The 72,089-nt window shown below is 34.1% G+C and overlaps 1 protein-coding gene across 1 annotated transcript; it reads left to right on the top strand.

Moving 5' to 3' along the window:
* The first annotated feature begins 32,715 nt into the window (after positions 1-32,715).
* Positions 32,716-66,780, top strand: LOC113496634 (tyrosine-protein kinase Dnt-like). The gene is made up of 4 exons (XM_026875912.1): positions 32,716-32,897; positions 60,565-60,692; positions 63,715-63,821; positions 66,125-66,780. Exons 1-4 carry the CDS (start codon positions 32,789-32,791, stop codon positions 66,309-66,311), a joined length of 531 nt encoding a protein of 176 aa, XP_026731713.1. The 5' UTR covers positions 32,716-32,788; the 3' UTR covers positions 66,312-66,780.
* Positions 66,781-72,089: the final 5,309 nt, after the last annotated feature.

Here is a 72,089-nt window from a genome sequence, read left to right as displayed (position 1 = left end):
ATTTCTGCTTTTGGTCAGTTTGCCGTAAGAATAATGAATGATACAAGAGAAAAATATGTATTGTACATGTTTTGGCTTAGCAGAAGGGTATTTTAAATAACGCTACTAGAGCTGATAATATTTATACAAATGTTTAAAAAAAATCAGATTTTGTGCGCGTCGCATTCGCATGTCCTATAGAAAAAGAAATGTTTGAAAGGAAATGGTCAACCATCATAATACATTTATGAGTGAACGAATTATTTGTACACTAATATGTGTGTTAATTTTTATTTTTTGTTGCGATCACGGCTACATCATCTATGCACATTGCAATTATATCGCTGTATCGTTTCGTGAGATAAGGCCTGGTGACAGGCAGACGGACAGATAACGAAGTCTTGGTAATGGTGATCCAATGAAATCGTCAATCAAAAAAGGGTTATGCAGAATAACCAGCAATGGTACCGATTTTCATAATTAATTCCGATGTAAATTCTAAAATTCATTTTCACAATTTTCTGCATAAAGATTCATTCGTATCACATTGTAATATTTGCTCGTTTCAATATAAAATTGACTAGTCAGTGAGTCGGGCGTTGAAAATGTCGTGCCGAGGTATCGTCACTCCGGTGGCGTTTCAACCTATATTTTATAATATTTCTTATTTTATTGTATTTGTGCTCTGTTATTAGGGTGAAAAATGTTTAAAATAATTAACGATTGTTAACAAAGGATGGTTTAAATTTTAACTTGGGAGTAACATAGCACGATAGGATGTAGACAAAGGCTAGATAGAAGATAATACATTATTCCTTCATTTGCCGTTTGTGTTTCGAAGTTGCGGTAACGTTTCCGGACAATATCGCTAAATTTATTCATATTTGGTCTCATTTTTGCGCGATAAGGATAACTAACAATAACTACCAGTTTTCTGTCACAATTTTTTACTTAATGCCAGTTCAGAAACCAATTACAGCAAAAATTTCTACCATATTTCCTAAATGCTCTCTTCGACTAGCAACCGCTATGACTAACAGTTTCCTCAAATAAGTACATCACATCAGATATATCCTTACACAATACTTGCTTATTAGATCAAGCAATAAGCTAATGCTGTGATGGAGGATACGAGATCTCAGGTCAGGAGCACACTGCATCACTCTTGTGGACGCGTCATCAATCACGAGCCTTTCCTTATGTATGCACGTTGCTAAGACTTGCTTGGAGAAAATCCGATACGAGAGAGATACAGATGATCTAATGAGATTTGTTATTTTCTTTAGTGTGGTGATGAGATCTTCCTGTGGATTAACTTTGGTCTTTGAAAGATTAGAATAGAATGGAATTGAATCGTTTATGTGCCAGAAATTTTGTTCTTGATGTATTCTGGTGCAGGACTCCGGAAAAGGTTTCGTTTAAGAAACATGCAGTACCATTATACCTATTGATTTTTTAATGTGTATTTGAATGTTGTGTGCATATAAATAAATGTGCTGTTAGGTTAGGTTCCGTGGTACAGAACACACCAATTCCTATGCCATTCCTCGACTCAATAAAGGAAATTATTTGGAAGAAGGATTATTTTTAATTGCAAAAAAAATGTAATCAGTTCATTTAAACAAAAAGGGTACATTAAAGGACTGTAGGAAAAAAAACTGTAAAACATAAAAAATGAAAGGTATCCGGGGTGAAAGTGATTGTGTTCGGGGGAGAGGTGCACCCTCGTCTGCAAGGGATGATATTAAGCAAAAAGTAAGCACAGGTTGCGTCGCTATGAGAGGCATAACATGGATCGTGTGAATTTAATAATATTTGTCATCCTTTGGGCACTGGAATTGTACTTCCATTTAAATTAAGATTAGCTGTTAAGAACTTTGTACAACAAGACCATTTTTTTATAAGTAACTGTTTTTTTTAGTGAAGAAAGTTGCTGGTATCACAAAAAGTTTTACATGCAGTTAATAACATACACTTTGTTTGGTAAGCTAAGTTTGTAGTGTATGTTTGTTCGTTTATTCATTCTAGTACTATTCCTGTAGCCAAATAGTATTGAAAGAGTACAAAAACAATTCTTTAGCAAACATGGAAATAAATTTCAAGGCCCCCAAAATGGTCAGTTTAGTTGGTGTTTCTTACATCACAGCTTTGACAAAAGTAGGTACAAGATAAATTTATTTTTGTTTTTACTTATCCACCCTAATATTACCGTAAATTCTGAGTAACGCTGCCAGAATGACAGTTTGATTCACTTAGCTCGCGTTACACAGTATAAACGCGATATCAACCGCTGGGGTAACCCGGGTTGCCTTGCTCCGGTTGCCTCACTCTGCATGCCGTCAACCACTGGGGTTGCTGGTTGACTTACGCAGCGGGGCGCCAGATTGTGTTTTGTTTTTTCGCTTGTTTCAAGATAACGTTTTATGAGATATTCAAGGTTGGAATGTTATTTTGTTATTTATATGTATTTGTATGTGCAACTAATTTGTCAGTTCCATAAAATAGCTTGTAAAATGTTAAAGCAAAACAACATTTAATCAGATTGGCTATATGCATGTTGGTGCCAATATTGGCGCCAACAGTGTGGCGCGCCCACCGCACGCGGTTTTGCAATTTCGGACTAACAGTTCGCGCTATCCGCAGGCGACGACAGCGCCTGTATTACGTACGTTATTACCATTGATAAAGGACAACAGTTTATTACAGCTTAAACATCATTGTAATAACAATTTCAAGTAACATTGTATAAGACGGCTTTACAACCAAAAAAATATGTATTACTGCAACATATATTAGGCTTTAAATTAAAACTACTTTGTCAAAATTGATTAAAAAAAACAAAGTATATTTTTCAATCCTTAAATATTCTTAAACGCGCTTTTCGACGAAGCCTTTTTTTATTTTTTAACATTGACACTCAAATCAGTAATCAAACGACGTCTTCTAAACCTCCTTCCACATCCGAAGTACGAAATGTCTATCCCAATTTCTATCATCCTTCTACAAACGTAATAGACCCCGTCAGTTTGTCCGCAGGCGTGTGGATATCTGAAATCTGTCGGCCGTAAAATCCTTTGGCTTAAATCGCTTATAGCGCTTAAGCATCGCCTCATCACGCCGCTCCCACATACCATTTATTTGTTGGTGTTTTTTTGTACAAGCCGATTTGAATGTCCTTTCATTTAGCTTCGAGAATAGTATTGTGAAATGTGTTTGAGCGTTTCTGTTTGAAATTCTGTGAATACCTATAGTTGCATGAATAAAAAAAATATTTCGTTGATACAGTTGTGAGTGAAGTGTTTTTCGCTATAATAACTTCCTTGAAGTCTTCCTCCGATTTATGATATGAGATGGATTCTTGAACTGATTTATAACATGGGTTCGACTCGCGACCATCAGCTCGTGATTATGATTCTGGTTGGGTTGAAACTTAATTTTCGATCGGACAATAGCAATTTATTTTTTTCTGATTACAAGTTACCATTCGCTAAAAATATAATCGTGAAGGCGGTATTTTAGACCGGATGAGCATGAATCGTACCTAAAAGATGAACTGTTTACTCACGCGCACTGATCGGAATTGTCCTCTCTGATTATAGCATAGGTATAGGTATACCCAATTCTCCTTTCTGTCCAACTTTTACTGAATAGTATTGATTGGTTTTAGTTCTCAGCTTTCTAGATTTTGTTAAATACCGTTTTTGTTTCTTGAATTATGATTACATTCTATAAAACAATTCACATAGAAACCGGGCTCAGTCCATCCTTTTGTGAGAATTACAACTGATAATTTGAGCAATCATTTGCTTCGTTTATTTCAATGGTTAAACATTTTATTGTCATATAACTTGAATAGCCCAATTAATTGGAGCGGTTCTTTGGTTTGGCAAAACGAAATTAAAATTTAATGGTGACAATAAATAATTGGGTGCTTTGATTTAGTTTATTTTGGTGAATTTTGTTACGCAAATAATTATTTCTTCGTAACAAAATATAATCTCATTAAAAAAATATATCATATCCACCTTCCTTGCGTATTTCGTATTTTAACATAAGAACCGAAACATACGATACTATTATATGCCAAAATACATCACAGAAATCCACAATCTACCAAAATTTTCGTATTTCGAAAATACGCCACATTCAGGAACACCGGTCGGACATTCAGACCGCATTTAGAGTGGAACCCGCAACACACGTCGAGAGCACGCAACGCAATACTCTTGCGGCTTAAATCGGTAATATGTTGCTATGCAGTACGTAATTACCAGATTAATTATTATATTGTTTTGTGGAATGAGAAGTGTGTTGTGCGTGGTTGGGGCTCTTGTTTTGGATGGATTTAAAGCCTATCCGTCTTGGTTCACTTAAACTTGTGCACCAACACACACGGGGGTGATAAACCGGAGCAAGAAAGCAAAAACTAATTGTCTTTAATTCTTACGTTTTGCACAACAGTATATTTTAAAGAAAAAGCGAAAAACAATTTTCATTTCCATGTTCTGAAAAATATTAAAATGAAGATAAGAAGTTCAAATTCTAACCATGAATCGACCTGCACGCGTCTGTCTAATGATACCAAACGTACTATTCAAACTATCAACCGATTAAGTCCGCCTGTCGTCCTTACTTAAAACTGCACACATCCTCATCCTCAAAACTAAAACAAACTCTTAAGTAACGACAAGCGTTTCCCAAAACACCCAATACACCAAAATAAGCCCATTAAAATAAGCCTCTAAACTTTAGAACAGTCCCCGTACTTCTAACTCCAAAATCTTGACAGCATCGAATGTGGAAGCGAGATAGTGCTCTACATTTCATATAGCCGTCTCGCTTCCACACACACGACAGTCAAGCTTTACGAGGTCATGGTCGAGGCGCCAATGCGAACTCCTACCAAGTAATTATGGAGTTAAGAAATTCTACAGAGTAGTTGATAGTTAAAGAGTTACAAGCACTTAGTGAATTTATATAAGGTTTGAGTAAACTACTTGGTAGAATTTCAAGAAGGAAATGCATTAAACTATTATGTGAGTTTGTAATTCTTGATAATGAAGTTCCATATTTGATGGTGGAAGGTGAATTTGGACCGGTTGTAACTAGCAAAGTGGTTGGAGGTAGAAGACGGTTAAGTTGCCTTGAGAGTAGTTGTAATCACGGAACTGTGTATAGTATGTAGCTTTTAACTAAGCTAGCTTTAATAGAGCTGAACAATTAACGTACAAATGTTACGTCGTCAAAATTGGAATAGCAAATTTTAACACTTAAATAATATGATATTAAGCCGTCTAGTCTCAAAATAAGCATAGCTTGTATTATGAGTACTAGACAAGCGATAATCATTCCTATACATTTCTAAATACATAGTTAAATAAACAATTTTCTTAGTTAAACTCTTATTATTCTCTAAGAAATACGAAAAACCGAGAAATAATATTTTAAAATATTATATTAACTACAGAAATTTTCAAAGCATTATCACTTTCAACACCTTTCGCATCAACATCTTCGCTCATCAGTTTAGCAACAAAATATTGTTTCTCCAAAGTACCTACAAAACAGGGTCGTTCCAATTTCCTATCGGAGCGAATATTTGGCGATTGCTTGCTATTTGAATAGAGTTAACCCTCTTCTAGGCCGTGATGGAGCGATGATTGATTCCTGTTTACACGGAGGGTAGGTTGCAATTTAATATCTTATTGTTAATCGGACGCCGCGTAGTGTTGATTCAGTGGAAACATACGGATTCGGGCGTTTGAACGAGTGCGTTTGTGTTTTAAAATGATATTTAGTAGACTTAGGTAATATACTAAAATGGTAGAAACTGTGGTCTTTTTGACATAATTATGTTTTCATTAACTTTGATAGCTAGACAGTTCAAATTTTTACTTCTTGGCACTAAATAAATTTGACATGCGGTTAAGGAACAGTTTGTGCGGCCATAAACTTGATAAGTGGAATATTTTGCTGGTTTGTTTTTCATTTCCACTGAGTGATTCTTGATGTTTTATTGATATTAAATTAAGTGATGAAAATGTGTAAGACAACAAAAAGTATAGCCATGTTATTAACTTTATGTCTTCATTTACTATTATCACAAAACAACTCTTTTTATGCAGATTTCAAGTAGTTTAAATAAAACAATCACAACAATCAGTTACAAATGTTTAACTTTACGTCGTGTTTCCTCGATGTAGCGAATGCTATTTTTTTTTATTATTTCTGCTCGCATTGTATTTTTTCGGGCGTTTGTGCGAAAAATTCGCGGCAACATTTTTACATTTTGATGGGTGAACTGAAATTCAATACGACTACGGTCTCTGTTATTTCGTAGTACCTATCAATTTTATTTTTAACTACTGGAAACTGCATTGGATTTCAATTGAAAGAGATGTAATTTTAAAATTGAAAAATAAAACAGATTTTCAATTGCAAAGATTAGTGTAATATTTTATGTAAATATTTTTTTCATAGATGAATGAAAATTGATAAATGGTGAAATTCAAAATAACGACTATAGTGTTAAGTTAAACGTAGGTATGTGTATGTGTTCACACCATTGCAGCACACAAAAACGACCTATTTAGATTTCTATTTAAAAGGTGACTTGATCAGCTTGTTCTTACATAATGCTAGATATAAATCATTCCAAGATGGCCGGCGATATTATGCATAAGGTACCTTTCACCTTTCAGCCATACTGCTACTAAAATGAAATTAAGAAATACCACTCATTAAGTAAAGCGCACGCCACATTTTCAGCTCCATATGTTTCCGAGTTCTAGATTCAGCCGTTTGCTCTACGGCTCCATTGTTAATTATTATAAACGCTTTCAGTTATTGTTTTGTTTGGTGATTAAAATTTGGATTGTAAACGGGATGAAACGATTCGAGCGGAAAATATTCATTGAAATCTAAATATTAAATGTTTGAATTGTGAAACTTCGATCAGGTCGGCGAATACCCAAATTCAAAATATTGTTTAAATTATTTTTTTATATTAGAATTTCTAGAATATTTATAAAACTAGATTATTTTCGTGGCTTTGACGTCGAAAGTGCCAGTTATCGCGATATAAAAACTTTTTGTTTGTTTATATTCTGTTTAAGACAGGGCGTTATGATAAAGCATACAAAAAATTACACATTTAAATCATTCCAGTTGGTTAAGAGGAATTCAGTGACATACATGAGCGCAGTAAAGTGATAAGTCTATATGTGATGTGAGGTACATAATTGTCTTAAAAAACTTTAAATACCCTATTCGTTTACTTTGCGACAAACTTAGCGCTTCTTAGGCCACAAAATTCCCTCGTAACTTTAATCTTGCATTTACAAAGTGTTTCATATTTATAACAAGGTTCTTTTAACCGCTTGCAAAGATAGTACCCAGAATCTTATAGAGTAAACTTAATTAGAATTTAGCCATCACTTTTTTTAAACAAATTCGACAATTATTTTTCAGGATTTTACCTATTCCAAGGCTGTGGAAGTCTTAGAATTAGTGAAAAATAGAAACGCATTTGGAAATGATAATGGTGCTCAAGTCTCGCGTGGAGAATCTTGAAAATTGTAAAATAAAAACACAAAATATACTTAGAACAAATGCATTTTAAATTTACTGAAATTAAATACAGCCCAAAATGCAAAACACTTTCCACACTCCATAGAATCATTACACAAAATGAAATTACAATATCATCAATCTTCATGAGTTTGTGAAATTCAAAACACTCGAGTGATTGTCTTTGAACTATTAAACAAACTTCTACATTTAGTCGGAGTGGCGTGTCGTGCTGTTAACCGCAAGGGCTCATTGCATGACACACGGACGTTCAAATGAAACAAATATGTTATATAAAAGATTTATGTACGTCAACGCTAAAGTAAAAAAATGAAAAATGTAGAGCTTTATGCGCTGTTGATTAAATGAATATTTTTGATGACCTTATTACGAGAAAGAGTCATTTTCTTTATTTGGTTATTTTGTTTTTATTTTTCACTGTATAGAATTCTAGGGTTTTATTTATTTATCCCTTCAAATATATTTAATAGAGAGATAACCTTTAGATAGAGAGCATAGTAGCAGATATACATACAGTTGATTTTTACCACTTTACACACTAAACCGATTTTTTTAAATTATTACACAAATGAAAATCATATTTAAATATCACAAGAAATGAGAACTGATCGAGAAAATCTTCGGGAAACTTTTGTTATTTATTTTAAAAGAGCCGAATGTGATTTTACGACAAAATTGTTAGCTAGTTTAAACGGCAATGTGTATCAATGTTAAATAAAATATCTAATCACATTAATGTAGTTGCGATGCAGCCTAGAAAGTTAGTACCATTATAGCAATATCGATGGGTTTCAAATTGCACCAGCCCTATGGGGAATCAACCCTGTGGTTTTGCAGGGGAGACAAACTATTTTTAGGGACTGTCAATTTTTGAAATGTCCCTTGAAATCATATTAGGCATTGTGGTGGAGACGTAAACAAATTAAAGCTCATAAAGGGGGATTATTACGTTTTATATTTTGGGTAATATTATTAAGAAAATAATAAGTTTTAATGTAATTTAAATTTAGTTTTTATAACATACTTTACTTAAGTACTTAAGACTGTTTTATCAAATCAAAAAAATAATTGTCTATTAACATAAAATAAGCGCCTTTGTTGTACTAAATTAACAACATTTATAAATAAAGATAAAATATCAAAATATGACACTGCTAAAGACTGACACAGACTAACGGTTACATCATCCCAATTTGCATTCTACCACAAAAATGTATTAGATGCAAAATCTCCCACATAATTTGCATGTCACTCGCACATGTAAAATCCTTTTTCCCAATTTGAATTGCAAATGACCAGGCCCCATTCAGGGCCAGTGTAATCATCTCCTTAACTTTAGCCCACTTTAACTTAACTCGAACTTATGTGATAAAAACATACCTCAGTGTGTTTAAAGTTGCTGAAAATTCAAAGTTACTGGCCAATTTGGGCGGAGACTTGAAAAGTCCATCAACTCCTAGCCAAGTACTGCTTGCCTACCAGGACGTCGTGTACTACACGACTGTAATATACATACAGTTGTGGAAGCGTGACAGAGCTATACACCGCGTAGAGCGCCGTCTCTTTTTCTCAGCAACTTGCCATTCCAATACCCTACTTTGGGGCATGGTGGTAGGCCCTTCTGACCAAAACTTGGACGTAATTTGGTTGCTTCACATCTCGGGTAGGGTCAAAAAGTTGTCTTACATGGAGATAAAATTGACTCTACTCTTGGTCTAAAGTTTGGGAAAAAAGTTTCGTGGTAGTTTTGTCGTCACCATAGAGTATTTCTGGTGTCAGTTGGTAATGAGCATATTACATTGAATGTTCTCAAAAGTCGTACTTATATGCTTGCACTAAACTTATTTCATTTTACGGTTTGAAACCGTACACTTGTCTTACTCAAGTTTGTTCTCAATACGGTTGAGTCATACCAATCAAGATAATCTATCTTGGCTATACTAGGTAAAAAGATTGAAATCGTAGATGTGCAGGGAATCTGATTCAATCAGTCCCAATGGAAAGTGCACTATCGGCAGTTCGTCTCGTCAACAACCCAATTATTGTCTGCACTTTGAATTGAAAAGCAATTGGGGTCGTCAATGATATTACGAGCATTTTTTTTTGCAGATGCATTGCTCTTTCTTCTATAAGCTTCATTCGAGACCGTATGTAAAAATGCAGAAAAAAAACCTCAAGCAAAAATACAAGTTGGAATTTCCTCGGAGTTCTTTCAAAATCTCATTACTTCCGCAAAGTCTTAAAACAATTCACACGTCGATTACATAATCGGGTGGCAATTTTTCCGGCCGCGATTCCCAGTTAAGAGACGAACTCTATTTGCTGAATAAATTCCAGCCCAGTCTTCGGCCGTGTCGTCTGTATTTTGAAATCGTGCCAAGTCCCGCAATCAGAACAGAATGTAGGCCAAGGGGCTGCAGATGGAGGCTTTAGGCTTTTTTGTCTGACGTAAACAAAGACAGGTTGCAGACATGAGTGTTTTAAGCTATTTTCGTGTGGAGCTTGAATACAGTGGGATTTAAAATTCTGTTTTTAAGAAGCTTGCATTCTTGAGTGGGTTTTTGTGACAGTTATTTTTGTAAATTCTTTCATTTGTAACTTAGATGCTATATTTTTAGAGTTACTTTCTTGAGTGAAACAACTGTCTACGCAAGCGTATTAATTGGGATTGGCCAACTAGTTTTGGACTGAACCGGAGTCCTTAACCATGATCCGCATCAGTACAAGTACTAACTGCTTCCATGAGATTATTTTGAACAAGTTGTCTTCTACCGTTATTCTACCGATTCTTCGACTAAAAACTTTTTAAGTATGGAAACCACATTTTTTTAAATAGTTGAGTATGATTAAGACAGTCCACTGTGGCACCATGGGACTTTTATCTTTGTCAAATCCTGTAACTATGTGCAATAAATACCTAATATTCCATTCTTTCCTATGTTATGTATGGGTAGGTCACAATGAAGTTAAAGTAGTTGCAATAGCGCTCATACCATCCATACAGCCTTAAACGTTTTACGATACATCGTTAATAAAGAATATTCTTTTTATTGTTCGCCTATTTTATTGCAACACTTTGTAGAGTAGAAATACTTTACGTATATATGCTGCTATATTATTGTATGTTCTAGGCTATCCTCGGCCAGTTCTATGTCGGGGTTCCTATAATAAACACGTATTATTTGAGACAATCGTTTGATTCCACACCCGACACCTCATGGCGACCCTGCCAGAGGCGCGATTCGGGTTCGCGAAAGTATTTACATTCCGTTGCCCATAAAAGGGTTTCTCAAGAATTACATATGAACTCTGGACGTGGCTCAGTGCAAAGTTATAATAATGAATGTTACTAAGCAGCTAATCTTTATCGCGACACCTGTTCGCTGTGTGTTGTTTCTGTATTCAAGTCCACTTTATTACTTAATTGTCGAAAATGGGAAAGTCTGTATCTAAGGAAGAGGTACTCATTGCGCAGAACGCTGGTGGTTCCAATGGAGCAGATATTACTCAATTTATGGCCCACGCAAGTGTCACGAGTATAATACTACTGATGATTGTGACGTTCATCATTTGTCTGGGAGCCTGTTACGTCCTGATGATATTGTATAAAAAGTGTCATGGGCATCTGATGCGGCAGGAAATCTTGCGACATTCTCTTCGTCGAGTGGTGCCCAGGCTGAGAAGGGCACAGGATACAGGTGAAGCTTCTTACAAGACGGAGGACGTGTGATTTTTTTTTTCCTTTCCTTTGAGGAAGTAGTGAGTGCGCGATAGTGTTTACGTCAAGTGATTAAATCGGTAAAAGTGATTAAACGGCCATGTGTGGCGTGTATCTTTCCTAGTACAGTCGGTTACAAGTTTTTTTTTTATGGGAACTTTAATGTTTACTTTTGTTTAGATAAGACTTAACATTATTATGTAATACTTATGCAAAGTCATGTTTACATTAAAATTATATTGTTATTATAATTTTGTGTCTTAAAAGGTAATGGCCCAGAATCTTAAAGAAATTTATGAAAAACTTAAAGGTATAAAGGAATATCTAACCAAATTAGGGCCAAGTCGTAGGACACAAAATATTATTCAAAAGAGGCTTAATGAAAATAATATAATTTATGGCGAATATTTGATTATTAAATCAGATTTAGAAAATCAGATTAAAAAGGGAGAAGTTAAGAACAGTGATTTGGATAGTATTCAAGTTTTATGTACCGATATTAGTAATTTATATTCTCGTATAAATCAACTTTGTTCTAGTGGTATAGAAAAGAAAATTGTCAAAATGGAAAAGTTCCAATTAAAAACAGCGGCTGCTCTATTACCTGTTATGAGTTCTGACGAAGAAGTGACGAAGCGTTTAATATCTGCTATAGAACTGTATAGTTCTATGATAGAGAAGGATGACGAACAGTTGTTGGTTAATTTTGTTTTGAAAACGCGTCTTTCTGAAAGTGCTAAATTACGTTTGCAACAAACATACTCCTCATGTGATGAGCTAATTAAGGAAATGCGTTTACACCTTCTCACAAAAAAATCTAGCAATGCTATTCATGCAGAAATGGTTAATTGTAAACAAAAATCAAATACAATTCATGACTTCGGAAAGAAAATGGAACAACTGTTCGTTGATCTCACTATTTCTCAGGCAGACGGGAATCCAGAAGCTTTTAACATCCTGAAACCGATTAACGAAAAGTTAGCGGTTAACAAATTTACTAATGGTTTGCGTAACAAAAATTTAAGTGTGATTTTAGCAGCTCGAAACTACACTACTCTCAAACATGCCATTCGGGCGGCGAAAGACGAGGAGCTTGTGTCCAGTCAGGATGACTCAAACTCAACTGAAGGTGAGATTTTGGTGGCCAGCGAAGAAGGATCAGGTGAGTCAACTATGCATAACAGATTTTTCAGAACTCCATCAAATTATCGTGGTCGTGGTGGCCAAGGGAACTACCAACGGTTTCCTAGAGGAGGATATTTCAACCAGAGTTGGCAACGGTCATCGAGATATCAGAGATACCGAGGTCGTGGTACATACAGAGGACAGAGAGGAAAATATCAAAATCGAGGTATGTACCCTTTAGAGCCAAATATCCCTCAGTCAGAAATTAACAACAGTAATAATACTAGTGACCTTGTTCAACCCTCAACTTCCGAGGACAATACGAATCAGTTTTTTCGTGCCTAATTTATTTGCATATGAATTTAGTAATTATGTTAAAGTTCCTTTTAATAACACAGAATATAACTGGTTGGTAGATTCTGGTGCTAGTATTTCAGCCGTGAAAAATGAGATAGTCGCTCATTGGAACTTACCAATCCATAATCAAAACATCATTATAAATGGAATTGGTGGTCGAATAACAACTATCGGATATGTTTATTTAAATTTATCTTTAAATGGTCACACATTCCAACATAAGTTTTATGTAATCCAAAACCTACCATGTTATACTGAAGGTATATTAGGCCAAGATTTTCTAACTAAACATAGATGTGTTTTAAATTACGAACATAATACATTAACTTTAGGTCAGAATTTAATTTTACCATTACATATAGGTAAATTAAATAGAAATGTTTATATGAATATACCACCAAGGTGCGAAAAAATTTTTTTCATCGATACTAATGAAACCGAAGATTGCGTTGTAGTCTCAGATGAGTTAAGTGAGGGAGTTTTTCTAGCTGGAGGTATAAGTAAGCCAGAAAATGGTAAAATTCCAATTCAAATAATGAATACTTGTGAATCGGAAGTATCGTTAAGCTATTTTAAACCTAAACTTGAAAAATTATGTTATTACAAAGTTTGTAATTTTGAGAAGTCACCCATAACGGTAGATAGGGTCAAAACATTATTAAATTTATTAAAATTAGATCATTTGAATGGCGAAGAAAAATCTTCCATATTAAACATATGTGCAAAATTTTCTGACGTGTTTCATATTTCTGGAGATAAATTGGAAGTATCTAAAATCAGCGAACAAAAAATACGTTTAAAACCGAACACTACACCAATATATACCAAGCCTTATCGTTTACCGTTTTCGCAACGTGAGGAGCTAGACCAGCAGATTAGTGATATGTTAACTGATAAAATTATTGAACCATGTAGTAGTGAATGGGCTAGCCCTGTGTTACTGGTCCCAAAAAAAGAAAGTGGGGATGGCTCTAAGAAAATGAGACTTGTTATAGACTTTCGTAAACTCAATAATTGTATTTTGGATGACAAGTTCCCACTCCCTAATATTACTGATATTTTGGATGCATTATCTGGGTCAGTTTATTTTAGTCACCTTGACCTTTACAAGGGTTATTTTCAATTGGGCATTACAAAAGAAAGTAGGCCGTGTACAGCATTCGTAACTTCGTCGGGACAATACCAAATGACTCGACTTCCCATGGGTTTGAAGACAAGTCCAAGTTCTTTTTCAAGAGCTATGACAGTGGCAATGTCTGGGCTTCGTTACGACAAATGTCTCGTTTATTTAGATGATTTAATTTGCTTTGGACGCAATTTAGCCTTTCATAACAAAAATCTCATTGATATAATGCTTAGACTACGAAAAGTGAACCTAAAACTAAATCCAGACAAATGTGACTTTCTGAAAAAAGAAATTTTGTATTTAGGTCATATTATATCAGCTGAAGGTTTAAAACCAGATCCGTCTAAAGTAGCGGCATTGCAAAATTATCCAGTTCCTAAAAATACCGATGATGTTAAAAAATTCATTGCCTTTGCAAATTACTATCGAAAATTTATACCTAACTTTGCACTTTTAGCTAATCCTTTAAATAATCTTTGTCGAAAAAATATAGAATTTGAGTGGAATGAAGAATGTAATAATTCTTTTTTATCACTAAAAGAAAAGTTAATATCGCCTCCATTGTTACAATATCCTAATTTTGATAAAAGTAATGTGTTTTTACTTAAAACAGACGCATCTGGCTATGCAATCGGTTCAGTTTTAAGTAACAGCGATGGTAGACCAATTGCTTACGCAAGCCGTACCTTAAATAAAGCTGAAAAGAATTATCCAGTTATTGAAAAAGAATTGCTGGCTATTGTATGGTCTGTTAAATACTTCCGTCCTTATTTATTTGGTCGCAAGTTTAAAATTCAAACAGATCATCGTCCTTTGGTATATTTATTTGGCATGAGAGAGCCTAGTAGTAGACTCATGAAATTCCGACTGACACTTGAAGAATATGATTTTGATATAGAATTTGTGAGGGGAAAAGATAATGCGGCAGCTGACGTTCTATCTCGTATAATAATAACGTCAGATGAATTAAAAACTATAAATAATGAGTGTTTAAATGTTATGACGCGCTCAAAAAGAAAAGCAATGATAGAGAAAGATAGTTATCATCAATCAGATATTATTAGTACAGGTAATCAACTGTCGGATCAGCCAAATGTCGTTGAAGTACTCAAAAAGACTAATAGAGACGTTGAAATTACATTACTTGACAGGGTAACTTTACGTAAATTAACAAAGAAAGAAAGTTATTATGAGTCATTAAATAAAATTTATTATTATTTTCCTTCTAAGTCATCCATTTATGTTGATCCGAATTCTTTATCAGCAATAACGCGAGACGTGTTGTTGAGAGATTTGGAATACATTTGTAAGAAGAATCAGATAAGTGAGCTTATAATAATTAAGAAAAGGGAAAATATCAAGTTTATGGAACTCATTGTGGAGGAAATAAATAAAAATGTAACTTGGAAGGGTCCTAGACTTTGTGTCATTAATGATGTTCGTAGAATAGAAAATAAAGATACTAGGAGAATTATAATTAATGATTTTCACTTGTTACCTACAAGTGGCCACGCGGGAATCAAAAGAACACTAAACAATATAAAAAAGTACTACTATTGGCCCGGTATGGAAAAAGATATATCAGATTTCATTAATAAATGTGATGCGTGTCAAAGAAATAAACATTTTAGATATATTAAGGAACCACTTTCAATTACAACAACGTCATCAAATTCTTTTGAAAAAATATTCTTAGATTTAGTCGGCCCTCTTGAAAAAGATGATGAGGGGTATTCTTATATTCTTACAATACAATGCGAGTTAACTAAATACTTAGTTGCTACTCCCATTAAATCAAAAACTACCGAAAGCGTGGCAAGGGCGTTCGTAGAACATTTTATATTAAGGTATGGTATTCCAAAGACGATTGCTACGGACAAAGGAACGGAGTTCATGTCTTCTACAATGAGGGAGGTAAGTAAACTTTTAAATATAGAACAAAGGTTCGCGTCAGCATATCATCATGAGAGCATCGGCGCGCTTGAGAACACACACAAAAGTTTAGGTAACTATCTCAGAATTCATTGCAGAAATAGTTCAAGGTCATGGAGTCAGTGGTTACCATATTGGCAATTTTCTTATAATATTACAGTACACACAGAAACAAAGTATACCCCTTATGAGCTTGTTTTTGGACATGTATGTATCTTACCAAATAATCTAACTTCAAATGTTGATAAACTGTACAATTTCGATAGTTATCCACTAGAACTGAAATTTAGGTTACAAAGAGCACATCAAGACGCTAGGGAAAATTTAATTGTTAGTAAACAAAATAGAAAATTATTATATGATTATAAAATAAACCCGATTTTATACAAAAAAGGAGATCTTGTGTTATTAAAAAATGAAAATTGTTCTAAATTAGATAGTTTATACTTAGGTCCTTATATTGTTGTAGACGATATGGCACCAAATGTGAAAATTGTGAAAAGTGGCAAGGAAATAATAGTACACAAAAACAGAACTAGGCCTTATTATTCTTAAAATAAATCAAGTCATTCATTATATTAGGTGTGAGCACTATTGTCGCCAAGTGTACTTTAATACTTTAGTATCTAATTGTTATTGTTTAAGATGGATCATGTATCACGCTACTATGGAATAATCGTCCTATGTTATGCATAACATTGACTTGTATTCTTTAAATATAAGTACTTAATTTTGTATTTAAAAAAAAATGTACTATATAATCATTTTTTTTTTGTTTTATGGGGAAGGTGTAGAGTAGAAATACTTTACGTATATATGCTGCTATATTATTGTATGTTCTAGGCTATCCTCGGCCAGTTCTATGTCGGGGTTCCTATAATAAACACGTATTATTTGAGACAATCGTTTGATTCCACACCCGACACCTCAACTTCATTATTTTCCATCTGTCTGTTCCCATTACGCCTTGGTGTGGCTGCTTGTGTCGATGACTTTAATAATGCGTGGAAATATAACATCTGTCTAAATTCTTTATTATGTTAACTACTATATGGTGTTGAAGACTAAGGGAATTGTGAAAGCGTGTTCTGTGAAATTTATATGAGACTCCGACTGCATGCCGGGAAAAAAGGGAAAACCGTAGTCAATCAAAACAAAATCATTTTTCGTAAATTGTTTTTACGAATAAAGACTTGAATATTATGGAAAAACACTCTTCATTTTAGGAAAGGTATCGCCAGTCGACATGCCACACATTTATCCCGTTAGTTGAATTCTTATTCATTTTCCAAGTAACGCAAAGCATCCCAGCTTGCACCAATCACATAAGCTCTCAATTTTATATGTTTATTTTATTTTATTAGGGGAAAAAGCAGTCAATACAGTTTATTTACATCTTTGGAGGTAGAATCATAACGTGGTTAGTAATACGTAGTTTTATTTTTGTATGCATAGTTATATCGTCTCCACCATGTATAATCTACAGGGGATGTGATACAAGGAATATCTATCCCATATTTGTCGGTAAATATGCCTCGCCGATCAAACAACATATCCGCTGGAATATTTATTCGAACCTTCAAGATTCTCGCTCTGTTCAGGACCAAGGGAAAAGAAGAAGCGAACAATGATGAATGATAATTTACTAAAAACGTCTGGTATTATGACAAACATAATAACATAATAACTAAGCGCGCTGCACTGTAGCGATTTCTGCGCCTTAAATGAGAAAGATTAGAAAATCTGAACTTGATTTTTGGTTAAGTTTTCACGAAATAGACTAAAGGAATTTATTCTACTTCATTCAAACATCAGATTTTTTTGACACCTAAGTTTTAAAAAAATCATTTTTTCGACGATTAAAAAACATTTGTCAAAGAAAATCTTTTTTTTTACCAGTAAACAATTTTAATTGTGCATACACTTTTCATCAATAATTTTATCTAAACATCTTTTTGAAATATGCCCTACAAATGCTATCAGTTGGATTTCAAAAGCTTTTAACTTGCACAACAACATTTCAAAGAAACAGGAATGGTGAATAGTTTCACTTTTCTGCACCGTTGAACTGTATGCCATGAATATACGGGAACTTTCAAAGTGGAAATCATTCCTTCCGCGAGAATGCATCGCGGTGTTATTTTTAAAATTTCATCTTAATGTCGCACGGCAAACTTCAATGTTCATTTTCTTTTATTTTCTTTTATGAAAGGTGTTTTTAAATAAGAATTTAAATGCATCTGAAATGGTAGGATGTTTTAATGGAAAGTAGACTCAGCACCTATTTCGATTTTTTTATTTAATTTATAATATAGATTTAATGTTATTTGTACTTCAAACTATGACTTGTAATATACGAAGGAGAATCATCTAAAATTTAATTTGTAATCCTTTAAAGACTTTCTCCCAAATTCCAAAAAACTAAAGTAGTATGTAAGGATGATATCAATTAAACCAAACAATAACTAACCACCCAAAACCTAATTAAATTTAACCATAGTTGAAAAAGTACCGAAAGACCAAAAACGATTCACGAGTCCTTTGGTCCGAACAAATTGGTCCTTCGTCCACTTTCCAACTCTTACACACTAAATCATCAAAACAAACATAATGCATTCGTACTTCAAAGCGGAAGGACAGTATCTACCCTTACGGGCCAATTGTCACACTTTCCAATTACAACACAAAAGCGGGTATCGCACCGTTTCGCTTATAACAAAGGGTAGCTATTCCGGCCACTTAGCCCCCTTTTACTCTTTGTACCGCATTTTAAATATCCATCTGTTGATGTTTTTGTGTTATAGTGTAACGTTACAAACAGATTGCTCGTTTTCTTTCTTTTGCCTTTCTTAACATTTTGTTTGGAATGAACAAGATATGAAAAAAAAGCAGTGATATCATGATTGTTATAAAATGTTACTACACAAGTATGGTCAATTGAGAAAAACTTTTTTAAAAATTCAACTAGCTTTTACGGTTCATGAGCCGTGAGAAAAATGGATAGACAGATTCCGTAATAGGGTTCCGTATTTTACTCTTTGGGTAAGAAATCCTAAAAGACAAAATGAAAAGCAATTATCTACTTAACCATTACGATACGGTGTGATATGCAGCCGGTCGATGCTGAAAGCGCACCGATGCGTTCCGACTCCAGCAATTATTTCAGTTTTCACTCGCCCGAGTGGAAAACTTCTTGGATTCAAAAACTTTTGTTAGATAAAGCCGGCATGGAACTACACGGTAATTTAATATTGGCAGTTTTTTAAAACTTCCTTGAATGTTTTTTTGTTGAAGAATTGATTTTTGTGTCAAACTTTTTTGATGAAATTAGAATCTAGTAATTGTAGTATTTATCGTACCTATGCCTCTTGAAAGCCAAAAAATAAATAAGAGTCTGATGGTTTTTGTTAGATTTGTGCGCTTACTATGAACTCTGAAAGAAGAAATGATGCAATCGTGTAATCGACACACCTTTGCATGCAAAGAAATTCTCCGTCTTTTTTTAGTCCTTAAAGCTAGCATAGTACTTGATGCAGCAAGAAAATTATTTATTTTTATTGTATTTTAAATTAACTTAAAAATATTTTCATTTACTCAGGTAGAGTCCGCAACTAATCGGGCATTCCAGATAAACACGCGTGAGTAAACCGTTGCATCATTTAATAACTTAAAAATAGTTCCATTCAAATTATATGTACCTACAAATATAGCCAGTGCGTCGACGTACAGAAAAAATAAACAATATTCTTTTGTTTATACAGAAGTAAACAAAACATCGTGCTTTAATTAGAAATAAGTATACCAAGGCATAAAGCAGTAGTTACCGTGAAAATACCAAAACGCTAATGTATTTAGGTTAACCGCTAATTTGGAATTTGTGGTATTGCTCGTACGAAACTTGACAATATTTTCTTTGAACGTTAAAATTCAATTTCATGTTGGCCAGTAATTAAAGAAAAATGTGAGAATCAAGTGAAAATAACCGGTTTCCCGGACGTTGTTTGGTAAGTTCGTTTCGTTAAAGGATTAGTGGCACGCAAATTAATTCAACTAAGATAGTACTTACTAGTTTAAAATGTTTGGACGTTTTTAAGTTATGCGGCCGTTTTGTTTCAATTATGATAGGTATGACTAAATATTATTTAGTTTTTAAATCGTTTTAATAGTTTGTTGCCCTGTTTTTGTAGAGTGAATGTTTCATGTGTGAATTATAATGACGAAAATAGGAATTGAATGTTTGGGCAGCATTGATTACAAATTCAAATGCAATATGTCCTTGACAGCTTTTGATAAATTCTAGCTTGCTTTTTTCTAGTTTTACATTCCAAGCGGCAATCCAGAAAAGCCTTATTTATGTTAAAACAACATAAAATAGCTACAATTGTCCCCATAGGCCAGTTCTCTTGAACTTACATAAAAGCGCGCTTAAGATATCATGACCGTACTTTTCTCGTCACAAAAGCATTACATGACCGGCGCTAGCCAAACCAGGGGTGAATAAACTCTAAATTATAATACTTCAACATATGTGTGATAATTAAATACACCCTTTTAGCCTGAACTGACAGTTTCATAATTTTATTACAGACAATTCGCACGTTCAACCCAAACCTCTACGTATTTGACACCAAAGAACGCACATTAATACAACATAAAAGTTAAAAAAACTTTATCCGTGGAACCACATATTATGTTCCGGAGACATGCCATGCTTGCATGTCTGTCAACCATTTTATTCAATGCCTAACACTGTGGTACAAACTGTAATAATAAGCGTTCGTTAAATATTGTTTTATTTTAAAATAAGTTTTTTAAATCAGCCAGACAAAGACTGCTGTTGTGTGATGTAAAACAAATTAAAAAAATGGGTAATGGGTTATCTGATATCACTTATTATGTTATTTTGTGACAATAGATATTTGTCTGTGGGCAGGGTACCCAAGTCGAGCGTGAAGCAAACACAGCCGTGTCATCCCGCCCATTTTAAAACCTCTGCATAAGACAAGAACGTAAAGATTTTTGCCATCCAGTAAGCTATAATAACATACTGAAAATAAAAAAAATCATGACTGTATACGGTATTAGTTCCGTCGTTTAGCGAAAGCAAAGTTTCGCAGTTTTGACTCTCACTCATGATCATCGAAATAGTACTTCCCATCAACTCAGAGAGCTGAAATTTGGTACAGAGTTAGGGTTCATGTATAAAAATTGTCATACGTAGATAAACTTGTTATAGACAGTTGCGTAAAAACTTGTACTAATTAGAAGTTTTCCACTTGGACCTCATACTCTATATTCTAAGGACCACAAGTTTCTAGGTTTACGACTTTATAATGACGCGCTAAGCTATGAAATATGTGTTGTTAGTACATGATTAAGTTAATTTCGACGTTCAGACCCTAAGGTGTGTTCTATAGTAATTATTTAACTCACTTGGTAAACGCTAGTGTCGGACCTGCTTGCTCTACTTTTTAAACCCAGTTAATAACTTAATCTACGAACTATGAATATTTAAACGGGTTCCGTATTTAGTTTGATTAATGAAGTCTTGTTTGCGATGAGGGAATTTACTTTTCTACTAAAATTAAGTGCGGTTTTATGCCTATGCGTGAGATTAATGTCATTTAAACAAAACTTTTTTAAACTAGAATCTAAAATATTGCTTTTCTACATTTCATTAAACAAGAAAACAAGAAAATAAAACTAAGCTCTCGTATAACTTTGATACTCGTACAGCTTATGAATAATATCGAAAAAGCAAGCCAATAGCTTCTTAATTATTAATTTTAAATTGGATATTTACAATATTATATGTATTTTTAAATGGCTTTACCTAACTCAGATATCTTTTTACACCTTAAAATACTAACTTGCATAAAATGACTTAGAAACAAACTAAAAATATTTATTTCCACACGTAGTCTTCTAGCTTATAGAAACACAACAACAATAACTCAATAAACGATCTCAACACATTCACGGTCCTATGAATCTAGCTAACTGCATCTGAATCCAAAGTTGCCGCCATTTTCAATGGCCACCACCTCTTGCCCGTGACGCCAAGTTTACGATACAAAGTCTAAACTATCGCGGTTCGACACGACTACCGTTCTAGCCAGATTAACCGAACTTCGGATAACTTCGGCTTACTTCGGAGAACTTCGTCAGAATTGTAGCTAACAGTTAAGAGCCAGCGCTTACTGGCAACAAAACTGCAACACCTGTCTTGTTTTTTTGAATATTAAAAAAAAAACATTGTTTTCTTAAACATTCCAGGCACAAGCACAAAGACACCCACCTCAGGCCAAGTATTCGTAGATCAGAGAAATGCTTGTCCCACGCGTGGATCGAAATCATGACACGTCGCGCTTAGTGTGAAAGCTTAATGGGTTTAAGCGTGGTAAGCCCAACCACTCGACTACCCGTGCAATCAAATACATAATAATCTCTAATATATAAAATTCCCGTGTCACTATGTTAGTTACCGTACTCCTCCGAAGCGGCTTAACCGATTTTTACCAAATTTTATAGGCGTATTCAGTAGGTCTGAGAATCGACTAACATCTAGTTTTCATAGCCTTAAGTGTTAAGGGTTGCTCACATTAAAGAAATATATTTTATTTATTGGACGAATTTTTTTGTTTTTATTTTTTATAATGTGGCATTAAAAATACATACAAATAATTTAGTAGGCAAAACAACGTTTGCTGGGTTAGCTAGTATACTATACATGTGGAATCTATTTTGGAATATATTTTATGCTTCCCAAAAATAAATTAATAAATACTGTTTGCTCGCGACACATCGCAGATTAAATGTCGTAGCGGACTAAACACGTTTTCATTTAGTCGCAAGACAATTGCAAGCAATTGTTTTGTTGCTAGTGAGCGCTGGCTCTAAGAACCGAAACAATACAGGGTGTTGCTTTAGAAAACTGGTGATGAAGTTTGATACACAGTGAGTTTGTAATTACAGCTAAATAATTGCGTCTTGCTTGTTGAGTTTAATGTTTACGCGTTTACAATTTTGCTTGAAAGACCTTTTTGGTCCTAATTTAAAAGTGGAATGTAAGAAATATAGATGTTTGCATTGAAATGAGGTTGTTTAACTTTCACTTTTATTTGGACACTCATATCTTAATGCTTCTTACTGCTCGTTAAAAAGGTACAACGAAAATCGTGTTTTCGTACTAATATTTTTTAAAGAAAATGACCGAAGTGATTAGTTAACTATGTTATTTTCTTTATGTAAGTATAGTACAAAAAACCAGTATTTAAACTGAGCATTTAATATTCATATCAAAATTAATCACATGTAATTTTCAATCTAATTTGTTGGGTTCCGTACAACACAATATAGAAGCGGTCGGACCGTGGCCGCGTGGGTAGCGCCCGTCAGTCGCACACTTACGTAACCCTAAAGAGTGACGCACATTTACCGACGATGGTCACATAAAATTAATTCATTTTTGACCAGTCAAATGAAACTCATTTTCAAATAAGCTTATAAGGGGACCCGCTTTTTTACAACAAATAAACCAGAGATGTACGGATCTTTCTTTTTTCGTTCTGGGTTGAAACACTAATGAGTTTAAACCACGTTGATCTCCACTGCTTAATTCAGAGTCACGGGATCGTTCACGAATGCTCTACGCATTCAAATAAAATAAAATATGACTAATAAAACTAATAGTCCAAATCAAGAAGTAAATCGAAATGATAATATCCTAAGTTAATTCGTCAATCAAAATCTTTTCAAATACAATACAGTTTTAAGCTTTTATTAATATAAATGGAGTTAGTCCCAGTGCCAATTCGGTAGCGTTTTATATCGTCCACTGATCGCCCAACCTTATACAGATTGCATTTTGCGGTATAGCGTCTGTATCAAAACAGAATTTTGTATGAGAACTATAATTTACGTTTCTATATGATATAATTACCTTTTTAGTTATATGAAACAGTTATTAATAGCAACGGACTTACTACGAGGCAGATTACGGCAAATTTAATCCCAGTATTAAAGTCGATAGTTCAAATTTAAATTCCAATTTATACGCAACACGTTTTTTTATGGTTTTTAGAACGTCCATATTTAATAAGCTTAATTAATAGCAAGAATATCATGTCAAAAAATAATTGAAGTCAGAACAAAATAAAAAACAGATCCCCTGTTAATCGTAGCTTCTATTAAATTGTTTATACCGTGAATTGGTCAGTATTTTCGCGAATTTATTGAAATAAGAACAGATTTTTGTCAGTCAAATTCCCATTAACAAATTCATTTCACTCAAAATACACATCAAAGTGGTGCATGCAAAGCGAAACAGAACCAGGAAAAAACAGTTGAAAACAGCAGAAAATTCACACTACGCCAGTTTTCCATTGCAGGAGAGATAACAAAATACGGACGAAAATCTCGTTTCGAATACACTGTCGTTTATTTGAGTTAGCAAACAAATTGTGCCTTTTTGTGCCGGCAATGAATACCTACGTACGTATGGTTGGACTGCATTTCGACGCCCAAAAACTTTTGAAGTGAACACGGTTGATTGTCAATTGTTCTTGTATGAGGCATGTTGCAGTGTTGCACGTGTGATGGAAACAGCGGGGAAATAAAAGAAAAGTACTTACTAAAATATTTTTTGTTTGAATTTAATATTTAGTTAAAATATTATTTTTGATATGGTAAAGTCTTACTAATTTAAACTAATATATAAAGCTGAAGAGTTTGTTTGTTTGAACGCGCTAACCTCAGGAACTACTGGTTCAAATAGAAAAAATCTTTTTTTGTGATCGATAGATCATTCATCGACAAAGGTTTTAGGCTATAAACCATCCCGCTGCGACTAATAGGAGCGAAGATACAATGGAAAATGTGGAAAAAAACAGGGTAGATATGAATCATAACTTATATCTTCTATCCACGCGGACGAAGTCGCCGGCAACAGCTAGAGTATTAAATAAGAACGTAGCGAAATACACTCATATTAAAAAAGCAAAATATTCTGATTGTTATTATAAGAACTTTGAATATTATTGTATTGTATTTGTATTATTATTTATTTTGATTTTAATTCAAATCGCCTGACTAGTTTCAGACCAATCTCTCCGGTTTTCTTAATATCGGTCGCGACTAGCTAGTTTCGTGATCCCCACAAATAGAAACGTGTAAACTTAATACCTAAATATGAACTTGTCTTTATGGCATTGCAAACCCTGAATAACAAATTCAAAGCTTTAAAGTACCTATATGCTTAAAGCTTGTGTTTCCAATAGAAATTGAATTTCGTTCACATTACAATGTCTTATCAGTCCAATACAGAAAACATTTTACCTCTACTTAGTACAGAAGTTACACAGCTGCATAGCTATCGTGAACATCTGCAGGCTTATCTAGTTACAACTTGCACATATCGCAACTTGCTTTCCAACTTAGCGACGATATGTATGCTGTATAGCAAACTTTCTAATTGGCTACGTTTGATACTGACATAGTTTTCTTAATTCATTGGTATATGGATGTTGAGATACAAGAATGTTATCTATTTTAAGTCATTCGTATGATTTAATGATTTGAAATGACGTGACGTAACAGTCTTAATTCGCATTCCGTATCTTCTTTAGAATTTTACCAATTGCTATTATTCTCAGGGGTTTCCGCCACCGCGTGATGTTTTTGTAGTTGAGATAAAGAGACGACGCTAGACGGCGTGTGTACACATTTTCTAAATTGTAAAATTGTCCTTTAAGTGGTGCCGTTTTGCTCTCAAAACTCAAGTTTTTAGTTTTTTCTGGGTTTCTTCATAGCCACTTTCCACTTTCCCGGAGCACCTTTCACCTGACCTGCTGTGCAATTTCTCCCTTATTTGGTCGGTAGTAATGCAAATAAATCAAATAGCAATAACATAATAAATATATCAAATTACCCATGAAGCCTTGAAATATCCAAAAGAAATAGACAAAAAAACACGCGAAATATAATATCTCAAACGAATCCAAACAAAGTATATTACATGTAATGAAATTTAATAAAGACATATCTACTCACATTTCTTTGTCTATTCCGGACGAATGTTCGCTTCACTTTTCAAAGTACAGATTCCAACACAATATTTTGGAAAAAAAAAAAAAATTAAATAAATAATAAAATTCGTAACAAGGCCTACGTCTTTAAAAAAGACTACACGTCTTTATTAATTTTTTTTACTCAAATCGTCTTTATTTATTGTTCAGTTTGATTTATTTGAATTCAAAGTACCAGGGCTACATTGCAATATGAGTTTGGTCTGTACAAAAAAATTAATAATATTTGAATAACCCAGCCGATGTCGGACTAATTAATTTTAATTAATTTTGTTTCGCTAATTGTTATTTATTTTAAAATACAATTTTATTAACGAATTATGGTTATTTGGTTTCAACTGCAGTGTCAGTGGTTAATATATAATGAAAAATAATTAATTTTACAGGGTTTATCAGTAATTAAATTGCAAAAGTATTTTTAACTTAATTAACTAGTATTTAATTATGACTGCTATAGTGTCTGGTTTGTGTATAAAGTAGTACTATTTGCTATTTCATTACACATGGTTGGATAAATTAGCACTTCATATAAACAATTGTTATTCATTGATATTGTTGCATAGTTTCCGAAGTGTTCAAAATTTGCATAATTAAACTCAATTTTTATCCCTTAATACACTGTAACTAGACGGCAGTTTATATAAATATTAAAAAAATCTAATTAGAAAGGTAAACGACAAGTGTAAGCATCGGTGATATGAAGATACTTTTAATAACATAACTACTTAAAATGTAGATTCGAGAGAGGTTTTTTTACGCACAATTAATGTGCGTTTTAGAGCTAAAGACTTGATGTACAAAACCATTATTGGCCTATTGATTAAAAAACGGTCAATATTCAGTAAGACTCGCGACACAGAGGCTGCCGTACTTAAATATTCATTTTGTACGAACCCTCAAAGTTATTTCTTACCCACTAACAACTTCAAAACAACCGTTGCTTTTTATATTCGTTGTTATAGCGGCAGCATAATACCACGGTTCAAGACATATAGCCTGGCTACGGAGAAACAGACAGATGGAAGGATACCGAAGAAACAGTCATAGGTTCGTTTTTATCCTTTAAGAACATAATGCTAAAAACGTCCGACGATTGAAGCTTATATTATTAAAATACAGCATTGAATTAACTCAAAATACACACAACGAAACAACATCATCCAATAACACTCGAAAATAATAAAACACATTCAAAGGAAGACATATTTTATACCAATATCCAAAATAACATATCGTATGTTAGAACAAGATTATCATAAAACGAGTAGACAAACATTGGCCCAATATTGTGAGAGATCGCTAAATGTTTGTAGAGATCACTCGACAAATAAACCGTGCCCTCCATCCTGTGAGTAAACGAACTCGTATTCGTTATACTTGGATGTAACGTCTTATATTTATCGACTAGCTGTTGCCCGTGACTTCGTCCGCGTCGTTAGAAGATATAAGTTAAGATTTTTGTGTTCTTTGCCACATTTTCCATTGTCTCTTCGCTCCTATTAGTTGCAGTGTGATGTTATATAAACCTTCCTCAGTGAATGGTCTATTAAACCCAAAAATATTTTTTCAATTTGAACCAGTAGTTCCTGAGATAAGCGCGTTCAAACAAACAAACTCTTCAGTTTTATATATTAGTATAGATTTGAGTATGAGTTTTTCTTTTCTTATTTTACGGGTTTTGTAAGACAATAGTGAAGAAAATGGTCAATTACGAGTCGGAGACGAAGGTAGGAGGCAAAGGACACAAATGAAAAAATAGTAACATTACTGTTTTTGATTTGTTGGAAGGTACCAAAGCTTAGAAAACCATAAATTAGTAGTTTTAAATGTTTCTAAAACTGTCTAAATGATTTTCTAATCGTAGACCAAATGGCAGGTATAATGATAATTACGGCTGAAGCCTTGATGTGTTATTGATAAATCAACCTAATTTTAATTTGAATTACACTAAAATCAATACCTACACAAGCAACAGTCAAAATACCTAGACGATTTAAAAAATTGTCGCATTACAATGTTACCTTTTATGGGTGAACGATAAACGTCCGTCAAATATTGATTTAAAGTGGTTTTCTTTTAAAATAATCTTATCGCATTTACTCCTACCGTAAATCTACAGGTCGCGAATAGCATTTGCTACAAGGCGTCGTAGCTTCAAGAGTTGCTACGTCAGCTACGCCGCTGTAGCAAAATTCTGCTGACTCCAAGCTTGTTTACAAATCCAATTTGAATGAGTTACGATGGCAAACCTTTTTTCCCTTCTTAGCAACTGTTAAGATTTATGGTATGTTTTTATCATACATACTTAATCCGTTTATCAGTGCCTACGTAAACATGTGACCTTTTCAAAGGTCACGTCCCTTGAAATGTGTTTACAAACAAAGGTGACATTACTCCTTTTCTTTTGGAAATTTATTTGTCTTTATCTTTTCTAAAAATATCAGTGCTTCAAAGTCTTAATGTGATTTCTGAGTAAATTAGGAACATGTTAATTAGATATTGGATTATTGACCTCAGAACTTACTTACAACTACTTTTAACTCTTGTCTTCTATCACTGAAACAATTTTACTATTGTAAACCTTTTTTTTTCTTTAAAAAAAGAGCAGCTTCTGCTGGGCAAAGGCCTCCGCCAAATCCTTCCACGAATCTCTATTCTGGGCCGCATGGAACCAGCCTGCGCGGTAAGGTCGTCTCGTCACCGCTTCCTAGGTCGCCCAGGACGACGCCGTCCATCCGCAAAACTTACTATTATAAAAAATAAAAGATATTATAATGCACTAGCTGAAAACACAAAAAAAAACTAAACATATTAAAAACAAAACTATCTAAACATTTGCCAGCTAGCCATTAGGTAAAATAAAATAAAAAAAAACAAGTCGGAAGCAATATTGGTGTGCGTTGTGCAGCTCAGCACGAATTGCTGGCTAGCGATATTAACACTGTTTCACACAATAACTGGGAAATATGGATATGTGGCTAGCACAGGACCGTAGAAATTGGCACGAGAAAGGAAGCCTATGCCCAGCAGTGGGAGGATAAAGGCTGTGGATGATGATGATGATGATGGATATGGGGGGACGGGGGAGGCAAGGGCTGTTTGTATCTATTGGGGCTATTTTCGCTAAAAACTTCCTAAGTTAAAGCATTAGTTGGAGTTTAGAATTACATGGAGGATTATCGCTTTTTATTGTGTAGGTTTTCGTGTCTGCACGTGTAATAAGATTGATTGTCAAACCTTAGGTTGTTCTCAATGTTTCTGGCGAAAGTATTTAGGTAGCCTATGTTGGACCTATGTTATAATAGTGTTGTGGAAGCGTGACAGCGCTATACAAAGTGTAGAGCGGCATCTCGTTCCCACATTCGCAATAATATTACTTTAGGACGTGGCAGTAGGCAACCGTTCTATCTAACGCTTTAATTACAAGTTTTATGGGACACTAAAATGGAACTGAAATAATAAAGTTTATTAAATATTATTATCCTTACTAAAATATTAACGACTTGTGTAGGAATGTTTGTTTTTATGATACCCTACGACTTTGGGATGATAATAATATTAAAATTATATTAACACAAACAATACTTTTTTGTTACCTTGATGAATGGTTTGTCCACCAAGTTTACACCCTGATATAATTGTAAGTACATTTAACAAAAAAATGAGTAAAATAAGTATTATTCCATTTAAACTGAGTATCGCACTAAATGAGAAAAGAACCATGAAGTATTTATCAAAGATCTATTTATGCTAGAAATACAGCCCGTATTAGTTAGTTAGTCATTCTATTTTTTGAAACATTATTCATGAAATCAGATTTCAGAATTGCAACATTCAAATTCAAATAAATTGTCGCGCGGACGCCGAGCGTAAACTCGTTGCACTTGAAAAAAGATTCCCTTTTAAAAATATGGAAAATAAAATAAAAACTAAGCGTAAACTTTGCGCCGTGCATACTGCTCGTACAGTCGTGCGAGTTTCCAGAATTTTCCGCGCGAGTGCGCTGCGATCGTCGACGTCTGGTTACATTATTACGTGTTGGAGATATGAAGAACTAATGTCATAGAATTGTAATAATGTAAGTTGTATGTTTGTTTCGGAAGTTTATTTTTCAGGTAACCTTAATTCTTATTTTTTAACCGACTTCAAAAAAAGGAAGAGTCGGTGCCAGCCAAAACAAAACCAATATATTAATGACACAAAAAGAAATTACATAAATAATTGAAAAACAACCGATAATTGAAAAGAAGACAATAAAATAATGTATCTATTAATAACACAAAAAGAAGCATAAACTAATACATACAAACATAAAACACAACCATCAGCGTCTTCTGCCCTCACGCGTCCCGTATTCGGCACCGACTCCAAAAATAACTGATTTCAAAATGTAAATAGTATGCATAAGTACCAATAATTTCGTTGATTTTCCTTTAGTGTTCTTTGGCTTGTAATTAAAATATTATTTTATACTTTTTAGTTCAATTGTGCATATATTTTTAGTGTAGTCTTGAAGTCGGTTTTTATTTTTTTCCAAAATTAATTGTTGTTTTTTTTTATTAATTATTAATATACTTGTTTTTGAATTGTGGAAACAAAAATAGGCTTTTAAGAGCATTCGGGAGTTTTGGAATCGCATCGCAACATTTTATCATCAACTAGAACTACGAGTATCAATGCTAGAAGAAGGAGTAAGTAATAAGTTGTAGAAAAGCGTTCCTTACAAAGTGGCATACGCAGAAATTATATTTCTCGACTAAGATAGGTACTAGGCGCTCATAATACATAGGTAGCCTGCTAATACAATTGGGACTAGAAGAAGTAAAAAATATATAAAAATACTGAAAACTCTCACAAAGACGGTAAATAGTATCGTCGAGAGTTGTTTTGCGCAAATTATTTACAATTTTATTTCAGGTACTAGGCGCCCCTAACATTTTCAACCTAACTCCTACAATTTTGTCAATAGAGAAAGTAAAAAAAAGTAAATAAATACCATAAAAACTGACAGAGGAGGTAAGCACGTTAAAATATTTGAAGACTTTTTTGTTCGAGAATTATTTGGATGTTCAGCTCAGGTACCAGGCGCGCATAAAACATAGGTAATCGCTCCTACTTAATCAGTACAGAAAGTTGTTATTAAGTGAGACGATTCATCAGTGCCAGCGCAGAGCGTGCAATATTACTTATACATTCGCCACAAACTGCTAATCTGGAGAACTTGCCGTGTGTTGATGTATTAGTAGTGTTGTACCATAGTTGTACTGTTGTAGAGTTGAAAAACATAGGTAGGGTCAACTAAGTCCTCATGTGTTGCTGGCCTAATTTTTAATAGTCCGTACCCAAACGCTAAAATGATGAGTTTTGCTGTCCGTCAATCGGTCACCTGACTGTATCTCTAACTGTGATAACTATACATTGATATTTTCACAGATGATGTATTTCTATTGGAGCTATTTCATTTCAATAAATAAATAATGTATAATAATCATGTATAGGTATATATAGAAAATAATCCAAGACTCAGTTTCATGACACAAACTTTTCATTTAACATTAATTATTTGTAAAATAAGCCCTTATTATTGTTAGCAATTAAAATTACCTCTCCAACCTCCGTATAGCTTGAGTTTAATAACAATTATCAAATAATTATAACTTAACTATCATGAAACCTCTAATTGGTTATAATTGAAAAGCCAATCTAAGACTGGTTGTATTCATGAACTATAGACTTAAAACTTCATTTAAAAATTATGTCTGAAAGCATGTCATTAGTTTAGTTCCATTTTCTGGAACTATTTTCGTGTAAGACGTGTTAAGTACCTATTTATTCGAAACATGCACAAAAATCAAATTTAAAATGTATTAAAAAATAATCGGTTACGTTCCATAATAATCTTTAAACTGTGACGGTAATATGCTCAACTAACTCAACTATTAAATAAATTCCTGCTCGAAACGACAGAAAAATATTCCACATGCTTGTTCCCTCATTTCCATATTGCACGGAAGTTGAGCTAATTTTTATACGTAACTTTGTTAATCGCTAAGAGCAGGTTTAAAGCCTGTTCCTCTCCGTAATTTAACTCTATTATCCCTATACAAAATCATACTGTAGTTCTTTCACCGTATTTTATCTTGTTTCATCGAACTCTTGCGAAGCACTCTGTTTATGAAAGAGGATGTAATTTCATTAGTACTCACAGTACGGTCCTAATGTAAAACGGAAACGCCTCTCCCTTGAGACAAACTCAATTAATTCCCTTTTAAACACGAGTCCCTCTCAATAAAAGCCTTTAAAATTTAAACACATTTTGACTATTTGAAAGATAGATTTGCAATGTACATTACTGTTTTTGTTCGTATTTTGCTGTAGCTTGAAAATAATAGTGGTAGTAAGTCGTCGATGTATATAAATGTGTGTTGGGAGTTAGATAGGGTTGTGCTGTGCGCATGTCAGTGAGTAACTTGTTGGTTCGCCGAGTTTGGTCGGACGGCAGTGCGGCGCGGCGCGGCACCGCGGGCGTCAGACTCCCGTCCGCTTGTGAACGTTTCCGAACGACCGGCTTCCGAATTCGAAAATTTCCGGCCGGTATTTTCTTGGAACATTGCGCTCGCATTATAAATACAAGTTGGTTTTGGTTTTTATTTGTGAATTTGATTTATTATTTACTTTTACAAATAGATAAGTTATTTTAGAACCAATCGAGGATTTATAATTCAAAGCATGTGAAAAAAACATTGAATCTATGAACGATACTCTAAAAAATGGACGCTAAAATAGAAACAACATAAAACAATTTAAAATACAAATATGTGTTAAAATGTACTCAAAAGTGAAAATAAAATGACTGTAAAGTGAAGTGTAACACAAATGGCAGCTAAAATACTTGTTATCGCTTGGGCGGCCTGGCTCGCGTTGCCATTGGCAACGGGCCATCTCAACGTACTCATCAGCCAAGCTGAAGTAATGAAGTTGTTAGGTAAGACTCGATTTGATTACGAACTGCTCCAATATCTGTTATTGAATTTGAAACTATTGATTTATGGCGAGGGAATTTTGAGTTGAGGGCTTTTAGAGGAACCTTTGATATGCAAAATGAACGAAAGTTGTAGAATAGTATTTTAAACCATCAGACAAAAAGAAAAATACCGTTTTCAGGTTTCGTACTTGTAAATGAGTCTATTGGATAACTAATTCAATTTGTATTTGGGTAGCCTTAGAATCATAGTGGCACTTCCTATAATTATTCTGCCATAAAATTAAAGTTGCTAAATAAAGCGAATGCTCATTTTCATTTAAGTATGAGATTTATTGTTGGTTCTGTAACTTTTATTTTAATGAAATAATGATCTTGTATCTACGTTTCTATGCACACGAAGAAAGAGGGATGTTGTCCTTCCTTATTAAGCATGTTTCTCAGTACTTTCCTTTTAGAAAAACAATGCACTGTCAGATTGTCATTACTCCTCACCAATTACCTAAGGACTACTGTATATAGGTATATGATATATTGTACATCTCATTGTCTTAATCAGCCATTCAAACCCGTTCAAAAAGTTACGCAAAGCCTATTATTTACATTTAATTGAAGAAAAGAGCGCTAATAGTGTAAGGCGGAAACTAGTCAATACATCTTCACTCATATAAGATAGTTTGAAGAGTGTTTTATGAATAAAAGTAGAAAAATTAACGACATATTATTTATTTAAAAAATATATAGTGTATAAAGTATATTTATTCATTGATTCATAGTACCAGCCATAGTGTTGATGAAGTAATAGCAAATACTTTACAGGAAAAATAAGTTTATGAGATTAACTTACCGTTACTATAAATATTTAGGTAGATAATAAATATGTTTTAAATTCATTCTAGCCTTTTCCCTATTAGGTATATTGGTCTGGGGTCAAAAACTGGCTGTCAGACCTAGCTTTGATTTACCTGTGACTGCTTAAGATAATATAGATAGCAATAAGCAATAAGGAATTGGTCCCACAATTTAATATATTCCAAAATACGGAAGAACTCGTGACATAGATGGTTAACCTGTGCCGTTGTACCTTAGCCACGAGTTCGTCAATTAATCATTTTTATATGAAGTGATATGGTTGAAACAAAATAAGTCAACAATTTTTATTCAACCGACTTTCTCGTAGATACTTTTTCTGACCCGAAAATTTGTCGTCAATTATCCAAATTAGAACAACAAAGTTCTATACATATAAAATGGATTGAAACAATAAGGTTGATTAGAAAACTTGTCCTAAAAATATTTCTAATAATAAAGTATTCTTCAATTGATATTCATTTCGTTATTGAGCAGACATTCAAAGCAAAGGTACTTATTTAAAAAAAAACTCTTGGTATTCATAGATTCCACTTAAGTGTGAAAACCTGCGGTTTTATCTGCATACCTACCGTTACATGTGCCAATATAAATTGTAGAGTAGGTATTGTGTTTTAAGTAAAAGCCCTCTCAACTTAGTTAGGAATGTAATTAAGTAAAAGGCGTAGTTAGGAAAAAAGAAACAAAGTAATTACGTAATTAAGGATGCAAGGAAACCTAGATTTAAATACAACTTGAAATTGTCAGCGCGCGTTGAGTCAGCGTGGTGATCAAAACTTTTTTATAAGAAAGAAGCAATGAGATATCTGTACGCTGGTATTGTTGACAATTGATCGATAAGTTTCAATGTTATTTTCTATTAACAATTAAGAATCATTGATTATACCAAGTACCATCTATACCTACTATGAATCACTGCTGCAATTCCATGGTGTACAATAAAGAATATTCTATTCTATTCTAATATATAAAGCTGAAGAGTTTGCTTGTTTGTTTGAACGCGCTAATCTCAGGAACTACTGGTTCAAATTGTAACCAAACAACCCAAAAAAAAACTTTTTGGGTTCAATAGACCATTCATTGGGAAAGGTTTTAGGCTATATAACATCACGCTGCAAGTAATAGGAGCGAAGTTACAATGGAAAATATGGCAAAAACGGGGAAATATATGCATCTTCGAGGTCTTCCGTTCAAAAATTCCTAACTTATATCTTCTAACGCAGCGGACGAAGTCGCGGGCAACAGCTAGTAAATAATAACCGTGAAAACAAAAGTAACTCACAGAATTACAAAAATACATATTTCCAGCAAAAACAAAAGCGTAATGAAACGTAACCGTATACTTCATTAGTCGCCAATTTATTAATATTTTTCCACGCGTTACTTCCGTATCACAAACAAAGGGGCGATGACGTCACCAATATTTACCCGACTAGAAAAACTAGGGGCTGTATGTAATAACGTAAAAAATATGCCACAAAAAAAAATCTTTCGGTGGTAAACATTTTTCTTTTTGTCATGGGATCTGGTCATTTTCAAGCTGTTTCGAATTTCATTAAAACTGCTGACAAATATATAGGAAATAACCGGTAAAGTGTGAGTCAACTTGAACCCATCATTTGAACCCACATTTTGACCGTAACTATATTTAAAAATCAGTATTTTATTTATTTATTTGTTCCAATAGTTGCACCAGAAATACATTATCTGTGAAATTTCAAATGTCATGCTATCTCATTTCACTTTATAGCCTCATTAGCGGGTTTCTTTATCCTTAGGTTGCGGAACCCAAAAATTTAAACTACAAGCAAATTAAAACTACACGTACCACATACCGTATATATCACACAGTACGTGTGTGTGTATGTCGGTGTGTAAGTGTGTGTCACTATGTTTGTTTCTATTTACACACGTTTCATATCTGTGACACTATCAAAACACGTATTACAAAGGCAATGCTTCAGACGTCATCCCCAGTACCCGAAGATCAAAAAATGTAATTATCTACCCTCGATCTACCCCAACCATTTATATTTGTTCTACAAATTCGACGTATTTCGTACGCAATTGGACGCGTGCTCGTTGTCCAGCGCCACTCTGGGTTTGACGTATCGTGTTAAGATGATAAGTTAAGAATTCGAGGTGGAAGTGGATTGATGGTATTTCTTGGAAAACGTATGTATTTTCAAAGGCATTTTCAAAGACCTAAAATTTTCTGATGAAAATGTCATATTCATAATTGTGCTCTCAATAATATATTTTCAAAACAAGCTTAATGAGTTATAAATTATAATACTTCTATTAAAAAAATATGAGAATTTTCTTCTAGACATGGAAAAACGTGTATTATACTGGACTATAAAAACACAGCATATAAAACCTAGTTAATAAAATAATATATAATATTAATTTGTATCTCTTTTAAGTCACGGGATCACTTCATGTGAAGAGACCCGGTCCTTTTTAAAGGCTTGCACGGGGACACAGGTCCAACATCTAGAGGCCTTGTTGAGAACTTTAATCTAAAATGTGATGGGGTATCTACCAGGGGCCATCCCTCTATTAATGAACAAACATGGACGACCCAAGGTAGCTACAAAACTATTGCAAATTGTAATGTGTATAAATAATAAGGGCTTAATATTAATTATTATTAATATTAGTTATAATAATAAATAATTATAACCTTACTTTATCATTTTACTGCAACACCCGATACGAGAAATGAGAATCGACGTGTCGTGTAACAACGGAAACAAACAAACCTTCTCAACCACTAGTTTATTACTTTAGGGAGCTCGCGACATCAGACTATCCGAATTGGAATCTTATTACAGATAAAAGAAACTTGCCACCGTGCAATGCATACGCAACGAACATTGCCGAATGGACCCGAATATATCCGATTGAGTCGTAAACCAAGCTGTCACGAGATAAACGGAATGAAAATAAGTATTATGAAGGTTATGGTTTATTACATGTAATATTTTTGATGTCCCGGAGTAATTTTGGTACAGGGAAAAGTACGCATTCGATAGTATATCTTATCGTTAGTATTATTACAATTGGATTCCTTTCAGTCGACCGTATTTTTTTGTAGACCGAAAAATATTTTTGAAAATAGGTATATACGAAATACAAATATGATTTTATAAGACGTTTTTCTTTATAATTGAGGGCCAAAATTATGATTGTCATATTAAAATAACTGAGATTCTGATTGATAGAAACAAGCCATTTTTTTGGCATGTTAAAAATGAAACAATTTTTAAACACAATCAAAAGTCCCAAACGCATGTGACGTTTCATATAGCAAAATAACACTTACTAGATCAAAAATAATTACAGTGTCAATCATAATAGACCTCCTTTGAGGCCATCTATTAGACTCTATCAAACGATCCCTAATCATCCCAAAAATGATTCATCTCAACAATTACAAGTTCAATAACCTAATAACAATCTAACTACATTCGATCAACTAAATAAAATAACGACAAACGACAGTTAGGTGTCAAAAAATAATAGACTGCAGTGACATCTGTCGGTGAGGGGAATTAATGACAGTTCAAACATCAATTTGGTAGGGACCTTATCGCGAGACGCCAGTTTAGGGTGCCAACTACTTACGTCATTGAGTGCAGAAGTAAGGGCAGAAGGTTAGTTCGCTGCGGTGAGTGAATTTGACCATTACTGTAAAAAAGTAGTCAAGGAAATTTGTTTTAATTTTAGATTCGAGAGAGAAAGCGTTTTAAAGCAAATAAAAGATACATTTAAATCGATACAAATAAAAACGAGAAGCTTGTGTAAAACCATCTATTTGGCACGTTTAATTGTGGGTCCCGGCTGTAATTCATACATCTTTGACAGTCGCTACTGATAGTCAAAAATCTAGAAAGTCTGAAAACCAGTCTCACTAAAGGGTATCATGTTGCCCATGTAAATATGATACGAGGCAATCACTCCTTGTTAAATACTGGTACTTAACTGCATCTGGTTAGACTGGAAGCCGACCCCAACATAGCTGGTTAAAGACTAGGATGATGATGGCAAATTAAACAATTGCCTTCGTCTCGCACTCGACCTTCGTCTCCTGGTTAAACGCACCTTCTTTCTAAACTTGTCGTGTGACTTATCGACGTATGTCTGCATAATTCGGGGAAGATAATTGGATAGGTTTTTTTTCGTACAAATGTGCTCAGACAGGAATGCGATCGAAATGTGATTGCGATTTAATTAGTCTGTGCGGTTCGACTTGGTCTCATCAAGGTATGTGGCGATGTCTGTAGCTTTGATTTTGAGACCTTGTTTTACTGCTTATTTCTCTGTGGTTTTTACGTTTGTCCTTCGAGGTTTACGGTGAAAGTTGCAGTAGCTTCCTACTAAAATGAAGATATGTTTATATCTGAAAAGTTTGTTCAGATACTGAAAATTGGTAGTTTTCTAAGATAAAAGCTATAATTACTTTAGTCTGGCCTTAATCTGCAGATGACATAACCGATTTGATTGTTTTTCTCCATACTTTCCAGACTTTTGCGGAAAATGTTTTGATAGAAAAAAAATAGGAAAACCTATAAGGAACTAATAATGCCGAAGCAATCGCAAAGTACAGACCATAGAAATCTTTTCACCACCGCACACTCATGCCACCGCTTCGAAAACCTCAAAATTTCCCTTCAATTCAAACCCTTTAATACAATAGCACCAAAAGGCCCATATAAATTTATCAGCGAGGATGTTTTCACCATATAATGAGGAAATAAACCACTTGTTGGAGTAATGCGTGATGGTGAAACATTACGGTGGCCCAAATTTATGGGGAACTGGGTATTGATATCTTTGACCTTATTACCAACCTTGCTAACGCCCACCACTTTACGCGAGTAAATCAGGCATGGAAAATTAAAATTAATTAAAAGAACTTAACTTGAATTTTAGTAGTACTAGACATTACTAGACTATAGTACTAGACTATAATACTCAGATAGCTTTATCCGCTGTTAGATAGCCGAGTTATAAAAGTCCCCACGCAAAATCCACTGTATGCGAAATTTTGCTGGTTCAATCCCCGCGTAGGACAATAATTATTTGTACCATCCACGGAACTGTTCTCAGTTTGGGAGCCTTTACTATTTGTGAGAATCTCGCGATATACGAAGAATAATTTCTTTCGTGCGCATGTCGTCTCCAATCGAGGGAAGAAAAAACTATCAGAGATTTTTTTTTTTAAACAAATTCAAAAATATATTTATCGAAATATATGAATCAAAACTAACCTCGGAGTACTTAGATAAAAATACAACTCGTTTGTACAGGGATACAAAACTCCATTTGATAAACTATTGAACAACAACTTTTAGTCCGACACTACCCCATACCAAAAACCCGTTCAATCAAAAGACCGTCCAAAAATAAACAAGGCTGAACACCGCATATGGCAAACCCTTTTTCGCCGGTGTTAACCAAACACACGACGAAGTTACTAATGCACACCCATTTACTTTGAATCGTGTTACAATTTAATTGGACAGATTTCCTCTTGTCATTTTTCAAATGAGTGTTTCGAGTGGCCGGCTATAGATCATGGTGAATGATTTAGGGAGTGCGTAGTACGTACAAATTGACACCGAGTTAGGAAGCGTTTCATCTGCTCAACGTTCGCACACTAAATATTTTATATGTACTGACGTGATTTATTTCATGTCACTTGTAATTTGCAAGTGGTATTCGTATTTATGGTTTATATTACATTTGGTCCAGATCCATATTATAAGAGTAATAATATAAGTACAGTTTAGTACTTCTAAATATTACTAATTGTACATAGAACCCGGCATTCTTCAGCAATTTAATGAAGTCATCTATTGTATAATAATCAGGGGTTATTTTATCAAGAACATTGTCTCTTTCCATACATACAGCGTGAAAATTGACTGCAAAATATGTTGAAAAAGTTTTAAAAACTAATATCTAATGATGTTCTACCCGTATCGTAACTATAATATTCTAATGAAGATTTTAGAAGAAAATAATTGAAGAGTGTCAAATAACTGACAAACCGAATTAGTAAACTCGTTCAAAGGTTATTTATCATTCAAGTTAAAATTGACTACGTTTCGTTAATTACCAAGTTATAAATAAACAGCGATGATCGAAGAAGTGTATTTACAAATTACGTTCTCAAAATGTATCTTCGGTTTCATATTTATGACACGTGTCATAATTTATGACAGCTTTCGCTGTAATAAATATTTTGTAAGCTTTTATACTTAATGCTCTCTTTGGTAGTCGTTTAGATTTTTTGTATCTCATTAACGCCAATGGGCAGAAATTTCTCATTTAACTTCAAACTATTTTGGTCTCAGCCCATATAAACCAATCTTATAAAGTGGTCTGTTATCTTTGTGTTACTCATCCATTGACAGAATACCAAATTCAAGACATAACGATCGCAATTTTGTGTCAACCAGAAAATGTCACACCTTGTTAAATTACAGGCCACGTGAATTATAAATATATATATATATATATATATTTATTAAAAACATAGTTCACATTACTTAATACATGTACGAATACAAATGACTCAGATGTAAAACCAGTAAAAATATCTTAATAGTTATAATCATAGGAGTTGACTTAATCTATACCAAAACATAATAATATACGAGAAGGATGGTCTTAAGATAATAGGGACACCCGACACCCTGGTTTGAAATTATAAATCATTTATGGCATATAAATATAGCTAAATTATTATTTAGTGGGTTAGCACTTGTAATCGCCCTTAATTGTAAATAAAACTTACGTGACTTTAACTTTTTTGGTATACCCCAAGGTAACATCTTAAGCCCTTTATCACCTAAAGCGCTTCATCACATTATTTTTCTAAGCAACGCAACACTATTTCAACACTCAAACTCAAAGAAAACGCTATCATCAATCTTCGTAACTTTTATATCAACATAAAACGATAATAAATAAACCGTATTCGTTTCAAGTCCGAACTTTTTCGCACTCAATAAAACATTTGATAATATCTCCCTTCGGTCCTCATAAAGTAGAGGCAACGAAGTGACTTCGTTCAGTACAATGAGGACGATAATTCAACAGTTATCATTTTTGGCCGCAATTTGCGTTTCCAAGCCCACTGGGGCTCGTTTGATTGGACACGGAGTTATAGCTATTTGTTTTTTTTTTGCCTGGAATTTATTGCAGTTGATACAGTGGCGTTTTGTAAGTTTTTTTTTTCTGTTTGCAATTGTTGGAGTGTCCGAGTGACACTCCTCTTTGATGAACATTCCTTTTTTAAGTTATATTTGTTAATAAACTAGTTTTTATTTCATTCTACTTGTCCATGTCGTTGTATGTAGTCAAATTTTGTACGTTAAATTTAAGCCACGCCCCATTTTCAATTGAGCTGGATTATTTATTTTCAAATTTCAGCCTTCTAGCGTATTGGGAAGTGCCTCAAAATATTACAAAAATCTAACCGGAACAAGTATAAAAAATGTGGGAATGACGTGGCAAAATCCAGAACTCTTCAGCTTTCACACGGAGCTTCAATACCATTACTACCATTTTCTACTATAAAAATAAACAATATAGAACTACAAAATACGATCACATACTATGTTTTACGGTGATGTCCTAAGGGGATACAAATGCAACTGCACATTGGTATTCGCAATACATTATACGAAGCTGTATATTTTATTTATCGGAGCAATTCCCGATCTCCCTATTTTTTTCAACTATACCTACGGCTACCCTTGTAGGTAGTCGGACAATTTGGAATGGAATAACGTATCTTGTAAAGGCAAGAGCAGATAACTGCAAGAAAATACAATTGATTGGTCTTTTATTTTTTTATTTTTCTGTCGCTATTGCGATAATTTCATAATCCGGTCAATTGTTATTCGGACTTGGGACACTCAGGACTTCTGTACAAAGAAAACCAAAATATTTTGACCTAAATAAATAATTTTGACCTATTAAAGTTATGACCGTAACATCTTTTTCGTTCTTGCGATTTTGAAATCTTAGAAAATTGTATCTTTTTATAAAATATATGTAACGCTTTGCGAAACACGTCTGATGACAGAATTACGGACGGGAAGTGGAGTTCCGGTTTTTCCCTTTGAGTACGGATCACTCTTATGAAATGTAATTGTGACACCAATTGTCCTTCGCAAAGCAAATAATATTTCCTGTTCAATTATTCATTGTGTCCACTTTATCGCGATACATAAAAAGCACTATCATTATGACATCTATAATTTAATAAATTTTGCTTACTTTACCAACATCATTAATTCCAGGACAAGCTAATAGAAAATGTCAAAGCTACCAATTACGGTAAATGTTCTTGTACGTTCAAGTCTAGTGTCTGCACCTAAAGCACCTAAACAAAAGTCCACCGTGGGAAGCATCTGGTGTCCGTCGCGACGTACGGAACCGTTTGTCAACCCTACCGATGCAATTACTATTTACGCGGTACCCTGAAAATTAAATGTCATTCTTGTAACGGGTTTCGAGCTGTCTTCGTAATAACCTATGTTTATATTTTGGATAAACTGTTGAGGTACAAATGGGTGTTATTTTTGTTTGTTGTTTACAATTGTTTACTGTAATTTTAATATTACTAGGGGTTTTTTATTTTACAGAATTAATATTTGGGAAAAGATAGAAATATTTTTTTTAACGGAATTAAATTTCTATACTGCTTCTTTAGGTTCACGTTCAGATTCGAATGGGAATGATGAGTTTGGATTTTTTCATTGTATAATAATGAGTCACATCTAATTAATTATTATCATATCAGCCTGAATGTCCCGCTGTTGGACAGAGGCCATATCTCATAAAGATTTTAATATGATTATCGGTATTGCAGCGCTTTCTGTGTATTAAATAAATATTATAATGTTTCCATATCACATAAGTTACTAAAGCTAATTTGAAGTGTTTAAAGAGCTATCTATCAATAGTTTTAATACGAAAATAGCAAAAAAAAAATCTCTATCATGCCCATTAATCCTAACAAAACTCTTTTTAATCTGACCTACCGGCTACCACCGTCATTACCAAGGTGTGTATAACCCAAACAATCTCGCGTACACTTAGTGGCAAAGTAAACGAACCGCGGAGTGTTTACCTTTCGTGCGCCTGGTGTGTACGTTGTGTCCTTTACTTGGCCTGAAGTGCACGTGCGTGATAGACTTATTGCTGTGCGATGTACTTTGTATAGTTTTTTTGAGACTTTGTTTAGTAATTATAGAGTTAGTCATGATATGAATTTGTTATTTTTAGGGACTTAATAGGTAAGGGAAGTAATGGGTTAGATATTTGTTTGGTGATTTATTAGGTTTAATTGTTTTTTTGAGAAGGTTGGTAATTTATTACAAAATGTTTTCTGAAATCTATGTAGATACAAAGAGACACAACCATTGCTTTGACTCAATCTTAATTTTGAACTGTCTAGGTGTCATAGTTTAAGAGATACAGCCTGGAGCAGACGGATAGGCAGCTGTGCCTTCATAACATTGTTCCGTTCTGGGTACTAACTTGCTTTTCGACTTTTGACTCTTGTGAGGGTCATTGTCATAATTAACAGTGTCCTCTGTGAAAACGTTATGGCAAAAAGCTTGCCCAGATGACAATCAGTCATCAACAGAAACAATCAATTCACACATAAAGGTCTCAGTTATAACTGAACATAAAACGAGATTCCATATGCAAACTTTTCTAGGTCGAATAAAAACTTCCATTCAAAATATGTTCTAAACGAACACAATAACTTTAGCGACGCGAGAGAACCCATAACTCAAACTTCTATTATTTTTACCATCGCAAAACTTTCCACGGAAACTCTGAGAAAAGGCAAAGACGAATTATTTATGAAACACAAAACTTTTGGCCAACACTTGTTGATGCCAAAGTTATTGTATTTTTGGCTAAATTATGGCCGAGAAACAATAATAATATAAGCTATAGTACTGTCCTACTTACGTAAAGTTTTAGGCTCGTTATAGTGTAACAAAGGGTTAATAAATATATCGTCAGATGTAGCGTTTGATATTCTTTTGATCTATATATCGTATTTGCGAATAAATACCAATAACAGGATGAAAAAGTTAAACCTCGGATACGATTCAAACCTGTGTCTTCTGGCTATACGGGTCAATAGCTTCCTTTCTTTTTTTGCTTCATATCTAGACTTGAGTCAAATTTCTAATCCTACACACACCTTTTTTTTTGTTTAGGCGGGGGAATCTTCATGGACACTCACTCAGTCGGGGGAGGAAATGGGTAGTGTCAGACTTTTACTGACTAAACCTGAAACGCCGTGCTACGTCATCCGCGTTTTTGTGTCTGTGTATGGTAATGCGTTGTCATCTTTCATACACATCCTACACCCACCTGCTAAAGGAAAAATATTAGAATATTTATTTGTAGGTATTATTATTCGGTTCATTCTTTGATAAAATAGTAGGCCAAATTTATAAAGCTCAGCAGGAAATGAAACCAGACTAATTAAATCTAGATGCTAATAAACTTTTGGTTCAATTAGTCTACCGATGGGAATTGTTTCTGTAATTTATTCAGTTTACCTGCTTATATTTAGAGAAAGATTTGTTTTACCGAACTACCTCTATATAGGGTATGAGGCGAGACTGTCATAGAAAAATATTTTTTTCACATTAATAGGCCAGATTTAATTTCATTCGAATAATATCCCATTACTTGTTACTGTAAAAGTGTTATAATGATAAATGAATGATTTTAGGACAGACCAACGCAACTGTTAAGGTTACACAATGTAACAAAGATCTCTTCACCAACACTAACTTTCAAATATGATACGATTGGTATTGAGAAACCTAATTCATTACAACACTACCTCCTCTGCTATCCTCTTCTTCCAAAAACATCGTAAGCATCTCAAGGTCCCCAAATTACCCCAAACGCATAACGAATTCCGCACATTACCTCGGATCGGCGGTCAATAACACAATATCGTGTGGCCCCTATACAGCCACTTGTTGCGAATTCGTACGTGCGTGTACCCACTTAGTCCTAAAATAATGTCATTGTGACCCCTACAGGCAACATTTGCGGGGAAATTAACCGGAAACAAGATATTTTTGGTATTGGATGATATTATTATTTTTAGGAGGAAATGGCAGCTGATATGTTTGTGGTAACTTAGGACGGAGGTCTGGTGAGTTTGATTGACATTCTTGTTTGTCTGTGGGAGGTCAGCTTAGCGTGATATTTACAAAAGTGTGCGTATTTACTTTTAAAATAAATACGGATGATGGTAAACTCTTACGTTAAGATTGTTGCAGACAGCATTGTTGAAACAAAAGTTGAAACAAAAACACACTTAATTATAAAAAGAAAAAATGACTCTTGCAGTAAGGAATTATCCTTGTGCACAAAGACGTGTACAAAGACACCCAGACTCAGAACAAGCATTTGTGGATCACACAAATGTTTGTCCTACGCGGAGATCGAACCCGTGACAAGACAAGTACAGTGGGTTCGTCGTAGTGACCTCAACCACTTGGAAGACCACAAAAACACTCTTCTTTTTTGTAATGTAAAAGCCAATATACTAAAAGAGCGAAATTATAAATAATTTAAAAGTGTTTTTAAATTGTCATTAAATTAACGCACAAAACTCTCAACTCATCACCGTATTGTTTTAGTTCATTATTTATCATTACTGTACACAGTTTCTAGAAGCTCTATCAATGTTTTTGTTCACTCTCAAGATTTGACTAATGGTGAGCTTGTCCTGAACACCCGTGCTTTCCCACACTCCACACTGTGGAGGTACAGTCGGCAAAGTAATTGTATTTAATGTAATTTCAAAGCGAAATTGCTTTTAAATTCTATGTAGGTACGACTATGTACTACAATGCAAAGTATGTATGACAACTACTGATAATTGTTTCGAAATTGTAATAAATATAGACTTTTAGATACCATACTCTAGCAGGATTAGTTAAAAGAATATTGTTATTTTTTATAATATTCTTAAGGCTATAACTGTCCTATTCTAAGCGAGGCCTTTACCGGTGGGCCAATAACATCTAATTAAAAAGACTGCTCCCATATGCGGAAGGTAGAGCATTGATCAAAACGCCAGTTCGCTGCGGGTTAGCGATTACAGATGGCTTCTTTACCGATCTCTTCCTAGTATAGTAATTATATTTCCATGGCTGGGCAAAATAAATTCTTTTACGAAATTCCGGCATTTTACTTCTTCCTGAGTGTATTATTTTCTCCTATTTAAATAATTTCTAACCAAACATAATTCATCCTTGTCTAACAACAAAACTCCTTGCAAAAAGTTTTTTACTTAATAACCAGCTCTATTTTACTATCTGCTTTATACTTCACACTATACGAGTGTGCGTGTATCGTGCACAAAATTCATTTTAAGAATAAGAATAAGAATAAGAATCTTTATTTGCGTGAAACATGGTTTACAATATTGGTGGTAATATTAATAAATGGTTCAGCACATTCCGCCATAACATAGGCATGCAAATATTTTCTTAGGTTTAGGCCTAAGTACACTAAATTTCTAATTATAAATTGTATTAATTATATTCTATTTGAAATAATATATTTAAAATTCTTTAAAATTATAACATAAAAAATAACACTCTAAAATTATACATTACATCATTACACTCAAATAAAAACTAATACACACTAAGCAAAAAACCAAAACAAATAAAATGTAAAACAAACAATTAGGTACCTTTCAAAACATTTATTATTTGTGACTCATGAATTCTGAGATACTATAAAAAGATTTTTCAATAAGCCATTTCTTTAGTGCTCCTTTAAACTTAGTAAGTGGTAGTTCCCTTATAGCTTTAGGTAATTTGTTATATATTTGGATTATCATCCAGGAACAATTTCTTTTAAACAGTGTCGTTGATATCATGGGAACTGCCAACTTAGTCGGATCTCTTGAAATGAACTTTTTAGTAGCATTTGCTTTTTTAAATAAAATACTATTTTTCTTAACAAATAATCCAATCTCAGATATATAGAGGTACGTGAGCGTAAGAATTTTGAGGTCTTTAAACAGAGGCCTGCAAGACTCCATGGGACCAATGCCTTTTATTGCCCGGATACATTTTTTTTGTGAAATAAATGCTTTATTTATGTCTACTGAGTTTCCCCAAAGTAGAAGTCCATATCTAAGAATTGATCCCACATACCCATGATATGCTAATATAGCGGCCCTATCAGATGCCACTTTCCTTATCTTTCGAAGCGCATACACAAACTTATTTATACGAGAGCAAACACCTTTTATATGCGGTTTCCAGTTACAGTTCTTATCAAGCAAAATACCTAGGAACTTTGTCTCATGAATTTCTTCAATTTCTTGACCGCAGTAACTTATATTTAAAGTTTTAGGATTACTATTATAATTTCTGAACTGAATCACTTTCGTTTTTGATATGTTGGCTGTTAGATTATTGTGGTTGAGCCAGTTTGCTATGTTTTCTACTGTTTGATTGAGTATATTTGTGTAACTTAACAGATCTTTGCTATTATCCGGAATAACTATTGAAATGTCATCTGCAAATAATGTACATTGAAAATCTGTCACTTTAGGGATATCATTTATATATATCAAAAATAGGAGAGGCCCTAGAACACTCCCTTGGGGAACTCCAAAACCGTTGCTTATATAAGGAGATCTGTATGTTGCGGAATGTATTTTTTTATCTATGCGATTTATTTCTACGCACTGTGTGCGATTACTCAAGTAACTTGCCAGCCATTGGAGTGCATTGCCTCTTAAACCATATAAATCACACTTTTGTAGCAAGATCCGATGATCGACAAAATCAAAAGCACTAGTCATATCAAAAAATATCGCTGATACTCTCTTTCTTTTATCCAGGAACTCAGTTATATTTTGAATTACAGAATATGCAGCATGTGTAGTTGACTTGTTCTTTTGAAACCCATTTTGATCTTTTGATAGAATGTTATGTTTATTTAAGAAGCTAGTTATGCGATAGTGCATTAATTTCTCAAAGATTTTAGAAATGATAGGGATTAACGTTATTGGCCTGTAATTATTAATATGCTCTTTTTTATCTCTTTTATACAAAGGCTTAACAATTGATAATTTAAGTTTGTCAGGAAATATGCCCTGATAAAACGAGAGGTTAACTAAATGACATAATATTTCAGCTATCTCGACATTACATTCTTTTAATATGTTTGTTGAAATACAATCATATCCAACAGCACCGGTGTCTCGTAATGATTTTACTGCTTTCATTACCTCACTTTCAGAACAAGGTAATAATAATATAGAAGATTCAATAGTTTGTAAATGTGTGTAGTTAGGGCGGTTCGTGTTTGGCTTGTTTGTTTTGTTAATATAAAATTCATTGAAGGCTTTGGCAATTTCTGTAGGATCATTAATAATATTCCCCTTATATTCTATATTATTAATTTCGCAGTTGTTCACAGGATTATCAATTTTATCCCCAATAATATCCCATGTTGCTTTACATTTGTTTCTCGCATTCGCAATAAATCGACTATTTATATTCTTTTTACAATTCGTGATACAATTTTTCAAGAGTTTATTGTAATGTAAATAATGTGATTTAGTAGCATTGTCTTTGGTTTTGTAACAGTTAAATCTAAGTTTTCTTTTAGTAATAGCAGATATTTTAATTTAAAAAAAAAAAAAAAAAAAAAAAAATCTTGAAATTTTCGTAGAATAAGTTATACGCTTGGTTACAGTCAGATTCATTAAGTACCTCTTGCCATGACAAATTCGAAAGACATTCTTTAAATTTCAGTATATTTTCTTCGTTATAATCCCTTCTCATCACGTAAATGTACTCTGGACTAGGCTTTTTAAAGGTAACTGGAAAATCTAAACTTTGAGCAGTATCATGGTCAGACAAGTAGAGATGGTGAACTTTGCCAACAGCGTTGCTTATATTGCTCATTATATGATCTATACAAGTTAACTGGCGTGTTGGTACATTAATATGTAATTTTAAGTTATAGGTGTGCACGAAATCTTTTAGAGTAGCTGAGTTATTATTGTCTATCAAACTGTTTACGTTAAAGTCACCCGTTATAATTAATCTTTTATGGTCTTTTAAATTTAACTTAAACATAAGAATTTCTAATTTCTCAAAGAAAGTGTTTACGTTTGAGTTCGGGATCCTATATACACACAAAATTATAATTTTTAGTGACGGTATTTCGACACCACAACACTCAAATACTTTTTCGATTGATAACATATCACATATTTGAATATCTTTGCAGTCTAAGGATTTATCGACAAGAATACAAACACCTCCGCGTTTTTCATTTTTTCTTGAGAAAAAACTACACAATTTAAAATTATGCAAGCGAATATTGGCTTCATCACCTGATCTTACAAATGTCTCTGATAAGCATAAAATATGAATAGGGTTTTTATTCCGTCTAAATTCATCTAAACATACTTCTACCTGTTCTATTTTATTCAATAACCCTGCTATATTTTGATGCAACAATGTCGCACAATTGCGGTTGCTCTCGGAATTATCACAAGATTTTGTCTTACAGAAAAAACAGCTCTGGTTCCTTCTCTAAATTTTTACTTGATACAACACTTTTTTTTACTTTGAAATAATAAGGAATAGTCCCTTTTTTCGGTAAAGACACAGGAGATGTACATGTTTTATACAATATATCGTTACATGAGCTTTTACGTAAGTTTAAATATTCATTGTTGTAGTGCTCAGAATCTATGACAAAGTTTAATTCTTTACATACATTAAACATATACAGTTTCTTATTATTATATGAATTAGAGGTAACATTTATAAATTTACTATTATTAAAATGGTGACATATATTTTTTAAGAGATTATTTATCATTATTTCATTCAAGGATCTATTTCTAAGCACATTAACAATTAAAACATTAATGTTTTGTAAAGTTTTTAAAGTTCCTATCAAATCATACAATACCTCATTTGGGTTTTTATCGTATTCACCTACACATAAAATTAAATAATTTTTCTTGTTGTCTTGCACCTCGGTAGTAGATTTTAAGATCTCAGCTGTTGAGGTATTACTCTTTATGACAGAAGTTATACGATACTTTTCATACTTTGTACTAATTCTCGACGATATTAAATGGGAAGCCAATCCTGATAACTGTCCTCCACCAGCAATAAAGATGTGCGGCCGTAGACCAGTCGATGTGTTCACCTTCTCGAAATCAATTTCCTTCACAGCGCCATCTCGTGGAATTTTGGGGAAACAGTTTATATCTTGCGCTTCTGACAGAGGTTTCGTGTTTGTGTAACTATCGCTAACGCCATCTATCGTGTTACCTTCACACTTTCTATCGGTTTTCAAATCAAGATTACAGCTCGTATTTAATGTTGGTGAATGCTGTGATTTTCTTGACATTGTTGGATTATGTGTGGACTTTATTTTCTTTCCGGAATATGGAGTATTTGTACATAGTTGTTTCAGATGCGTAAGTGCTCTTTCTTGTTCATCGAATTTACTAATAACACACAGTTTATGACGTGGACGATGTGAAGCTGATGACTGATTGAGACTCATCGGTAAGTCTGTAGGTGGAGTTTTCATTTTATTGTTGTCTGTACAAAGTAATTCAACATGGAGTTATCCTTACAACGCTGGTTTTATGCAACGTTACGTTAATTTTGCGCTGTTCTTTATGAATTTAAGTAGAGATTATGTTCCTACGTTTTTCTTTTGTTCCACCAGTCTAATTAAGTCCAAATGAATATGGAAACATTCGTTATTTTATTATGTTGCTTCTGTTTTGGACAGTGTTCGAGTAATTGTATAATGTAGAGACCGTTGTTGTTTTTTTTTTTCATGCAAGCCTTTGAATGTATGAATATAAATATATTCTGTAGTATAAGTAACTTTTATCTCAATATAACTATTAAGATAAGAGTTACTATGTATTGATGCAGATATTGATTATTTCAAAATATTTCCCATCTCTACTTAAATCATAATATTTTTACCACGAAATATCAACACAGGCCTAAAATAAACCAATACAAATATGATCTGAAAACTGTAATTTGATACATGTGAAGCAATACCGATCAAAATTACGCATAAGAGGCTTATCGGTTATTTAATATGCGTTGCTCCGAAACCTACTCAAGAACCTTTACTGGAATAAGGAGAGTAAGGTTATAGATTTTCTAATAATATTATAATACAGCTGTTAAAATTAGATTTTATCCGTAAATATGAATACGACAACAGGTTTTGGACCTTGAGTTTATATACTAGTCTGGGCTGGTCTGGATCTGCTTTGTTTTGGAAATGGTTAGGTAGAGCAAAAAATGAGAATGGTAGTTGTATCTAATCACACTATTGAATAAGGAGAAACTTATCTTGGTTTACGTGATATCACCTGGTGAAAAAGAGAAGGACAGAAGGACAGGCGGTCAAAAGGATAGACAGCGGTGCAAAGGATACCAAACCTTAAGATGTCAAGCTAGAATGTCAGCGGTATGCTATCAAACTACTTTTACGGATTTTACCGCGGGCCTTATACGCGCAAAGGTGTCGAAACGTCGGGAACTAAAATCTAAATCCAAACCGCGATAAAATCCGTAAAAGTAGTTTTATTTCAATGTCTAACATTCGCGTAAACCTAAAAAAAACATTTGGCATGCTATCAATGTTCCTTGAATTTTAGTAAACATAAATTACCGATCTAGTACGTCGATTCGTATGCAAGGTAGTCTAAGAAAGTTTTCACTTGTTTTAAGTGTTAAGATAATATATGACGTTAGCAACATTAATGGGATCTGCCCGATTTACCTGAAAAGTAAAAAAAAAATAGATGATAACGAAAGAAAAAAATAAAAAAAGTTTTAACACAAAAAAGGCGTTGAAGCGTCAACTAAGACGTTAATGACGTAAAACTTATCAAAGAGTTTTTATTAAAAAAAGAAACTGGACGATAATTAAAAAGGTGAATTTTAACGAGGCCGATTGTGAGCACCTCAGCTGGATGTCAGTGCTTTCAAAACATCTCGTAATGAATATAATTTTTACCCTTTTATGTAATGAAAATCATGATTTCGTTTCGCAGCGCGGAAATATTTGAGTGTCTACAATGTTTTTAGTTGGAAAATTGTAATTTATGAATGGGAAAGTAAAATTCAAAATATATCTTTATGTAGCTCACATTCGTATTTTACTACGTTCTACTTCTTTGTATTTTTTAAATGATTTATTTTCTTTTTGTAACCTGATAGGGGAAAAATACCACTAACTCTACTATAGAATGTATGAAAGAAGTACATAAAAAACACAATCGAGAAGTATAATATTAATAACACCAATATTAAAATATTTTTACAAATAATTAACTCAATAAAGAACAAATATTTTTAACGCAGAAAACTTATAGAACGAATCAGTCCAAACAGTTGTTGCGAACGAAAATTACTGTTTAAAAACTTAACACAATAAACGCAAAGGAGAAACGGTCAAAAGTCACTTTGAATTACGATCGGACCCTGTACTACAAAATCTTAAAGTAATACTTTTGGGATTGTGCAAGCAAGACAGCGCTACGAGCAGTGTATAGGGCTGTCTCGTTTCAACATCAGCATGAAGCCTTGTCCTAGAGCTCGTAGTATTCGCAGAAACTTGAAATTGTAGAGCAAATATTGTTAAAGCCAGCGAAACGCTGAACCAAATATTTCTATACTTTGAATATTGAATTAGAGTTTCGATAGAATCGGAATATCAACGCTGGCTCGCAAAATAATAACTTTCTGTGAAATACAATTAATTTCGGGTTGTTGTAGTTTATATATTATATTTTGTTTGATGTTTCTATATAATTCTGACAACCAGGATTATTTTGGAATGTTGTGTTGCCAAGCACTGTGAATTGTAGAGTTTTCATAGGTAGTAGCTCTATATGAACTATGCTTTACAACTGATTCCTGTAAAACTTGTAAAAAAGACTAGAGGATGGAAAGCGGATCATGTTTTTGTAATTTATACTAAAAATTTTCTATATCTTATGTCTAAAAGTAAAAACAAATTTGGTTGCAACCTGGTGAAATTAGTTTCAGCTATAACATTTTTTACGTCTTTCAATAGTGGAGGTTACGGTGGGAGTCTATTTGCATGTGACATGAATGTTTATGAAACTCCCAGCGACACAAGAATAAAATCCTTCATGTTGGAATCTTAAAAAAAATATACATAAATAAAATAATCACACATCGCCAACTGCAAAACACTGTGACAAACTGAAATATAAAAATATTTTTACAATATTTGTAATGTTTTTGAAACAATCTATGGAGCTGGTAATATACATATTATCCGCTGTAAAACAATCCTTCAACACTATGAATACACTACATTCAAGACTCAAGAGTACTATGATTTTTAAAAGGTACCTACACCCACAAATTTCTCTATTCAAGAATGAGGCGCAAAGTTGAATTTATGGCAGCGATAACAAAACTTCGAAAAGGCGGCATAAATTTTGTTTGTAGTACTTTCGCGTTTACAGTACACTTTGCTGGGGAGTTCGGTGATAAAAATAATTCCAAATTATTATTGCAAGGGAATTTAGTTATGTTAGGAAGTAGAGTATATTTTGTGATAAGTTATTTCAGAACTTTTACACGATTCTTAATGGATGGATTGTGATGTTTGATTCAGCACTATTTTTCGAAAGGCTTATCGTGGTCGTAATATTCAAAGGGCAAATCAAAATGCAACAACAGTCTTTTGGGTTCATTTCCTTTCAAATAGACCCGTACTGACAATTCAAACAATAATACTTTTCGAAAAACACGACGTACTTAGTATACCTAATAAACCTAACCTTGAGTATTATGCACCATTTTATAAGGCCGAGACAAAACAACTTGAAAAGTGTTTGCAACATCAAGAATCAGTAAATTTTGCCTAGAACTCTGTTTTATAAAAACGCAATGCATCGTCGACAATAAATACCAAATGGAGTGTAACAGTACTCTCAGTGCCAAATTCACTAGACACACAGAATGATACACTAAATTTATATTCAAGAAGTAGTTTGTAAGACGATGTAGACGCTGACTCCAGCAAAAGTGTCCTTGAAAGAGGTCTACCACCTCTTAAAAACTTGCTGTTGTGGGTACGAGATAGCACTCTACGCTGTGCAGTTCTCTATCTCGTTCCCACAAATGCAGCAGACTTACTTAAAGGTATTATAGTAGGTATCCTGGCCTATAGCCAAGTAAAAATTGCTGTAGAAACAGCTTTTATAAACAACTGAGAGAGTGTATGATAAATGGCCTTTTACGAGCATGTTTTAAATGCAACACATGTTCTGCTCTATCTGATATGACGTCACGTTTACGTAACTCTTTAATTGTTGCGTTTCTATTTGTACGTTTGGCTGTTTACATTTTTTTAGAAGTATGTTGTGTTATTTTAGCTCTTCATCGCATAGTAAACAAAATAGCACTATTTTTTTGGGTAACAAAACATTCACTTTCAAATAGCAGTAGATTAGTAAAAAAAATAGCCTAAATAGGAAAAATCTTCTGCAATAACTTTGTCCTCAGGAAGATGGTTATCTTTGATGCATTTCCCTTTTTTGCAACGAAATTTTCAGACGCCCAAAAAGCGTGCGATAAAAAGCGCGACTTTTACTTGTCCTCAAGTTACCAAAGAAACAGTAGCTAACTCCTTAATGGTGAATCAGAGGCACGGCATCCTCAACATTCCTCAGCATTATCGCGTCAACCCAATTTAAATTCGTGGCAAAAAAACGACAAAACGGCGTCAGTTGCTCGCGTGCTAACCGAACATGGAGACAATAAATAAACCTTTATCGCCATTTTAATAAATGTACGGGGAACCTCTTTAGAATAAATAAACCGTGTTGAGCACGAGGACTTAAAGGAATATTTCTGTGCGACAAAACAGGAAGCTTTATGATTGGACTTGAACGTACTTATTTCGTATTCATGCGAGTTGTAAAGTAAATCTCCTAGGTTTATTGTTAGGGACGCGTTCGAAATTAGTTGGCCTTTGTTCTCTAATTTATTTTCATTTGTGAGTTCTTGAACGAAGATTTATTTTTTCGCCTCAAGGGTTAACGGCCTGATGATGTCGATTGGATGCGAAAGGTCAAATTATCTAAGTTCAGTTGTAGGCGTCTGGTTTGATTGGTTGACTCAGCGAATTTACCTACTAGGCAAAAATATTGAACAAATACTCAAAAATAATTTATAAATTGTCAGGTAGTAACTACTTTTAATACGGATCTTTGCTTTTAAGGGCGTAGCGTAGCGTATTCCTCAACCTGCGCCTCTATTTTTGCACTTTGACTCAGAGCATCACGACCAAATCAGCTTATCATTAAAGGCTTTGTACGTCAGGTCATTGTACTTAAAAAAAATCGAAGGATACTCTAACTCGGAACTCTTCTATTCCTCCAAAATGTCATCGTAAAAACCTACTAAAACAGACATTCTGGTCTTAAGTACCCCACGCAGCCCAGCGGTGCCGTATTACCTGACAATTTGGCGTATAATGGTTCATTAAACTGTGGAGCTGGAGTGCGTATCCTCGTCACGGAGAACGATCTTTATGACCGCATTAGTATCGTTTACCTGCCCGTTATGTGGTTTTAAATATCATTTTGCTGTTCGTTATAGTTTACTGGTGTTTTGTGGAGTATTATGAGTTAGAGATTATGATTATCTTTGTGACAATTTGTACGAGGGAGAGACAATGACAGGTTTTTAGAGCGTACTTGATATTATTTCATTTTAAAAATAAATCTATTAGGGCGTTGCTGTGATATGTTATAATTTAAAAGTTAAATCATAGAAAATGTGTTAAAATTAATATAATCAACAGTCGTATGAAAAAGTTGTGCTTAGCAAAATCTAAAATCCAAATTCTGTAAAACAGTATTTTACTCAGTAATCAAGATATTTTTTTAATGAAACATAGACAAAACCGTACCTACCAAACATAGACTAGACACGTACCAAAGATAGATTTTTTTTCAAAGTATTGGTCAATTTCAAACCTAAACTAAAAAAAACTTCAAACATTTCTTTGTTGATTTAATAATTTCAAAACATATTAGCCAGTAATTTTGTAGCAAGCCTCTACTGCGCGAACCTCATTTAATCCTTGTATCGCGAGGTTTTCCCAAACATTCAAGTCACATGCAGTTTCTTTTCTACACCAACATTTCCAACATTCATTACAAGCCACTGTATACACCTACAGCGGTATACCTACAAACAAAGCATCAAAATCTACAAGTGAATATTATCACACGTTTCCAGGGGCTCTCAAACAATTACAGTTGTTCCCCTCGGCGCCGCTCCCCATCTAAACCTCATTACTCTGGCTGGCTCATTTACGCCTTTGAGTAATTAATAGACTCTAATATATGTCACGTGAACACCCCTTAAATGGGAATTATGTTTTGAGAAATCTTGTGATAAAAATGTTATGATTCTTTCAAAGAAGAGTTGGCAGGATTTTTATATTTTTTTATTTTTGTTACTTGTAATCTTTTCTACAATCTGTTTTAAGAGTTTAAACACTTTAAAATAGATTAAAGCAAAATTATTTATTTATTATATATTTTATTGTATTTGTAATAGTAATAAAAAAGTTGTAGAGGTGCCTGGATTCCAGATTAAGTTAGGTTGTGTTGTTAGCGAGCATGGTGATCAACGCCCAAACCTTTTCTATAGGGTAAGCGGCCTTTGGCCTGCACTAGGACGCTTAAAGGCTCATTTAATATTATAATATTACGCCCCTATTTTAAAACCAAATTCATTCATTGAAACAATACCATTGCCATCGCTATATTTTTAGAACAGATATAAGCATCGACTAAGCTCAGACTTTGACTACATCATGGAACTATAGCTTAACTATATCCATTGTCATCAAAACAACCCACCTATCCATAAACTAATACACATATCTCCGAGTCACATGCATAATCTTGTTACCAGTGTCAATAGAAATTATAGCACTAGCTTGTACCGAATAGTGGTGGCATTAAGTCTTTGAAGGCATCTCTGCTTCTGTACCAACTAAACCATGGCAAGCTAAGCTGTTTTGCATAATTCAATCCTCTCTTCGTTTCATATCTGATGTTATACTCAGCCAAGTGCAAAGTAATCGTCTTTGAGTTATTAAATCATCGCTATAGGGCTTTCTCATGATTTTCCCTGTCCTAAAACAATATTGTATATGTTTTCCCTGGGAAATTTCGAAGTTGGTCGATTTGAAGGTGGGGGACCCGTTGATAAGAGGTGTAATCGATGAATAAATTGTTCATTTTTTGTAGTTATGAATTCGTTTTCCATTATTAAACGATAGAAACTTAGTGAGGATTACGATCAAACAGGAAAAGAAATAAAATAAAATAAATGTCATCCTTGATTGTATAATTGAGTAACAGCCCTCTGTCAGTGGTCAGCAGTCAGCAGTCAGTCTATCCCTATCCATTGACACATAGACAGTGGAGCCTTACTAAAGGGTTCCTTCTTTAGCCTTTGAGTACGAACCAATAAAAAGAGTCAATAACGTCATTTATTAATATTTTTACAGTCGTATAATTGAAGAGTATTAATTTGACATTATGCTTTACTTCGATCATTTCACTTTAGTGTAGTCTTCTTTGCAGCAATTCCAAAGCACCGTTTGTGTTTTTATTTTATATTAACGAATAAGAACAGGAACAAAAATGTAGGTCAAAGTTATATCAGATTAATTTTAAATTCTTAACAATTTTTCCTTACATAAAGACCCCATTACATTTTCAATTATTTTTTCTTAGCTCTCTTTGAGTAATTAACACATCGCTGCAGGCTCTTTGCGAGGAAGATGGTTTTATCTGAACTCCTAATGATTATAACCAGATAGAACAAGATATTAAGGCTGTTCTGTGCCAAGTCTGTGTCTCATTAGTAAGACTAGCTTTGCGGTATATATTAACACTTCGATATTATTCTTGCGTTATTGAAGATTATATTAATTACAAGAGCATCATTTGCTCATATAAACATGTACAGCTAAATTATTAATTGAATAATGTGTCTTGCAGGCCAAAGTAACTTGTAAATTGTTTTGATAACACCGTTCTTTTGAATACATCGGGACATGGCGCCTTTACCTTAATAAATTAAATTTGTTATTTTTTTCGTCTTTTCCGCATTTTTTTGTATTTTCTCACCGTTTAAACCTTCCCTGGACTTCTAGGAATATTTGAAGACTAAAAAAAGCCAAATCGGTTCAGCCGTTTTCGAGTTTTAGTGAGACTAACGAACAGCATTTCATTTTTATATATATAGAAGATAGAAGATAGAATATAGAAGATAGAAGATAAGATTATAATTTTGTAAGACAGATTCGTAATTTTACGACTGCCGACGTCTGATAGACTGCATAGATAGTGGTTGAGGTCATCACGCCAAATCCTTTATGTCCGACGTGTTGCGGATCCGATCCCCGCGTAGAACAAGGGTATGATCCACAAATGCTTGCTCTGAGACTAGGTGTATTTTTGCATATAACTTGAAGTTTTGTGTACCTATAATAGTACATAATTCCTATGACCTTAAACCCTAGCTCAAAAACATACCTAATTATCAACTTCTAATGTAAGTATTATGATTGAATTTTATGTGGAAGTAAGACGACGCTCTAGTTTCATGCTAGTCCAGTTCAGTATGGAGTCTGTGGCCCGATTTTAAATTAAAAATAAGTTATCAACGACTCGAACTTTACTTTGATATTTATTTTTTGTGGCAACCCTTTCCAGTATCTTGCCGGCTATAAAATTCTTTTCTTTGAATATCAAATGAGTAATAACTATACATAGCCTTATGCTTTCTCTGTTATTAGTACGTATAATTATTAATGTGGTCACTTCAAAGGATGGCAATAGCAGTGTGGATTGAACTCTAAGTATTTAAAAAGTAGTTCGTTTAATGTATAATTATTTTGCCAAAGCCAAAGTCCAAAACATAAAAGGCAAACACTTAATGTTTTTGATGGGTAATTTTAAGTAGCGGTTTTAAATAGATTTCTAATTTTCAGTTTTCACTAATTCATGTTAGAGTGGACATTTTTATTAAAATTGATGAGACATAATTACGAAGTTGGAAATTCTTTAAAATGTTCTTTTTGATGATAATTTTCTTTCAATAATTTAATTAATAGTTTGAAAGAAAGTGAGCGCCGAAATTTTCCTTTGCCCTGTGACAGCATCTATGAAAGTGACAAAGAAAATTAGAGGTTTTTTTCGAAAACGGTTACCTACTTCTTTTCGTATAGCTAATATGCAAGCTGCTTTCAATATTAAGGTCGTTAGTGATATTTTAATCATCCTTAAAATGTTTGTTCATGTATATTAACATTCTAGAATTGCTGCAAAAAGTTGATGGCGCGTCCCAAAATTTTGACCTTTGATTTGGCAATCCAAGAGTCAACCACTAGGCTCATTGCTTCAAAAAGTAATTAATATAAATAAAGATATTTATACTAAGTGCATGATTTAAATGGCAATTGAAATATATATTAAAAAAAGTATGGGCATTTTGCACCAACCTTCACATCGCTAAATACAACTGTAAAACTACATACACGCTTTACATAAGCGCGGGAGGTATACAGGGCGCTCATCCTTTGTACACGGAATAGATACAGGGTGTACAAAGAGAGCGGGGTGTACGGAGTCTTTCGTAGTTATACAGGGGGTGGTGATTCATCAATTGTGCAAAGTGCCACTTCATATTCGGTCCGTTTCACTGTCGCTTTACTGCTTCAAAATGTGCCCTGATTGGATCATCCGATTTTTTTTTGTCGGTATTAATTTTCGCGTATGCCGAGCGTATTCGATGAGTGTTCGATGACTGAGTGAGAATTTTATTTGTTTTTATTCGTTATCAATTTGGTGATTGGGCTTTTGAATGTCTTTAGATTTATAGCTTCAGGATAATTGGAAAAGTTTTTTATTGATTAAACCTTTGTTAGTATTTTTCTACTTCATTTCATAATAAGAAAAATAGGAGAGATTTAAAACTAGGAAACTTACAATACCTATGTACGATCTTAAATCAAAATTCTCAAGTATCAAATACTCTTTTTCTACTCCCCAACACTTCTTTTTGGCTAAGCAAATAGAGTTAGTTGGATAATTTGACGCGCTGCCCCCCTGGGAACTGAACCTGCATCTGTTAGAGGGAGCCGCGCTCCCATGTACTCGCAATCGTCCGTAATGCACTTCGAATTAGAATAATATAATTTAAGTTTGAGATGCGTTTGAAATTTTTATAAGGAAATGCTCATTTTGTCTTTGATAGATAGTAAAGTATACGTTTTAAAAGTAAATTTCGATATTTATTTTAGCATTATAAATTCTATATACTAGTAAATTTTGAAGCATACATCGATAATGTTCTTCTATTAACTCAAATGTTTTTGTATCACAATTTTGTTTGAAATTCATATTTTCTTGTCACTTTATTACATCTTAATCTTTGCAAAAACGTCCCTTATTCAAGTTTTGAATTTAAAACTAAACTAATGATTATTCGTAGCCATTTCTGCCTCACTGTAGAACAAAGGTCTTCCTGTTTTTCAACTTACCCCGGTCTATACCCACCAACAGGCTGTTTTTATAATAAATGAATCCATACTAATAAATACTTTTCCATTGTCACAGGTCTTGACGCAGAACTGTACTATGTCCGAGAAGGCGTGGTCAATAAGTACGCGACCAGCTTCATAGTACCTGTGCCTGCGCATATAGCGGACCTCGAGTTCATGTGGCAAGCACTTGGCGGGAAACCGGTAAGAATGTACTTTATATTTAATGTTCAATTATAAATGAAAGTCGGTGGACAAATTCCGATTTATTAAATTTTGAAAATGTTCAATCGACTTAGCTTATTGCTGTCCACTGCTAGCCATAGGCGTCGCACAAAATGTTCAATTTAGTCCTCTGTTTTCTGTCCGAGCCAGCTACCATTTTAAGTCATCGGTCATATTGGTTTAACTGTTACTACTGGTGTTCAGGTTTCAACACAGAGTTTCCTAAAATTTTATACAAGACAATCTACAATAGTATACGTTTTGATTTTTGTTACCGAACATTCTCGAAAGCAAAAGATAATATTCAAGTACAAAAAAAAGTACAACGGAAATAGAACTACTCCTTGTATTGGAATCAAAACATAAATTAATTGTAGTATGTTTATAAGTATTAAGTAGTTTTATTCCCTTGCATTTGAACAAAAGTAACTTGCTCTTGCAATTTTATGAAAGTAGCTTTACATTGTGTAAGTAATTGTAATAAATGGTCGTAAAATAATTATTTTACTCTTGTAAATAGCATTGTTATCCTTAAATAAAATGAAAACCGCAACAAATTTTCATTCTACGCTTTATCAAATTAAATTGAACTTTAAAACGTTTCATTAAAACACAATGTTTATTGCAATAGCGTTAACATCGATTAATTTTATTTTCCGAGTCGTTTATTAAATTTGTGTTCCATTGAGCAAACATTCGTTCGGTATTGAGCATACTGCGTTTCGGATTTTCCAATTTCGTTTCAAAGCGTTTTGGAAACAAAGGGATTTGATAAGTTGGATTTTTTCGCTGACTTTCAACTGTTTTCGTATGGATTAGGATGTTTTGTTACAATTGGTAATTGGTTTTGTTTATATTAGAAACTTCTATATATAGTTGGTTCAATATACCATTATTTTATTTGTAAAACTCTATTCGTTATTGTAGAAAACGTTTGTCTAGAAGAATTAATAATACCTACGTGACAATTTTCATGTTAAACGATTATAATATTATTTTTTAACCGATTTAAAAAAGGAAAAGGTTTTTGTAATCAATAACAATGAATGATATAAGATTATAATTCATATCCCATTAACTAATAGACTCGAAAGTCAATTCGTTCGAATAAACGATTTGCTATTATTTATACTGTCAAAATCTTTATTATCTTCTAATATATAAAATTCCCGTGGCACGATGTTAGTTACCGTACTCCTCCGAAACGGTTCGACCGATTTTTATGAAATTTTATATGCGTATTCAGTAGGTCTGAGAATCTTTTTCTTCTTTTTCATACCCCTAAGTGATAAGGGCTACTCACACTAAAAAATATATATTTTATTTTTTGGACCAAATTTTTTAATAATGTGGCATTAAAACTACATACAACTAGAAAAAAAATATTAGGCAAAACAACGTTTGCTGGGTCAGCTAGTTATTTTATATTATTCAGCTATGTATTTTACTCACGTGTATTTATAAATCGTGATCATTTCCACTGACACTGACTATTCATTACTGACGTCCCAAAAGCATGCAGGCACTTGCCAGCCATCTTTTCCCATCGTATACCTAGCTTCGTCATCGTCGCCCTAGGCAAATAGAAGTCAGACACATTATCTTAATATATCGATATTGATCGTCTCAATGGTTTAGTTAGACGCCAGTGACTCATCGCAAACAGAAGGTTCTTTTAGAATACCATGTTTTATTGACCTTGATGTCTAACAAAAGTTGTTTGTCTTGCTTTAGTGATTAAGGCTTCGTTTTTTTACGAAATAATAAAAGAGCTTTTTTTTCTGGAAAAGGAATCGCTTCTGTATCTGTTGCTTGAAATAAATTAGATTGTTTGCAATAGGTTAAGTTGCTTTTAACAAAATATATTATGGTGTGAGCAATGATCATTACCACGCTTGCTCAATTCTGGATTGGGTTTTTATTTTGGAATTTGTGCCACCCTGAATGAAGATTCAACGGACCACATTTCGTGTTGGTGGTTGTGTGTCTCTAAATGGTCCTTATCTTTTCTTTCAAAGATGTTCGGTTAACAATGCAAAACGGTAAAATAAAAAATTGAAAGCAAGTTTTCATACAAATCAGTTCAGTTTGGAAGCTATTTTACCACAGCCAGACAAAACACTCCTCTTGAAAAGAGCAAAGAGATCTTAAAATAACTGGATCAATTTTGGCAGAATGTCTAAGAACCGTTGTTAGAAAAATCTCTTTCAAATAAAAAAAAATGTTTCCTAATAGGTTCCCCTGTCTAACTGTTACAGTGCCCACAGTGTAGACACGGACATAAACATAGCGGTCAAAGCAATACCTCTTTTTAATCTACCCCTGCAGGCTTTAAAAACTCAGGTCGCAAAGAGGTTGCATAACAACGCTTCACACATTATTTACTACTCACACTCTTAACACGCATTATTATGTAAAAATGTACAAGAAGGAATTCCGTTTTTATAACACACATAACATGGGACTGTCGGTACGGTTGGCAACAGAAGTTAGTTAGTTGCATAATAAGAGTCCAAAATTACTGCAAATTTTAATAGTCAAATTCTGTTAGTAGTTGTTGTGATTTGAGGTATCGAAATGGGTTTGACAGGAGGTAATAAATAAGCAGCACCAATTCCTACTATAGAATTAAAATTTAAGCAAGTGCGAGTCGGACTAGCGACGCTGACTTGCAAATAAGCTACAGATAAACAAATGTACTGAAGTTTTAGTAGTTCTTGTCATAGCGGTAGCAGAAGTAAATCAAATGTGAAAATGTCAACTGCCTATTTGTTTTTGAGATACAGCTAGTTTCATCCAGCCCAGTGAGGGAATGTTGGACCTACAGTGAAGCCTCAGTAATAGGGTTCCCCTTTTAACCTTTGGGTAGAAAACAAAAAAAGACTGTATAGCCGACTTATTTTACTAACTATCCTTACACATATACATAACTATATTCACATTGCAGCAAACATTCTCTCACGCAAATTAATCCTCACATATTCATGGTGTTGTCCTGCAGTTGCCGTACGTGATGGGTGTCGACTATGAGAGCCGAGGCGCCATGCTGCCGCCGCAGGTCAATATCTCCGAACGGGGATTTGTACCTACCACGCTGCAGACGTTTAGGTAAATATCTTATGTGTGTATGTACTTTAAACAGAGGTTCTGGATAGAAATAAACGATTTTCTCCGATGAAGACAACTGTACCGGGCAAAGTTATAGTCTATTACTGGGAAAATGTTATTCCTTCTATAGAAATTTGATGACGTTGGGAATTGTTTAATGAAACAGCAATTTTTTCTTGAAAATTTACTGTTTTTTCAAGCCTTCTTGCAAGTTAAATCTGATCCAATAACCAGTTTCCTATTAACAAACATTTTGCCCATTTAAATATTATGGTCGCGAGCATTAACGCTTAGAATAACCTAATGTCGTTTTTAACATTTTACATGAGAGGTTGACTTTAGAATTTTTTGAAACTTTTTGCTATGGTGTGAAAAAGCTAAATTAACTTTGTTTAACCGTCGTTGTTGCTAACTTCTTTTGACATAAGGTCAGAAAAACAGGTCGAAGACAAAAAATATTATTTTTAAATTATTACGTCTTCTTTTTTTTTTGATAGTAACTGTCGTGAGAATGATTCATTATTAAATGATGTAACGGTTTACTCACGCGTATTTATCGGGGTAGCCTACGTCCACAAAATCCGACACCACCCAAAATTTATGGTTTGCCAAAAATCCATAAAACTAATTGGCCCCTACGACCTATAGTTAGCCAAATAGACGCACCGACCTATAAACTGTCGCGTCACTTGGCCACACTGTTACAGCCATACACGGGCAAAACGAGCAGCTACGTGAGAGACTCCCGTCATTTTGTTGAGTTACTGAATGGTATACAGCTGCAGAACACTGAAATAATGGTCAGCTTCGACATAACGTCGCTGTTTACCAACGTACCAGTAGATGAAGTCATTCAAATAATAACTACCCTTTTAGGCGGATCTACAATACCTACTGGCTATGTTGAGAGCATCACTTTCTGTTTGAAAAGCGGATATTTTCTGTGGCGTGGGGACTATTATCTCCAAATTGACGGAGTGGCCATGGGCTCGCCTCTCGCGCCCGTTGTAGCAAACATTTTTATGGAGTGGTTCGAAGAAAAAGCACTGGAGTCCGCCAGTGTTAAACCGCGATACTGGTGGCGATATGTTGATGACGTTTTTGCTGTCGTCACCCGGGACGGATTGAAGGATCTGACGTCACACCTTAACCAAGTGCATGCGAAGATAGAGGTCACCATGGAGGAGGAGAGCGAAGGGAAGTTACCGTTCCTGGATGTGCTGGTCATCCGAGAGCCGAACGGACGCGTGACTCACACCGTCTACCGGAAACCGACGCACACAGACCGGTACCTACGAGCCGACTCTCATCACCACCACTCACACCTATCTTCGGTGCCTCGTACGCTGCTGAACCGAGCACTTGCTCTATGCGACCACAAATACGTTGATGCGGAACTAAGGCATGTGCGTGACGTATTAGAGCGCAACGGTTATCAGTGGCGCCAGTGCAGACGTCTTCTGGGAATTGCGGGTGAAGTTCGCAAGCGTCCGGCGGAGGCTCAACGCACTCCTGCGTACTTACCATACGTACAAGGAGTCACTGACAAGATAGGTCGCTTGTTACGCCGAAGATATAGCATCAAGACGATCTATCGACCGCCAGGACAACTGCGACAGATGGTCCGCACTCCCAAGGACAAGGATCCTTTGGGCGTTCCGGGAGTATACAAAATACCGTGCGACTGCGGCCTGAGCTACATTGGGGAAACCCGGCGCAATGTAGCAACCAGACTTGGCGAACACATACGCAGCATGAAGAGTATGGACACCGAGAAGTCGGCAGTGGCTGAACACGTCTGTAATGCGGGGACGGCTCACTACATAAGATTCGACAAAGCCTCCGTACTAGCGAGGGAAAAATACTTCGTGCCGCGGAAAGTACGGGAGGCTATAGAAATCAGCCGTCACCCGAATTTTAACAGAGATCGTGGATGGACACTGCCACCAGCGTGGAAACCAGCACTGAATGCTGCGTCATTTCAAACGACGCTAAGTCTGGAGTGCGACGCGGTCAGCACGGTATGCACCGACTCAGCCAGTACGGGAGCACGGATGATGACGATGACGACGGCGGACCCCCCACCCGCGACACCGGCGTCGCCGACCCCTCCGCCGCTCACGGCGCGAGCGCGGCGCTACGCAGCGAGATGCGCGGCCGCTGACGTCAGTTCGACTCGCGATCCCGCCGCGTCTGCTCATGATTAAGGACTCCGGTTGGGTCCGAAACTAGTCGGGCTACCCCGATAAATACGCGTGAGTAAACCGTTACATCATTTAATATTACGTCTTCTATTTGTCCAGGGTCCGGCTACCATGTACGGGTATCAGGAGCGCAGAAATCCTGGTGACCATGCAGCTGAACATATCTGCCCCGGATCGCGCTCACAAAGACGTGCGGCTTGTGTTCAAGAGGAATAAGATCTGCTTGAAAGGTTTGTTCCATATTGTTCTTTTTCTCCACAGTTCTTCATCACTTAGAAAGCGGTGAACGAATCAAGGTCTTCTGTAAACTTGACGACAAAAAGTGTCTTTTTTACTGTAGAGTCGAATTATAGTCAAATGGGATTTGGAATTGATCGCAATATGGTGCATCTGTCTTAATTATTGTGTTCATAACCGACGGTAAATGGAAAGTTTAAGACATTGTATATTTAAAGAGGATACAAAAATGATCCCTGAAGATGATGATCAATGAAATCTATGATAAAACAACATAACAAACACAACTTTACAATCGGTCCAAATATAAATTTAAGAACTATTAACATTTAATCAGTTTCCAATAGTTGGATAATAAAGAACGGTTGCATATAGTATCTCACATGGATTCCGGGAACCCTCGGAGTTAGTCGCGCGGCCAAACTATGTTGTTCCACTACGTTAACTCGGAACAAAGTTTCATCGTTATATTTAGTTCCTAGGGAATTGATCACCGAACCAAGAATGTATGCACTGGCTTCTTTCATACAGCCTGAAAAAAGGAAAGTGTTAACCTTAGAGTTGTTTATGAATAAAAATGCCTGTCAAGTACGAGTCAGATCGAGACCTTCGGTTCAGTAGAAATAAGCCTATAAATAGGCAAGTAAATGGCAAAATAAAGTATTGTTCACCTATCCAATTTTTGATTATTCCAATAGTTGCCTATCGCATTTTTTTCGAGGTACAGCCTGGTAACAGACGAACGGGCAGCGGCTTAAGCAAAAAGGTGCCGCTTTTATCTAGTAGTAGGTAGAAGGTTCGTCAAAAATTTACGAGGATTTTCATTTCATGATTTTTTATTTTTCAGTCTACTTACTGCTTTCTATTTCAGTTCCTATTGTCTTTCAAAAGTTTCAAACAATTTCAACCACAGTGTAACTTAGAAACGTTACTACTTTTTTCTGTTATCTTGACCAAAAATATGACATACACCTAATTGCTTACCACCACGTTCTGAAGTATTTCGGGAGTTGTTCTGAAAGCATGATACTGCTCTTTCGGATGAAGACCGCTGCCTTGTTCCACAAAGGCAACCCTTTAAGACGCAGTGATAACCCTCCTTTATTTTTGTATAGTCCTAGTTTAGCCATCTGATAAGTCATATTCAATATATCCTATACTATTTATCCATTATATTCGACACCACTTAACCTAAAGCGAAACTTGAAACGAATTTCGCGAACAAAACTAACTTAATTATTCAAGAGTTTTAAACTGAAGGCAGAAACCATTACTGTGGAGAGTAACCTCTAGTTTAATTCACTTGTTCAGTAGTTCCTTATTCCAGTCACGTTATTTGAAGTCCGTTTTACTTGGCGTAAAATAGCTTTGCCATCATTTTTGATGTTTGTTGGGGTAGGCTTTCTCTCTCTTTAAGGAGTCCGTACCCTAAGGTTGAAAATGGAACCTAAAAAAATGGACGTACAGAAAGCATAACCTATGTTTTCTGTCCCATCATCAAGCTGTAACATATGGATAGTAATAGCTAGACAGCTAAAATTGTAAGACATGATGTATATTTTATGACCGTAACAACCGCTGCTGCATCTCGATCATTAGTTTTAGTTGTTTACTATTTAGCTATCACAGTTCATGATTTACAGCCTAATGACAGACGAACAGACAACGATGCCTCATTAATATAGTCATTATTAATAGTAGTAATCGTTTTTAGTTATATAGTTCTTATTATTATATATAGGTAGATTACACTTATAATTCCTTAATTCCTCAGTTACAAGTAACTAACAATAGTAAGGCTCGCGTAGGAATATTCCAGTATCTTCAAGTTTTTGCCGACGCAAGACAAAGCGGTGCCAATTAAGCGCGTCGTTTATCAACGGAAACCTGCGTCAACACTTGTGCGAACCATTTCTTTTGCCAGAGTTTCTTTACTTAGGTTGGTAGTGATTACGTCAATTCTGCGTATGTTTTTTCAGTGTTTTGATGTATAGAGGACATTATAGAGAGAGGGAGAGAGAGCTTATGGAAAGCTTTGCTTGCATTTGTACTGGATAAGATATATTTTTTGATATTTTACTTTTAGTTTTCATTATATTTTTTGTAGTTATCAATTACGTAAGCCTAGTGCACAAATAATCGAAAGAATTTTTAGGAAGAGTCAAAGTTACTTAATGACTCAACCGATTTTCAAAAGACCTCAAAAGGCGAAGGTTCTCAAACCATCGATTTTTATAATTGAACTTGATATAGCTGTCGTTTGTTCCCGTAAAAAATACGGAGGTTGGCTCAGGATTTCTTAAACGGGTATCTATATCTTTATTTTTTATATTTGTTGATATATACATACATATATATAATGGTAATAAGAACCATGTACTTATGATTCACTAAGCCCTTAAATAAATAACGAATGAAAAACAGCAATTCATATCTTATTTACAACTGCCATATAAAGGAGACTCCATTGTAAGCACTGACTCATACTCTACCAACAAGCTCTGAATCTAAAGACATCCCCAACGCATAATAAAGCCACAAATAAAATAATCCTGAAAAAGAACAGCAATTTCCATTTGAAATAGCGACATAAAGACATAAAGCAATTGAATAAATGACAAACTTTCCTTCCCCTTCAAACAAATCATTTTATAACTATGATTGCCGGTAAACCCACTATGACTATGGCTGGTGCAAAGTTTCCGAACTTATTCACCGCAATAATAATAACAGTAAATTATTTTAACAGGATATCGGGGTTATGATAACGCAATGATGAGTGGTACATAGAAACTGTAGTTTTAGTGAAGTAATTGGGCTTAGTGATTGTTTTCAAAGTTTGTTTTCGAAGAAATTTTTGAAATTATACTTATAATAGCGATGGATATTGTTTTAAAAAAACTGACCAAAAATTTTGTTCTAGTTTGTTTAAACCATGTAGCTTAATTTTGATTCAGACATCTGTGCGGTAATGGTTTGATTTTGGTATAAATTGATGTTTTTCAAACTCACTTGATAATTTTTGTAACGAAGTTTCTATTTCCGAAAATATGTATATACGAACCTTTAGAGTCAAGTCGCCTGTTTTCAAAGTCTTGGAAGCTGGAACATAGTACGAAATATTATAGATTAAAGAAAAAAGAAAGAGTTTTTTTAAAGAGTAAAAAGGTAATTTACTTATAGAAGAACAATATTGCCTTTAGTAATTTAGTTAAGGTGCAGCTGCACGTAGTTTCGTGAAGTTTAGAGTGTTTGTACGTTCGTAGAATTGTCTGTTAAATAAAGTAAAACATTTTACACAGAAAATTCGACCCATATTGGTTAAAAATATTAGTTTCCCGTAACCGTTCTGTATAGAGACGGTTTTGAGCATCATTATTAAAACAAACGGAACACAAATAAACACTAGCAAGTCTATAGATAATGACAAAGTAGCAAATAAATTATTGAGAACTGGCTGTTGCCCGAGACTTTGTCCACGTGGTTAGAAGATCTTGAATTGTTTTTGCAGCGTATGCAACGGAAGCCCTTAAAGATGAATAATTTTAACTGTTTTTTTCACATTTTCCATTGTATCTTTGCATATTAAATACAGCGTGGTGTTATATAGCCTATAGCCTTCCTTGATGAATGATATATTCAACACAAAAAGATTTTTTCAATTCGAATCAGAAGTTCCTAAGATTAACGCGTTCAAACAAACAAACAAACTCTTCAGCTTTATACATTAGTATAGATAAGCCTGGACTACGGTTCATTGTTCTACATAATCTTTGAAACAACACAGACAAGGCCAAGGGTAACAGCTAGTCACCATTTAAATATTACAAGTCAAAAATAAAACAATATTTTGCAACGTGTTTGTTTAATCATTTGTTTTCATCAGAAGCAGTGTTTAAATTACATCTGGGTTCTGCGTATACAAGTTGTACATTAAATTTGTTTCTTTTGTATTTCAGTTATGTACTTTATGTATACCTAATGCTATCGCGTCAGTCATATGATCGTGGCAACAACCCATAAAATAATAGAAATGGAAACAATTGCACACGATATCAATAAAACCTTTTTGTACGTAATTACTAACAAATATGTGGGAATGACTGTGGAATATAATTCCTTAATGGATTTTAATACAATGAACTCTACTATATTTGTAGAGTAGCTGTATAATATGTTTTGTTTACTTACGTTAATACTGTTGCAGAGCTAGTTTTATAACCTTTTTTTTAATTTAAATAAAACCTTTACCTTTTTTAACCTGTTAAAAGAAAAAGTTAAAAGCATACATTTTTAAATAATTTAGTAAGTCGTAGTAGCTGAGGTCTGTTGAAGTTTTCGAAAATAGGATAGATTATTTTTTTTTTGTTAGAGGCTTATTAGAATAAAGTGGTTAATAAATATAATATATGCTGGGACAACTCACACACGGTTATCTGATCCCAAGCTAAGCATAGCTTGTGTTATGGTAACCAGACAACTGATAAACTTACTTATATATTTCTAAATACATACGTATTATAGATAAATTACACCCAGACACCAGAACAATTAATGTGTGTTGTTCTGGAGGTCTACCAATTTCAACTATTATTGCAGTTGAAGGAGAGTGACAACTCTCTGTTCCCATGTTTTTTGTTTTTTAGGATGCCGCAATCAAATTTTGAAAACGGGACTGTATTACTCAGGCTCCGTTGTCTCTCCGTCTGTCACAAATGTGTGTCTGCATGCAATTGTTATCTCATGAACTGTAGTTGCTAGTTTAAATTTTCACATTGTAATATGATACGTTTTCGTTGCATAAAACAATGCAGGATAAGATTGAGGTTAAGTAACGGTTGGTTCGAAAAAGTTAAAAACGTTCAAACATTTGAGTAAGTCCAATAAAATTCGAAATAAAACAATTTTGGTATTTATATTTTCGATTTCAATTATTTTCTCGTACTGTGCTTTCTGCAACAATGTTCTAAACTTTTACGCCCGACACACACTACAATATACATTGTAGTTGGAAAGAGTCCAAGCCTTTATCACTCAGTAAAGCCACAAACAATTTCTAAGATCACTAAAGTCGCCATAAAAGTGAACAAAATCAAGTAATTTTGTTCTTCCCACGACACTACCGGCATCGCCGTAAAATTGTGTTTATATGAGCAAACAGAATTATATATAACAGAACAGTAAGCCACACAATAGTGGTAGATATATCGTTCCAAATCAAACCTTAATACATCGTCATAAGGATGCTGAGAATCGAACAGTGATTGCCATTTGTTCTGTACTGTAAGTTGAGCTACAGTTTGTATTGGATATTCGTTTTTGGTCAATTCAGAATGAATACAATATTAGTTTTAAACAATGCAATTTTTGTATCAGTTGATACTGGTATTGCATTTAAAACAGTGTTTTCTAATAAATTGATTCTTTTTTCACTATACTGTTCTTCAATATCTCCTCCAATGGATCTGAAGGAATCAAGACAGGAGAAAAATAGGCATACATTTAAAGACGTCAACAAATAAATCTAAATGATTTTTAACGTAGAACAAATGAGCTCTCGATAGAAGTAGAAACAGTTTGGAATTCTCAATGCAGCTCGCGCATAAATTACCCTATTGGCATAGGTAACGGTTAACGTTTATTGATATTAGTGTAAGCTAGTGATGTTCCAAGAGTGTAATTTCTTTAAAGAAAATAAAGTCTAAAACTAAGAATTAAGTTTTAAGTTTAGTCGTAACTGAAAAATCTGTGGAGTCTTTCTTGGCCACTTTCACCTTATGAAAGCCACCTTCAATATATGGAAAATTTCTAAAAAAATACTTCAGTA

The sequence above is a fragment of the Trichoplusia ni genome, chromosome 8, assembly GCF_003590095.1.
Source record: "Trichoplusia ni isolate ovarian cell line Hi5 chromosome 8, tn1, whole genome shotgun sequence".
Taxonomy (NCBI): Eukaryota; Metazoa; Arthropoda; class Insecta; order Lepidoptera; family Noctuidae; genus Trichoplusia; species Trichoplusia ni.
Note: the sequence above shows the minus strand (reverse complement) of the source record. Positions and strands in the feature narration are given on the sequence as shown.

Bases quoted from the DNA above. Each gene is read 5' to 3' on its own strand.
- LOC113496634 (XM_026875912.1), top strand. From the start codon at position 32,789: ATGGCAGCTAAAATACTTGTTATCGCTTGGGCGGCCTGGCTCGCGTTG. The intron at 32,898-60,564 runs GTAAGACTCGAT...CCATTGTCACAG, and splicing joins TGAAGTAATGAAGTTGTTAG to GTCTTGACGCAGAACTGTAC. The intron at 63,822-66,124 runs GTAAATATCTTA...CTATTTGTCCAG, and splicing joins ACCACGCTGCAGACGTTTAG to GGTCCGGCTACCATGTACGG.